The sequence below is a fragment of the Cyprinus carpio genome, chromosome B1 (genome assembly GCF_018340385.1).
Source record: "Cyprinus carpio isolate SPL01 chromosome B1, ASM1834038v1, whole genome shotgun sequence".
NCBI lineage: Eukaryota > Metazoa > Chordata > Actinopteri > Cypriniformes > Cyprinidae > Cyprinus > Cyprinus carpio.
In genome coordinates this window covers 21121168-21193256 of record NC_056597.1, presented here as the reverse complement: position 1 = coordinate 21193256, position 72089 = coordinate 21121168, and the positions used below count along the sequence as shown (strand labels likewise).

At 34.4% G+C, this 72089-nt stretch overlaps 4 protein-coding genes across 7 annotated transcripts; 2 read left to right on the top strand and 2 right to left on the bottom strand.

Moving 5' to 3' along the window:
* Positions 1 to 14782: 14782 nt before the first annotated feature.
* On the bottom strand, positions 14783 to 29059 carry LOC109049217 (NEDD4 family-interacting protein 2-like). The gene is made up of 5 exons (XM_042715980.1): positions 28815 to 29059; positions 22847 to 22991; positions 20663 to 20794; positions 15100 to 15104; positions 14783 to 14857 (listed from the first exon to the last, which is right to left on the bottom strand). The coding sequence occupies exons 1-5, from the start codon at positions 28848 to 28850 to the stop codon at positions 14783 to 14785; spliced, it is 393 nt and encodes a 130-aa protein (XP_042571914.1). The 5' UTR covers positions 28851 to 29059.
* Positions 29060 to 31594: 2535 nt separating this feature from the next.
* LOC109049213 (tubulin alpha chain-like) lies at positions 31595 to 39011 on the top strand. Its single transcript, XM_042717002.1, has 4 exons — positions 31595 to 31741; positions 36384 to 36606; positions 37746 to 37894; positions 37977 to 39011. Exons 1-4 carry the CDS (start codon positions 31739 to 31741, stop codon positions 38949 to 38951), a joined length of 1350 nt encoding a protein of 449 aa, XP_042572936.1. The 5' UTR covers positions 31595 to 31738; the 3' UTR covers positions 38952 to 39011.
* A 746-nt stretch (positions 39012 to 39757) lies between these two features.
* On the top strand, positions 39758 to 46042 carry LOC109049215 (serine/threonine-protein kinase 16-like). 3 transcript variants are annotated; one of them, XM_042717004.1, is made up of 9 exons: positions 39758 to 39924; positions 40029 to 40138; positions 41270 to 41402; positions 41916 to 42135; positions 42244 to 42377; positions 42916 to 43036; positions 43133 to 43228; positions 43506 to 43627; positions 44484 to 46042. In XM_042717004.1, the coding sequence occupies exons 3-9, from the start codon at positions 41317 to 41319 to the stop codon at positions 44524 to 44526; spliced, it is 822 nt and encodes a 273-aa protein (XP_042572938.1). In that variant the 5' UTR covers positions 39758 to 39924; positions 40029 to 40138; positions 41270 to 41316; the 3' UTR covers positions 44527 to 46042. The 3 variants fall into 3 exon arrangements, with proteins under 3 accessions (XP_042572938.1, XP_042572939.1, XP_042572937.1); XM_042717005.1 differs by having other exon boundaries at positions 40029 to 40217; XM_042717003.1 differs by lacking the exon at positions 40029 to 40138 and having other exon boundaries at positions 39761 to 39924.
* A 7940-nt stretch (positions 46043 to 53982) lies between these two features.
* On the bottom strand, positions 53983 to 58314 carry LOC109049283 (motor neuron and pancreas homeobox protein 1-like). 2 transcript variants are annotated; one of them, XM_042717608.1, is made up of 3 exons: positions 57771 to 58314; positions 55390 to 55550; positions 53983 to 54760 (listed from the first exon to the last, which is right to left on the bottom strand). In XM_042717608.1, the coding sequence occupies exons 1-3, from the start codon at positions 58222 to 58224 to the stop codon at positions 54386 to 54388; spliced, it is 990 nt and encodes a 329-aa protein (XP_042573542.1). In that variant the 5' UTR covers positions 58225 to 58314; the 3' UTR covers positions 53983 to 54385. The 2 variants fall into 2 exon arrangements, with proteins under 2 accessions (XP_042573542.1, XP_042573543.1); XM_042717609.1 differs by having other exon boundaries at positions 57795 to 58314.
* Between the last annotated feature and the right edge of the window lie 13775 nt (positions 58315 to 72089).

Here is a 72089-nt window from a genome sequence, read left to right as displayed (position 1 = left end):
AAAAGGAAGAGTCATAAGGAGGGTGAATTATACAGAACGTAATTTTTAATTGCTCTACCAACAAGTGATTTTTAATGGCTGATATCTAGAAAGCATAGTAGTGAAGAAAAAAAAAAAGGCTAAATCAACCCTTCATAATAATAATTTCCATGCTTTTATAAGTCTCAAGATGCTATTCCCTCCCAGCAATATGTGGAAGTTCATTTTCAAGCCATTTCTCCAAAAGGTACAGTTCAACTAGATCTAGGTCTCTTCCCAAACAATACAACTGTTTGGAGGAAGCCAGGGTGGATATAGCTCAATGACAACAGGCTGTGCATGTCTGTATGTCTGAAGTGTCACAGAGACCCCTCTATGACCAGTCAGCCTGGAGAGCAGGTGGTCCTTATCATCGTCTTTCCAGTTTGACTGGGACACTCGCCACATTGTGCTCCGCCAAGTTTATAAGCAGCACCTGTGGGATCGCTGGCCCCCTGGCTCAAACATATGGTGGTGGAGTAAACCTATAGGGGAAGTTTCACAAATATGTTTTGGAGCAGTTGTGCTTGAGCTGAACTGTAACTAGAAGAAATGAACAATAACTCAAACAAAAAACAATATTGTGTCACGTATCACTAAAATCAGCAGTATCTTATCTCTTGAGTTTAAATGTATCCATTTATTGATTTGTTTTTCTTAAAATGTATTTTATTTACTTGAAATGATTAATATTAATAATATAAATTATAATAATAAATAAATTAAGAATAATATTAATAAACCAATTAATTCATTAATTGGTTTATCATGGCCCTTAGAACACATTCTCAACACATTCACAGAGTTGGAAGCATCATCACGAGTGTTTGCACATCTTTGCATAATTACATAATTTGCATTTAACACCTCTCTCATGGTGCAAGAGAGCATGTTACCAGCTCAGGTCAGAAACGTGGAACAGAGCTGTGGTAAAACTGTCATTACCGCATGTAAATACAAACTGTCACTCAAATATATAAGAGAGTAGAACATCCATCTGCCTGAAAAACATAAGAAACTCACTGGTTTACATTTCATTATCTGCTTTAAATCATTGCACTAATTCTTAGTTAATCTTGCATTTACTATTTTCACTTTTTACATAAACACACTCTTTGCAAGAATGTAACGTTGTGCATAACATGCATTCTTGCATTCATGGTCACAGTAACAAATCTCGACTCTCTAACTTCCATTAAACTGGATGTGTTCTAATGCAGTAGCTGCAGGAATGTCAGTTATAACACTGAAAATACAATGTTGCATTACAAATTGCATTCAGGCACATCTCTGAATGCAATGGCATGTGAAATTGCATAGCAATTTTGCATAGCAAGAACGTTTTGCATGCACATGTTTGCACAGTGTATGTTAGAAGCATAAAATGCTCTTTATAGGTTTATCCAAAAATGAACATTTGCTGAAATTTAGGCCATCCAAGATGTAAATGAGTTTCTTCATCAGAACATATTTGGACAAATGTAGCATTATATCACTTGCTCACCAATGGATCTTCTTCAGTGAATGGGTGCCGTCAGAATGTCCGAACAGCTGATAAAAAAATCAGCACAATTATCCACATGTAATCCACATGACCCCAGTCTATCAATTGTCACAATGTCTTTACAATGGGAAGAAGAAAAGCTGTATGTTTGTAAGAAAATATTTCATCATTCTAATTTTAAACCATCACTTCTGGCCCATAATCCTGAGTCCATAATCAAAAAAAGAATTACATATTTGTTTATAACTGACTGTTTTCACTGGTAAACAGAGCTTGATCTTTGCATATTTCCCTATTGATTCAGACAAGACAACTTTTTTCACTGGAGAAATCAATATTATGGATAGAGGACTTATATTTTAGCCTGAAGCAATGGTTTGAAGTTAAAATATCTTAATGATGGATTAGTTTCTTACCCACACACACACACACACACACACACACACACGTTTGTTTTTGTGAATTGTGGGGACATTCCATAGGCATAATGGTTTTTATACTTTACAAACTGTATGTGCTATTGCCCTACACCAACCCTACACCTAACCCTACCCCTTACAGGAAACTTTGTGCCCTTTTACTTTCTCAAAAAAAAAACATATTCTGTATGGTTTATAAACGTTTTGAAAAATGGGGACATGGGTTATGTCCTAATAAGTCACCCTCTCCTTGTAATACCTGTGTCATACCCATGTCATTATACAAAGTTGTGTCCTGATATGTCACAAAAACACACACACACACACACACACACACACACACACACACACACACACACACACACACACACACACACACACAAACACACAGCTTTTCACTACATAAGATGTTAATTGAATTTATGTACTGGAGTGGTGTGGATTGCATGTGGATATTTGTGATGTTTTTATCAGCTGTTTGGACTCTCATTCTGACGGCACCCATTCACTGCAGAGGATCCAATGGTGAGCAAGTGATGGAATGCTACATTTCTACAAATCTGTTCTGATTAAAAAACAAACTCATCTACATCTTTAATGCCCTGAGGGTGAGTAAATTTCCAGCACTGTTTTCATTTTTAGCTGAACTATTTAAAAAAAAAATGGATTTAATCATCTTTGGTCCCAACTTTTGGTCACAGACTGCCTTTGTAGATACCAACCATACTGATATGCTACCTAATCATCTATCATCTCAAAGTGTTGAGATGTTTAAGAGCTCATTTTCTCTGGAAAGTATTATTATTATTGCATATGTCATATTCATCGCCACACTTTAAATGTCACACTGTACGGAGACTCTAATGTTGATCCAAACGTGCCTCGCTTGTTCACCTCAGCCCTCAGATAAGTGGAAAATTGAGCTGAGGAAATGAAGCCCAAGTTGATTTTGGGTATTTTAGCACCACCGTATAATTGGTGTTCATTTGGTACCATAATTATGCTCAGGAAAGGACAAAAATAGTCATACTTGTCAAATTATTAATGGCCCTATAAGTGTGAAGATAAAAGTTCCCCTGTTCAGACTGTGTTTATTAAGAAAACAGAGGTGGGTTGTGAAGGGTTTAGCCACCAACACCGCGGCAGTACAAGCGAGCCTTTGCCACGTGTTATGTTCTGCCTCATAAATATTGTTACAAGCCAATGATCACCATTCAACTTTTAGGTTTCGTGTGTTATTTCAAACTTTAAAAATAAGTTAAATTCAGCATCAGAATGTAGGTTTGTTTAAATGTATATTTTTCGATTTCACAGAAATGACGTTTATCAAACTAGGGCCAAACAATATTTTGAATATTTACAACATATTTATATTTATTTAAAAGTCAATTACAAAAACTTTTGATAGGTTTGATTCATTCATTGATTCATTAATTTTGTTGGTTTGAATGAATCAATTAACATGCATTTAACAACAGAAAATGTTCCTTGAAAAAAAAGTATAAAATAAAATAAAATGTGTAGTTTTTTTAATTTTTTGTTTAAGTTACACTAGCTTATTTAATAGGCTACACTATGACAAATTTATTAAAATGCTGGACATCTTTAAACAGATATCTTCATTTCATATTTAAAGCTACATATCTAAAGCTGCATGATCATTATTACCATACATTCTAAATTCTAAAATAAGATTAGTTTTATATTATATTATATTATATTATATTATATTATATTATATTATATTATATTATATTATATTATATTATATTATATTTATTATATTATACTAGAGAATAACTAAAAAAGAATACCAAAAAGCCGCTAGCGACTGATCTATGGTCAGTATTTCCTTTCACACTACTCACACAGTCTTTTTTGTGTCTCTATAAAGTTGCAAACTGAGTTGTGGGGAAGTGTGAGTCAATAAAGAGGGTAAACGGAACGGTTTTCATGTGTGTTTGTGAAATATCACACCCGATAAAAAAGCAATTCATAAACTTTCTGGGAAATGAATGTAGATGTTGGCCATAATAAAGCTTACCACTGGAGCGCTGTGTCAGCAAGAGTCCATACACTGAAATACAACACATTTCAATCAATCAATCAATCAATAAATCAATAAAATATTTTTATATTATATTATTAAATCTAATATATATTATATGTGTGTGTGTGTATAAAATGAAAATTACACCCTAAAAGTGTCAATATTAAGGCCTTATTAATTCCCTAAAACAGTTTAGTCAGTACTATGCTGATTCGAATTGCAATTTTTTACATTAATAAAAAAAAAAGTACCTACAAAAAGTAAAAAAAAAAAAAAAAAATATAATAAAAAAAAAAAAAAAAAAAAAAAAAAAAAATTAAAAGCTTCCAGACATCATTCGGTGAGCACACAAATGACGTTGACTCTTTTTGCATGTGCTGAACTAACCAAACTGTTGCCATTACACTGCTTACAAACAAAGAAAGCATGTTGAATGAGCTACAGGATTGTGGTTTTTACTGTGGATTTGGCCTCCGCCGGTGATTCATTATTCCTGCGAACATATACCGCACCGCTAAGTTGTTATACAGCCTTGGACACGTTCCACAATGATGTCAAACAATATTCATTTGTCCTCTTTGTCAATACCACAATGCCTGGCGAGTGGGAGGTTCGTGGCAAAGGTTGGCCAGGTGGTGTCTCCTAAACAGAGTGTAAATGTTTACAGACGTTACAGCCTGTTCACTTAGCATTATTAGAGAACGTATACTAAACAGCAGAATGGCTGAATTATTATTCTATTATCGGATTATTTCATGTCACTATTTTGTCCTAAACTTGACCCAGCTCGACCCAAGCGCCTTCGAATCCCCAGAAGTCAGAGAGAACTAATTGAAGAGAGACAGGGAAAGTTGTTTTTCTTGGGACAGCTGCAACGAGCTGGTCTGCACTGTCTGTATCAGATGTCCCCCCACACATCCTAATACAAATATTGTGCAGCAGTTGCCATGGTCACGACCAGGCAACAGCTGGCGGGATTCAGTTCACCTAGAACCTGTTCCTGTTGGCGTGAGTCCAGGCGCTCCGAGCTGGAGCTTCTTACCGCTGAATAGGAGATGCCACAGAATATTTGTTCTGCGTTTTAATTTTTTTCCTCCTGTTTTTCTCGTACTCTGCCTCTAGATGTCTGCTGCTAATTTTATTTCTTTTTGAGACCAATCATTATATGATTATATTTTTGCTATACTACCAAAATGCATTAATTTTGTTTGTTTGTTTGTTCATTAAGTGCAAAAGCCTCAAAGGTCCGTTAGAAATTTTCTTTTAAAATTAGCATTTTTCTCAGGCTCCTATGTTTATGTTCAGTTATTTCACTTTAATGGCAATGAAAAAAAAAAAAAACTATTTATTAATAATACAACTATTCACAGTTGCAAATAGCAACTTATATCCATTCTTTAAAGGCACAATATGTAATTTTTCACCGCTAGAGGGTGCGTATTCATAACAAAAGAAACAAAGGCGTGGTTTATTGACGACGTGACTGAGTGTGGAATCATGGGAGCCGTCGTCTTCATCCCCACAGCCGATGCAGTCCGACTGGACTCGGGCAGAAATCATGTTTATGGATGAGCTAATGATTTATTAACGTAGTAGAATGAAGCAGTGTGAGGCTGAAAGCCTTCGAAGTGAAACGAGGCCACTGAATGAGCGCGGCTTGAAAGCAATGTTTCTACAAAACAAAACCGGAAATCGAGGGGTTATGATGTCACTGGCAGGCGACACAATGACACTATGGACATGGTCTGTGTCACTAGTTAAAATTGCTTATTTCTCTGGATTTAAACATTCTTTCGAAACATTTGGGATAATGCAAGTACACAAGTCAGCAAAACGTCTGCTCGGCTCTCACGCTCTGGGTTCAGGTTACGGTTATCGGAAGGAATCTACGAAAAAAGCGGAGCCAAGCGCAACTGCTCATCATCAGGACAGATTAACCTTGTCAAGCGGGGGTGTACCAGGAAGCGAAGGAGAGAGAGAGAGAGAGAGAGAGAGAGAGAGAGAGAGAATGGCTGGCAGGCAGGCAAGCTGGCTCCACTGCTAACTCAACACCACTGAGGCCTTTCCTCGCTCCTGAGGGAGTGCAAACACACGTCTCCTTTTACAGCCTCTCCTGTGCCATTACACGCGCATATCCTCCCAGAAAACATGCAAGCATTACACCCTTCTCTCCTTTGGCCCTGCTTTATTTTCACACTGCTCTCCTAGCATAATATTTTGTTCCGTTTCTGTTGCTCTGAGGTTATCGGTTGACTTTATCGCTGCATGAGTAACTTACATGCCCTAAAGTTGCAATTCATTCATCAACAGCAGTTAAAAACAGTTTTTTCTCGTACGCCACCTTTAGAAGTCTGCTGCTAATTTTATTTATTTTTGAGACCAATTATTATATGATTATATTTTTGCTATACTACCAAAATGCATTATTTTTGTTTGTTTGTTTGTTCATTAAGTGCAAAAGCCTCAAAGGTCCGTTAGAAATTTTCTTTTAAAATTTGCGTTTTTCTCGGGCTCCTATGTTTATGTTCAGTTATTTCACTTTAATGGAAACATGCAAGCATTACACCCTTCTCTCCTTTGGCTCAGCTTTATTTTCACACTGCTCTCCTAGAATAATATTTTGTTCCGTTTCTGTTGCTCTGAGGTTATCGGTTGACTTTATCACTGCATGAGTAACTTACAGGCCCTAAAGTTGCAATTCATTCATCAACAGCAGTTAAAAACACTTTGGCTTGGTTTAAGATGTTTCATACTTGATCTGTAACTAACGGATTCTAATCTATAGTTTCTTATTTCCTTTAACTTGTTAAATTACTGTTTTTCTTGGGACAATTTGGCACTCCAAGCACAGTCACTAACACAATTTTTGTAGCATACTTGTGTAAATCTACAGTAAAGTAGCCTAATAATGAAAATAATTCATCTCATATAAAGTCAACTAGCAAAGTGATCAAGCACCACACCGGCGCTAAGATTAGCTATTTCCTCAAAAGACAGTAATGAAAGTGAAGATCTGAAGTGAAGTCATAATTAACGAAAAGTAAACACATATCTTAACTTTTGTGGTTATTGAAATGTTGCAGCCTACATTTAAGGCAACAATAAGTTAACAAATCGTAAGTTAATTTCTCGCAAACACTTTGATGCTAAAATATTACATTAGTAACATCGTCTCAACCAATGGTGTGGGTTTGGGGCGGGGCTAACTGTTAGCCTAACCAATGACAGACAGGGAAGTGTTTGATAAAGGTACAGACATAGAAATAACACAGTTTACCTTTGAACAACATAGCTGATGTTCTCGCATCATCAATACAGTAATACTGTGAGATATTATAATTTGAAATAAAATTATTATGGTCATGTCAAAGCTGATTTCAGCATCATTATTCCAGTCTTCAGTGTCACATGATCTTTCAGAAATCATTATGCTGATTTGCCGCTTAATAAATACTAACTTTTATGTTAAAAACAGTGTAATATTTCTGTGGAAACTGAACCCCCCTCCCTCCTTATGTAACATTATAAATGTCTCCCCTGTCACTTTTGATTAATTTAATGCATGCTTGCTGAATAAAAGTATTAATTTATTTAAAAAAAATAATAATAATAATCTTACTGACCCCAAACTTTTGAACAGTAGTGTGTACTAATAAGCCATTATAAACAGACCAACCTCCAGAAACTCCAAATCTTTGATCACATTTCACACCAAACTGCAGAAATCTTGCCAAAGTGACAGGATGACCCTCAGGTCAGGGTTGTAAAAGCTCTGGCTCTGGGAAGTGGCCCCTACAGTCTCCTGTCAAGCGCTGGAAGCTTAAAAACACACATAAGCAAAGCTTCTCATAGCAACAAGGCGAGTCTTTATCGTTAGCAAAGCTGAGGTGATTTATTAAATCCAACAGCTGCTTTGCCTGTGATGTTGACCTCATCAGATCTGTCCAAAAACCGTAAAACAATACATTTTTATTTGTTTGCAAAATAGCACGTTCCTCAATAGCTTTGAAAATAGTTCTGGTGAAACATATGGTCGGCGTATTTTTAGACATATGTCTGACAGAGCACATTATGAAACTACTGTAAACATGGACTTTGAGGCACAAGTATAACAAATCTGGTGGGAAATATGATTCATAATAGGTGACGAGTCCAAAACTCCGCATGTGCACTTGAGGTTTTAGATATATCGTTTTTAAAAAATGGAAATTAAGTTCTTAAAAAACTCTCTTCATGCATCTCTGGAGATCCTTGGAGTAAAATTGAACTTTGCTGATCTCCTACTCATACCGAAAGCAGACATACTGCCAAACGGTTCGCGGTTTTCTGTCAATGATCTAGAAAAGGCACGGATGTCCTTGCCAGAAAAACAAGTGAATGCCAAGCCACTGTGGTGCTTTTCTTGCCCACTTGAAAGGCAGTGGATCTGCTCTTCATCTCCACCCCGGTGTTCCCTGAAGCTCAGAGAAGGCATGAAGGTGTCAGGGTTTAGTTTTGTGAAGAAAACTACAGCTAGACAGCAACACATTTAACATGGTTTACTATTTCATTTGTTCCTAAACCTATGTTCTGTTATTCATCAAGATGACAGGTTTTGTTTTCAGCCTGTTTTTCATTGAACGTGCCGTTGAATGAGTCTCAACGAAAGCCTCTTGCGAAAAGCGTGTTGAAAAACACAGGTGGAAGTTTTTCGAAGCATCTGACAGGCCGTTGACAACGTACAAGAGAGGTGTGGCACCGTGCCATGCTGGCCCCGGGCGGCACTTACTCTCAACCCATCAACTGTGGGCAAACGCCTCATGCTGCATTCAACACACACACACACACACACACACACACACACAAAAAGACAGAAAGAGAGAGAGGGAGAGGCTTCTGTTAAAGGGATAGTTCATTCAAAACTAAAGTAAGAATTTAGTGAACTATGCCTTAAAAGAAAAAAAAAAATGCAACAACAACAAAATTAAATAATTAAATAGATTAAAAAAAAATATTTGAAAAAAAATACATATATTTAAAAAGAATGTAGCATGTCAATGTAGCATTATGCAAACAAGCAGCAATACAATGCAGCAACCAATGAGAGCAGGTAGTTACACTTAAGTCAATCAACATTAGTGTTCATATATTTTTTATATACATTTTATACATGATTTTCTTTGAAGTCAGAAATTAACTTTATAATAAGGGGACATGTTTCTAACCATTAAAACACATTTTATCTCTCCTTCTTATTAAAATGAAGCCTAAATCTGCATAATAGGTTGTCCCCAATAAATTCAGCATCAGCTAATTTTATGCAATATGTAATATTTTGCTTGTTTTATGGAGAAACATTTTATCTCTCCTTCTTATTAAAATGAAGCCTAAATCTGCATAATAGGTTGTCCCCAATAAATTCAACATCAACTAATTTTATGCAATATGTAATATTTTGCTTGTTTTATGGAGAAACATATATATATATATATATATATATATATATATATATATATATATATGTGTATATATATATATATAATATATATATATATATATATATATATGTATATTATATATATATATATATATATATATATATATATATATGTATATATATATATATATATATATATATATATATATATATATATATATATATATATATATATATATATATAATTTAAAAATATATATTAAAAAGAAATAAAGTCATGTTGGTGCTTTGTTTTTGTTTTATAAATAAATATAAATAATTCTTAAACATTTATATATTTTTTTTAAATGTATTTTTTTATTGGCTTTTTTAATGTTTTTATTTTTGTTTATGCACATAACCAGCATTACAATTCAGCAACTACCAATAAGAGCAAGTATGTAATATTTTGCATATTTAATGGAAGAAAAACAATGATACATAATCAAATAAATATAATTTTTAAAAGGGCATTTTTATTTTACTTTATGCAAATTAGCAGCATTACAAGGCAGCAGCTATAAAAGAGAGCGAGTAGCTTTGCTTGATGGCAACCAACTTTTCACTAATTAATTTTCTGCATGAATACACATAAACCAGTCTTGAAGGGGAGAGATGTGACAAAGCTGCATGACTTTTGGTCAGTTTGTCACTATAAATCACTTTGAACATCCGTTAACCCTATAAGAGCAAACAACGTGTTAAAATTTTCTGTGGGATTGCATTTTTTTTTTTTTTTTTTTTTTTTTTAATCTGTCTGCACTGAAATTGCAGTGTAGAGTGGGAGTTTCTTACAATGCCTCTATGCTATAAATAAAGGGTGCAATGTCACCAAAATAGATAGATCTGTTAATTTTGTTTTGTTGCATATCTCTACAATGTCAAGGCCCAGCAATTCAGAGTGAACAGAGAAGAAAAAAAAAAGAAAAAAACATGCAGGCTGTGAATGCAGGTTGAGACCCAGCCCCTGACATTCCTATCCGTACCTGTGCATGCTGAGGAGTGAGTGGAGGTGTGCCGGAGCTTAAGAGAGCCACTATTTACCCGCTGGGCCGGAAAGCCTCAAGGAGGAGGAGGAGGAGAGGCCAGTGGGTGCATTACTCGGTTTAGACGTGGCCAGAAAAAAAAAAAAGAAGCCCTGAAAATGCTGCCGACAGCAATTGTCAGCATGGCCCTTGCGCTTTCTGACACACACATACAGTGCAGTTCACACATATATTCATTCTCTCTCTTTTTTATTGGATACATGTGACAGGATTTGCTCTCTATTGCTCCTGCTAGGGGGAAATAAAGAGAGGCATTAATAAATACCCCCCCAAGAAAAAAAAAACTTATGATACTACTGGATTTTGGATGCGGCATCAAGATTACAGCATATTTCTTTAAACAGCAGTACCGTTATATTATTTGACCTACCTTAGAGAAATTAACTTTTCATTGGGAGTCATATTTCTAACCATATAAACACATTGTATGTCTCTCTTTTGCTTCAAACATTTCAATTCAAAGTCTCTGCATAATTGTATACACTAAAATATTTTGCATATTTGTGACCCTGGACCACAAAACCAGTCTTAAGTCGCTTGGGTGTATTTGTAGCAATAGCCAAAAAAACATTGTATGGGTCAAAATTATAGATTTTTCTTTTATGCCGAAAATCATTAGGATATTAAGTAAAGATCATGTTCCATGAAAATATTTTGTACCGTGAATATATCAAAACTTAATTTTTGATTAGTAATAGGCATAGCTAAGAATTCATTTGGACAACTTCAAAGGGGATTTTCTCAATATTTAGTTTTTTTTTTTTTTTTTTTTGCTCGGTTTGATTACTTTTTTTATAGTTGTTTTTTGTCGGAATATTTTTTGTTAGTTATTAATTATATATAAATGGATGGGCTTATTTATTCAGCTGTCAGTTTCTTAAAATAGACACTTAAGACTAGTTTTGTGGTCCAGGGTCACATTTTATTCAAGAACATCAAATACTTTATTCCAAATAAATAATTAAATAAATCACTAAATATAAAAAAATAATTAGAAAATAAAAATGTGTACATCTAACAAAATTTAACTAAAGGGAATAATATTAAATTAATCACAAATCACAAGAACAATTATACAATTATTATTTACTCATCTTTGTAAATGCTGCATTGCAGAAGGATATGGACTAACATTTTAACAAATATTATTACTTCTTAAGTGTGATAATTGGTATAATTTCCAACCAATCAATGCATTAAATACTCATAATTACAGTGGCATTACAAAATCTTCAATAAATCTCTTTTAGTGAGAATAGAGTCAACATGAAATGGCATTCACAACCCATATTCCACATGATATTTTGTATTGAAAAGACATAAATAATGGCTAGGAATGAAAATGCATGTTAAGAATGCTTGTTAACTTGAAACAAAAACTCCAAAGAAATGTGTCTGGGAGTTCAAATTTTATTGGCATTATGCAAGACAAGAGAATAAACATAGCACACAATCATCTCTGGCAATCAGAGAAAATCCAAAACCATTATTCCAACAAAAGTTGCTTGGTTGTTTTACATACATTTAATAAATGTAAGTTGCCTTTTTTTTTTTTCTAAGTTTTCTTTTCTTCTTTTTTTTTTTTTTTGTTTGCTTGTTTGTTTGTTTACTGGATTAGTCATTAAACTGCTGTAACCGAGTTAACCATGCATTTCTTTTATATCCAATATTGCTAAAAAGGCTTGTGATTAATAGAAATAAATGACAGTTGCATTCAGGCATTCGAGTAACTAAAGTCATCTAGGCAGGTCACAGCTTGAGCAAAGTCACAACTTAAAACAACCAATAACCATAAAAAAAAAAAAAATTAAATAATGTCATCTAGGAAAAATTATAAAGTTGCAAAAGGATAATGTTTATTTTAGGATAATTTATATTTTAGGATAAGTACAAATTCCATTTCCAGTTTGAAACACATCAATGAAGTTTCTTAATCATTTACTATAAAGTTAAGCGAGACAACTTAAGAAGAAGAGAAACTGTGCATCTATACTTTACATCGCCGTTAGCTAGTTACGCGTCAAATTCTATCTAAACTTGGTATATTAATACTGCAATGCAATCAAATTTGTCAAGGCCTTGGATGCAATGAAGCAAAGAGAATAAAACTAGTCTAGTTTCATCCAACTAAGACTGCTAACCCAGTTTAGTAAAAGACATTGCATAGGATGTCTTGGCTGCATATTTTCAACCCAAGTACACAAATTCATTACTCCGCATGCAGTGTGTGGAATTACCACACTTTCTTGTCTTGTCCAAATCTAGTAATCAACCAGAAGTTTTTTGTGTGATGAGGACTGGTGGTTGTTATGTTGTGGATGGATATTAAGAGCTGATTTGCACTCGCTCAGAGTGCAGAAAAACCTTCTGCTTTTACCGAGTTCAGTTCAGAACTCTTGGCAGAGATACTCGTTTGATTTTTTTCTCTTCTTCCTCTTCCCCTCAGTGGGATCCAGTCCAGTTCATTTGATGGGTTGCAAATCATCAAGGAATTTCACATTAGGAAGGAATGTTTTGGTGAGGTGACCTTGAAAGAGAGAGTGAATGAGAGTGAAGCTTGTTTTTTGGAGGTTTGCCACCATGGCCTTCATTGTGCAAACTCCATATAAGCAAGGTTATGAGAGCCATTATCAATGAAGCAAATTGCATCCGGCTTACTCGGCCAAGTGAACAAAAGCAAAAGCAGTTCTTGTGTTGTTCTAGAACAAATTCAAGCCAACATGCTTAAATCTGTTATTTTACTAAAAGGTTCCTCCACCATATAGGGTGAAACGTATACTTACTTCTTTTTAAAGACACAAATCATATGTTATTTTGTTGTGAGACCTATTACTTAAACTATTTTCTAATGTAGAAATAACTTTGCATGAAAATTGACTAGTTTTAAACAAAAGTCCCCCCTTAAAATGGTCATTTTTGTCTGTCCCAAGAGGTTTTTAAAATGCCATTATAAATTTGTTTTCAACTAATTGTAATAAAAATGTTAGTTTTTAATTACCAAAAACATTATATTTATCTGCATCCCACATTTTGCATGCAACTCTATCACTGCACAAAATCAAAAAATTGCAAATTTGCCGTAAATAATCATATGTTAGCACAATAATCTTTTTAAATTTGACACAAATGGTGGTTTTGACTGCATGTGTAGTGTAAAAATTTTATATTGTTTTTTAAGTTATTATAAAAATGGTAAAACAAATATGTTAGTCTAGTTTATAAGAAATATAATTCTTTTTTTTTTTTTTTTTGGTGTTCAGTCATTTGAGACCACACTGAGGTAACATATATGGCATATCTTAAATATCAAAAGATCATTTTTTGGCTATATCACCCAGTCCTAGTCAAATATGATTTCCCAGAATGATTTAAATGCACATGTTTGCCTTCTATTTTACTGCTTGGTAATTATGCATATTGGGTAATTCCTGACCAGAAAGGAAGTGTTCCTTCTCAAGGCAACATTCAACAAATAACATGACAGCCACAGTAATTAGGTTCACCACAAAAAAAAAAATAAAAAATAAAAAATGCGATTGTGTAAGTGTCGAGTTGAAGTCTTGAGTAAGAGCAGCCAAATATTTAACCACATTTAGCAAAAACAAATCAGATACTACTGTAACAGTAGAAACATAACCATGCATGCTGGTTCATCAATCTATAGAGTGGTATCAAAGCATAGAAAATGCAATTCTTGCATTAAAGTATGATGGAATCCAACTTCACAATCTTTAAATGCATGCACAATTAAAAAAAAACAAAAATGCATTTCTGCTTTGACAGAACAGTGGCCGATAGGGGAAAGACTTAAAAAAAAAAGTGTAAAAAACACAAAGATTTAAATAAATAAATGAATAAAATTACCCTTTTTATTAAGTGATTTGAGAGCAATTACAAACACACTGAGATCTACGAAAAAGTTGATTTTGCTATTTGGTTTGCAAAGATTGCAATGTACCTTTAATAATCAGGTATAATTAATATAACAAAACCTAGTAATTTCTTTCCTATATACAATTCTTGATCAGTTTTCTGTTGTAAAATGTGTTGCATCATTTTGACAATTCTTGATCAGTTTTCTGTTGTAAAATGTGTTGCATCATTTTCTTGATAGAATCCATTATTTAAAAATGTAATTCAATTTAGTGTGATTGTAATGTGTGTTATGCTAATCATGCACCTCTGTGTAAAACATAAGAAGCTAAATTACGGACTGAAAAAGGCCAGCATGTTTTCCATCATGTTACCCACCCTCAGCTGATCAGCGTCACTGAAGTCTCCCGAAGAAAATCAGGATCCTGGAGTGCAAGACATTCCCACCCTCAGCTGATCAGCGTCACTGAAGTCATCCCGAACCGGAAAATCGTTTTTGTTTCAAACTAAATGTTTACACACCAGCAACTGCAGCAGCTACATAAACAACAGTGTACTAATTACAAAGATGTAAGCAAAGTCATTTACTTACAGCAGGTACAGTAGCACAAGCTGTGTGTTTAATTAAGGGTCAGAGAGGTGGAAAATGGTTATGAAAGAATGTAACTCCTATCTTAATTCATTAAAACCTTGACAGATTATTGCAATTTTCTGTATTGAATTTTCTGAAAGAGATCATTTTATAAAAATCACTTAGAAAAATAACAGCAGCATGGTGATATAACTCATTATTCCATAGCCTGATTACTTTCCCTTCAGGAAACACTTTCACTCAAGTACAGTAGCAGCAGAGACAGGCCCTTCAGAGCAACCTGAGGTTAAGCATCTAGTTCAAGGGCTTGCAGCAATAGATATTCTGTGCAATTATCTTATTTATTTGTTTGTAAAGGGAAAAGTTCACCAGAAAATGAAAATGCTGTCTTCTATTCCACCTCATGTTGTTCCAAACCCATATGCTAAATAATTAGTTTGCATAATGTCTTTGTCTTTTCTATAGTGTGAAAGTGAATAATGACCAACTGTCACGCTCCAAAAATAAAAAAATAAAAATAAAAAAAACCATAAACATATCATAAAAGTATCAAACTGTAGTCTGTGGAAAATAAATAAATAAATAATTAAAAAAATGTTTATATATATATATATTATATATATAATATATATATATATATATATATATTAAATAAACTGTGTAAAAAATAAATTAATAAATTATTACAAAACAATTAATAAATAGATCAAAATAAAAAGCGGATAAAATAAATTAATTAATATATTTAGTTTTAAATACATCTAACAGTACAATGGTATAAGAAAATAGGGAGAAAAATGGAAACTAAATATTTTCCAAATAATACATTATATTTAACATTTTTCACAGTTGTTACGTGGGAGTGTAGTAGGTTGTGTGGTTTATGGGGAAGATGTGTATTTGTGGTCTAGTTTTCCCTGGCGTGTTTTTCTTCCTCCCTCTTTTGATCCATCTCACTGCAATGACTCACAGGCCAAAGCTGCTAACAGAGTGCCCTGATTGGTGACTGGATTTATTGGCGCTGTATTTAAGTCTCCTGAAACCATGGATCTACGGCTCCCCGCAGAAATGGCTTCCTTGACTGATAGACAGATGTGTTTTCTATGTAGTATGGTGCCCATAGTGTTTGTTAACTGTTTGTTATGAGACCTTTGTTGTAAACCACTATCTTTTGCTATGTTATGACTCTTTTTGTTAAATCCTGATCCTTACCCTAATTGGAGCATGGTAGGGAGGTGGGTGCCTTTCTTTTATTATTCGTTTTCCTCCTGGTTACGATAACAGGGAGGGAAGCTTTTGTACTTTTGTTTAGTTTCTTTTAATTCTAGGTCAGTATCTCTAAAATGAGTTAGCTTTGTTTTGTTATTTGTTTTGGCTCTTCCCCCTCCTGAAGCTTATGTTGCTCCTTATCTACTTTTGTTTAATAAATTCACTTTTTCACTTTAAAGAGTGTTTTTTGGTGTTTTGAAGCCTTGGGAGTGAGGCCACGGCGGGGACTCCAGGGAGTCTGTTGATCGGCTCCCTGATTATTGTTATGAGTGGGTGGGTTTTGAAATACTCTTTGACTAGAGATTTGACCTCATTCGTAAACAAATGGGGGCTCGTCCGCTTGTTTTTGTGTTAATTTAATGAATGAATTTCTCTTTCTTGTTTTGAGTACAAGTGGAAGTGACCGCTCGTTTATTTTGTGGATAACGAACAAGTCTAAGTGGTACCATTTTCTGTCGTCTTGGTGAGTAAAATTTACTCCTGTTTTTGTCTTGCTGATTTAGTTTAAAGCAGTAACGAACACTAATAATGGAGTTAGATGTTGGATCATTTATGTCAAAACCCACTATACAGCAGTTTGATGCATTTCGAAAAAAAGATCTAATACAGATTGCTGAAATTTTGAAGGTTTCTGTAGTAAGTTCTGCACCTAAGCAGGTAGTTAAAGCTGAGGTCGAGTATTTACGTCAGAATAATTTTGCAAGTCCCAGTCAGAGTGCATGGAGTTCGCCTTGTTTGTTAGTTCCCAAGGCTTGATTCATCGGTTCGGTTATGCACTGACTATCGCAAAGTCAATGCAGTAACTAAACCTGACTCTTTTTCCCGCTTCCACGTATGGAAGACTGTATAGATCGAGTGGGTCCCGCAAAGTTTGTTACAAAATTAGATCTTCTTAAAGGGTACTGGCAAGTTCCTCTTACCCCTCGGGCCTCAGAGATTTCAGCGTTTGTAACTCCTGATGACTTTATGCAGTACTCTGTTATGGCGTTTGGAATGCGTAATGCGCCTTCAACATTTCAACGCTTAATGCGTATTGTACTAGATGGAGTTCAGAAGTGTGAGGCTTATCTAGACGATGTGGTAATATATTCTTCTAGTTGGGAAGAACATCTAAGTTCTTTACGTGAAGTACTTTCACGCTTTTGTGGTGCATCTCTGACTTTTGAACCTAGCCAAATGTGAGTTCGCCAAGGCAACAGTGGTTTACTTGGGGAAAAGAGTGGGTCAAGGTCAGGTATGTCCGGTTGATGCGAAGATTGCATCTGTCATGAAGTTTCCAGTACCAGTGAATAAAAGAGAACTGCGTCGATTTTTGGGGATGGCCGGATACTACAGGGGGTTTTGTCGTAATTTTGCCAGTGTGGTATCACCATTAACTGATCTTCTTAGCACCGCTCGAGTTTTCGTGTGGTCTCCGGCTTGTGAGCAGGCTTTTCAAGCAGCTAAGGATTTGCTGTGTAATGCTCCTGTTTTGGCAGCCCGAGAGTTTGCAAGCTCTTTCAAGTTGGAAGTGGATGCCTCTGCTACTGGAGCTGGTGCGGTTTTTACTTCAAGAGAGTGAGTTCGAGGTTGATCACCCAGTTTGTTACTGTCTCGAAAAAGTTCACGTTATAAAACGCAGATATAGTACCATCGAAAAAAGAGGCTCTTGCGTTGCTATTAGCGTTGCAACATTTCGAGGTGTATTTAGGTGGAAGTTCATTTCCAATTGTGGTGTATACCGACCACAACCCACTTGTTTTTTTGGCTCGGATGTCTAATTCGAATCAACGTTTAATGCGCTGGGCATTAATAATTCAAGAGACAATATTCTGCGAGCCTTCATAAAAAAGGCTCGCAGAATATTGTCGCGGATGCGCTGTCTCGAGTTTATGGTGCTGAAGTGTAAAATAATTGCAGTAATGCAGTGTAGCAGATACAAACTTCCTATTTAGCATCTTTCTGGTGGGGAGGTGTTACGTGGGAGTGTAGTAGGTTGTGTGGTTTATGGGGAAGATGTGTATTTGTGGTCTAGTTTTCCCTGGCGTGTTTTTCTTCCTCCCTCTTTTGTTACTCTCACTGCAATGACTCACAGGTGGAGCTGCTAACGAGTGCCCTGATTGGTGACTGGAGTTATTGGCGCTGTATTTAAGTCTCCTGAACCATGGATCTACGGCTCCCCGCTCTCATGGCTTCCTTGACTGATAGACAGATGTGTTTTCTATGTAGTATGGTGCCCATAGTGTTTGTTAACTGTTTGTTATGAGACCTTTGTTGTAAACCACTATCTTTTGCTATGTTATGACTCTTTTTGTTAAATCCTGATCCTTACCTAATTGGAGCATGGTAGGGAGGTGGGTGCCTTTCTTTTATTATTCGTTTTCTCCTGGTTATGATAATTAGGGAGGGAAGCTTTTGTACTTTTGTTTAGTTTCTTTTAATTCTAGGTCAGTATCTCTAAAATGAGTTAGCTTTGTTTTGTTATTTGTTTTGGCTCTTCCCCCTCCTGAAGCTTATGTTGCTCCTTATCTACTTTTGTTTAATAAATTCACTTTTTCACTTTAAAGAGTGTTTTTTGGTGTTTTGAAGCCTTGGGAGTGAGAGCGGGGACTCCAGGGAGTCTGTTGATCGGCTCCCTGATTATTGTTATGAGTGGGTTTTGAAATACTCTTTGACTAGAGATTTGACCTCATTCGTAACACAGTATAAATTGGGTCTTTATATATAAAAATATACAGCTGTCTTTTAAGTTTTAGGATCATTTTAGGGGAGGATCCTTGAACACGTATGATCATATTTTGATCATCTAAAAAAAAAAAAAAAAAAAGATGTCTGTCTTTTCAGCAAACAACTTTTGCTACTACTGGGGAGTTTTTGAACTGGACTGCTCTGTAGCCATCCACTTTCACTGTATGATTTCACTTCTCCACAGCATCAACTTTCTGCACAACATGTTTGTGTTCCACGGGTTTGGAATGACACGAGGCTGAGAAAATGTGTGAACAGCTCCTTTATGATCCAGCCTACGCCTTTGGTAACCCAGCCCGGCACCACACTGATACCGCAGCTCACAACAGAGCTGCTGAGGTTGTATAACAAGTAAAGGTCTTGAATAATGCTCCAATTCATTCTTTGTTTCTGAAGTGATTTCATAACAGAGCTCCAGCACTGGGTGCTTTGCTCTCTTTCTCTCTCTGAATGTCCTCAATTTGCAATTGCAGGATGAAGCAACTTTCAAACAAACAAACAAACAAATAAATAAAAGTCTGTAATAATTAAAATATTTTAATGTTGAAATAAGTCTTGTGCTTACCAAGGCTTCATTTATTTCATTAACAATATAGTAAGAAAATAAATAAATAAAGTAATATTGTGAAATATTATTACAATTTAAAAGAACTCTTTTCGATTTGAATATATTTTTAAAAATTCCTGTTATTCAAAGCTGAATTTTTAGCATCATTACTCCACTCTTCAGTGTCACATGATCCTTGAAAAATCATTCTAATATGCTGAATTTCTGCTCAATTATTATTCACCATTATTAGTGTCTAGTTATGGTTCTTACCGTTTTTGCTGCTTAATATTTCTTTATGTTACTCGATGAATACAAAGTTTAAAAGAATGGCATTTTTTTTTTTTAAATAGAAATCTTTTGTAACATTATAAAGGTTTTTACTGTCCCTTTTTATCAATAATGTGTCCTGACAAAAGTATTAATTTCTATTTTCATACTTCCTTACTTATCGCAAACATTTGAGTGGTAGTGTATCAGGGTTTTCACAGATATATGAAGTAGAACAACCGTTTTCAACATTAATAATTGTTATAAATGTTTCTTGGACAGCAAATTAGCACATTAGAATGATTTCTGAAGGATGACACTAATAGCTGCTGAAAATTTAGCTTTATTTTATTTTTTTGTTAAGTCACAGTATTCAGTAAGTAGTAATTTAGTACACCATTTCAAATACAGATACCACACTGGGACTCTGTGTGGAGGTCACTGCAAAAGAGGCTCAGAAAAAGGACGTTAGTTCTGAGAAAAGCATCGTTTGTTTACAGATGCCAGTTGGTTTGTCATTCTGTTATCTAACGCAATGACATTCAGACCATCTTAAGAGAGTCCAAATACGTTTTGGGGCCACGTTACATAAGACTTCTTGATCTGAGCTCAGAGAAATCAGAGTATCTGTGGGATTCTCTTTCTAGGTCATGGCTTTTATGGCACACCACATCCTCAAAAAGGCTCTACTTATGTTACTGCTAAAAGCTAATCACACATGATTTTAAGAGATGTCCCATTTCATTTTAGTCATCATTAAATCATAGCAGCATTACTACAGCAATTTATTTCCTTTGAGGGATTTTTTTGGACTGTACCGAAGCTGCAGTGGAAAGTTGTGCGAATGGAGGTTCTGCAGAATGTGTGGGTGCGTAGGCCGATGAGATACTCACTCGTGGAATGACCTCCACCGCTGAGGCAGCCATGGCTGCCGCTTTGGCCTTCTCTGCCTCATCGTATGTGGGCAGAGACGTGGCAATGCTGTATGGTGGAGGAACGGGAAAGTCCCCCGGAAATGTGCTCTCTGAAAAGCAATAGAAATCACAGGTCAGCCATACGCCATACATTTCTAGCTATGAGTCTTCAAAACAATGAGTCTTCCTAACCTAAGTCAAGCATCACAAGTATTATAGCCCATATTTAGAGATCTTAATAAAACCCATAACGCAAAGCACCAAGTAGTGACGCATAACTTGCCATCAGACTTACGAGTCTGGCCTTTTATAAAACACGCATAAGAACCGACAGACTTACTCTGAGCCATACCTAGAGACCAAAACACAAGACAGAAGACTTGGAGGTCAGCTCTTTGGACTTGGGTCAATAACTAGAGATCTAGCATCTACACAACAATGTAATCATTTCAGATTTCGATTTTAATTGTAATCTTAAGTGTGCTAAAGCTTGCAGATCTCACATTGGGACAGGTAAGATTTCGAAATGTTTTAGAACAAAGTATTTTATACTCACCAAGGCTACTTGTATTTGATCAAAAACAGAGTAAAAATATTAAATAAATAAATGTTGTGAAATATTATTTAAATAGACACATAAAAGTCTTTGTTAAAGCACTATAAGCCATGAACCAAGCCAACCAGCTATGAGCTGAATCACAGCAGTGATAACTTTGATTTGAAGCAAAGAAAAGAAAAAAAACTTTTTGAAAATCAGACAAATCAAAACAACAAATCATAAAAATAAAAGAAATATCTTCATGTAAACAAACTGTGACTTTTCTTGTGCTCTTTCCATTTAAAATTAGACCAACCAATCCAAACAAAGATGCTGAATGCATGCAGCATGAGCAGTTTTTGATTTCAATTAGATTGTATCATTTCAAAATTCAAATGCAAAAACAGAATAGTCTGACTTTAGCTTTGTGATACTGTGCTAAATAAAATATCTGCACGAAACAAAAACAGCAGATGTGCAAATTCATGCTCTGACAGTAGGTGGCGCTTACGGAACAGCAGCTATACAGTGTTTCCTTGGTTACCGCTGAAAACAAAGCAACGCTGCACTACTTAAATATGCATTATACAGAGGCAAATTGAGAAGAAAATACCATTAAACTTTTCTGAAGACAGTGTTCACCTCAGAGATACATTCATATAAACTCCCACCCCTGACTGTATCATGATTCATTTAACATCTCAACTGACTTGATTCAACTGAATCGTCACATATTTATAGATTTTCAACCGGCTCGGGGTGCATCGTTTCATCCCTACTTAAAACAAAAGTTGAAATAACGCAACAAAAGCATATACCATTTATTAACAACCATGGCCCATTGGCCCTCACAGTATTAAAGCTTTATGAGTTATCATTAAAAATCAATTTCCCTATGCAGAATATGAATGCCATTTTTCTTCCGGAACCAGACTGTTGCATTCTATTATCAATGTTGAAAACAGCTGTGCTGCTTAAAATTTTTGTTAAAATTAGGGCTTGGCGATATATTACATGCGGCTGTCACGCGCATTTCGTCAATAAATCTGGTTCCCTGATTACCACTAAATCACCATTACCTGCTTTCAAATGGAGCGGCATTTAATAGACAGAGTCGTAGTTCACTGACAAGCTATGCAATATCGTGTTCATTATCACAAATGAATCGCCTTCGATAATGAACGCAATATTGCATAGCTTGTCAGTGAACTACGGCTCTGTCTATTAAATGCCGCTCCATTTGAAAGCAGGTGATGGCGATTTAGCGGTAATCAGGGAACCGGCTTTACTGACGAAATGCGCTCGACAATAGCATGCGATATATCGCCCAGCCCTAGTTAAAATTGTGATTTTTTTCCAATTGTAATTTTTTTCAGTTGGTCATTTTTTCAACCGCGATGATGTCATTGTAATATTTACATAATGAATTGGACAGAATTGTGTTTATTTTCATACACAATGACTAAAACTAAAATGTTGAGTGCCAAGGCAGCTGATGCATCATTTACGCATGTCGAAAACACTTCTATTCTATTGCAATATAAATATAATATAAAATACATTTCTAACCTAGTAGCTTCCTGTCCTTACTCTGGAAATAATAACTTTTTCCAGGTGTCTGTACCTGTTGCAGCTGTTGCTCCGAGCACCACGCTGGTATAAGGAGGAGGCGGAGCTTCCGTATCCACGATGCCTGCGACAGCGGCCTGGGAGGATGTGGACGGCTCTGCACCGGAGGCCCCTTCAGAGGGATCGTCCTCATTGTGCAACTGAGGAAGGATAGAATCACAAAAGTTCAGACTAAAGAATCTTGTTGGTTAATTTAAGACCAATCTGACAAGGTCTTGTGTCTTGCGTTGGCTTTAGTGACACCATGATGTGCTCAATGAAGGGAGGATATCTTCTAACACTGCAAGGAACACGTCAACAACTTGAGTCAACAACTTGGTCTCTTGGGTCACGTAACCTTACTGTTCTTGCCCTACGATGAACAAAACAATCTGTGAAGCTAAACTTCGAGAATTAAGTGTTGAAAGAAGCACTGAATAAAACATTTAGTATTAAAAGGAGTCTTGAATCTCAATCTGCACAAAGTGACCTGAAAACGTCTTCTGAGTACCTGAGGCCTCATGGTAACATGATAGTTTAAGATTACAGGGAACACACTTGCCAACAAAGTTAGCTAACAGATTCACACAGTAACAGGAGAGCGGCGGCAATGCAAACCACGAGACCGAGGCACAAGGCTGTGCCTTCAGCTGCACCTGTTCGATGTGTCGTTAGAAAGCAATCTTCCAAACAGATATGAGCAATACACCAGAGTGAAATTAGTCTGTTTCACATTTTGGGTAGTTAGTAGTAATCCTCATAGTAGATTTGACACAAAACCAAAACTTCTGCAGCTCACACCAATGCTAAAATGCTTAGGAATTTAATACAAAAAAAACTACATCTAAAATGCATGTGCTTCTCTGCATGTGATTTTATTTAAAAAGCATTAATATCAATATTACAGAATTAGAATTGTAATAGTAACTTTAAAAAAAAAAAAATAATAATAATAATAATAAATCATAACCTCAATTAACAAAATAGCTACTTCAACTCTAAATATCAATAAATGCCAGAAATAATACTATAAAACAGCTCTGAATTCAAATCGTTATAAACAAATTTATTATGAAATGATCTCTGGGTAAGGCAATGGCATGGTTTTGAAAACAAATTTTAGGAACTGGCTCATTTCTAATTAATTAAATAACTAACTAATTAAATAAATAAATGACAAAACCTATGTTATATTCCTTAAATAAACAGGAAATTAGGTTTTTCTGATTTTAACAGAATTTTTTTTAAATAAAGTAGTAAACATTAACAAATGCCTGAAATTTCCCACACTGTAAAAAAAAAAAAAAATCAAAAGTTGAGAAAACTTGGAGTTTAAGGAAACCAGCTTCAGGAGATTTCTGAGTTCTCTCAACTTGTCATTTTCAGCTTATACAACAAAACGTTGAGAACTCAAAAATCTCCTACAAAAACAAGTAGAGATAACTCAAAAATCTGCCGAAACTGGTTGCCTTAAACTTTAAAGTTAAAGTCTTCTCAGTTTTCTAATTTATTTATTTTTATGCATCAAATTACTCTGAATAAATGTATTTTTTAAATCAGTATTTAATTATAAAATTATTATTTTATACTTAGCAGCCAGTGACACAGGAGTATAAGGCAAAGACAGTTTTGAAAACAGATTTTTATGTACTGGATAAATAATTAATGATTTAAAAAAAAAAAAAATAATAATAATAATAATAATAATAAATAAATAAATAAATAAATAAATAAAAATGTCCAAGTCTAACAGTAAATATAAATTATTAAATATCTTAAAGTATATATTATATTATATTATATTATATTATATTATATTATATTATATTATATTATATTATATTATATTATGACATGCATTTACTAGGCTATATCATCGAAATGAAATCTAGGCTATACTAGGCTATATCAATGAAATGAAATAATGGACCATCCTACAGGAAAAAAAAAAAATCAGAAAGCTTCTGCAGACCATACAGACCTGATATCACTAATATAACGATAAATAATGGGTCACTCTTTGGAAGTATCAAGCCATGACAATCTTACACCACACCTTCTGATAATACATAAGTCCTCCTGACAGAGCTGAGAGCCACGGAAGTCTTAGCATAGGTCAGTGCTCTTTGGTTCAACTCTGCTATCCTCTATGAAAAAGTGAATGGAAACGGGATTAGAGATCCAGTGAGAGACAAAGTTCACATGAGAACATCAGGGCCACATCAAGGACAGCAACAACCCCAATGGTGAATTGTGCTCTCACTTTTCACTGAGGACAAGCAACAGACAAAGCAAGCATCTCCAGTGGATCGCAATGGACTGTTAGAAGCACTATCATACTTGAGATAAACGGTACATCTTATTTGTGTTATGACTAAGACTGCACAGAATCTGTTTGCTAAAAACTTTAAAATGCCCTCACTTGACAATGTCATTTAAGCTTTTCTCAGCAGAAATATTTGGACAAATTATTAAAATGTCACTTCTGTTAACAAGTAACATACAAAAAAATAGAGAGATGCATTGGGACATATTAATATGAATTCAGATATTTATAATAGAGGGTTTTTCATTTATCGGTAGACACTGAATCTATATAGGCTGATACCTGATATTTAATTGTGCATTTCCCCAATTTTTACATTTAGACTACATTTGCCATCTAACACTCACTTAGTCAGTTTTTAACTTAATTCTTAACAGTGTTACTAAATAACTAGTGTAACATTTAGCAGAAATTAATTTTGAATACTGTACATTATAATATTAATTTCAAATGATTTTGGTTTTTAAATGTAATTTAAAAATGCATTTATTGAGACAAAATAGAACAGAATTTCAATCAGCTGTTTATCACTTATTATCCATAACATTAAAAATAATAATTGGTTTATCATATTGGCCAGCATTATAATGTTGGTGTATCCATAACAAATAACTGCATTTCATACAGATATATTATATTATATTTATTTATTTATTTTTAACTGTCCAAAACAGTTACATGTTGGCCAGCATTTCAAAATCACTACATTCATTAAAAAAAATAAAAATAAAAAAGGCAATGTGATTTTGTTTTCGATTTTAGGGAATGTCAGGAAAGTCTTTCCTGCTGAAAATTAGTTAATTTATATATTTATTTAATGAGCGACAATACACATTAGTAATACATAACATCATGTAAAATGTATCAGATTTAGCCAAATTGGCTCGTTTTCATCCATAGTCCCTTGGCTTTAAAGACAAATCACTTCTCTACAAAGCTTAAAAGCGTCATAATTTCCAAATAAAGTCATCACACTACATTGGTCTGACAAAGAAAAGATTTCAAAACTGGCTTCTCGCATAACTGATGAACAATAATAAAGTCCAGCTTAAAATTGCACAGTTGCATAAAATTGCAGTCCTGCAGTGTGTTGACTAATGACGAGTTCAGAGTGACAAAGATGGGAGACCGTGATATCATGGTACAAGTGTAATAAAATGGATAAAGATGGAGGAGTGCTCGTGCAGTGAGAGCTGAGCTATGAAATAATGCAGGAAGAGACTTCTGAGAATGATTCTTGCGGTGAAACCACAACCACCTAAATATCGATTTACCTTAAAATGGAAAAAGCAGCTATATGCTTATCTGTGGACACATCTAAGAAGTGCTATTCTGCGGTGGTTGCTATAGCAACATTCGAACATGCAGCGAGCTCAAAAAAGTTTGTGACTAAGCAAGCTGTTTTTTTTTTTGTTTTTTTCTTCCTAGAAACGATGAAAAGGCTTTGAAAACACACAGAGGCCTGCTGGATGAATTACTCAGCGCTCCAGGAACTTGCAATTGCTGTGCTCTTCTTTGAAAATGAAAATATATATCAGAAAGTTCTCCTTGTTATTGACCAAGACCTTCAGAACAGAAAATAACAGGGTTTTTGATGACGCATACACACTAATATTAAGGCCACACAATATTTTAGCCTTATTCCATGTTAGATAAACATTTACCAACAATCTCTGAAGCTCAAATCCAAAGTCTACAATCTGTGCTGTAGTGTGTGTAAATACTGTGGTATTTACATAGCACTACACTCCAAAAAGCATGTTATTACCATGGTAATTCTTTGTAAGGGGTATAATTTGTATTTTGTGTTTATAAAAGATATTATATTCTGGGAAGCTTCATATAACCCTTCCCAGCTGAGCCACCAGATTTCCATAATAAACAAAAGGCCCTGGATCCAGATCACTTACGGACCAGGCCTGCTCTATTGTTGAGGGTGGAAAACACACACTCACACACACACAAACCTGTGATTATACCACACTTGTGTTGTTTATGATACAGCAGAAGGTTGTGACTCCAAAACCTAACCAAGTGTCATCCAAGAGGACAGGACATTTGCAGCCAACGCCTCAGACCTAACCCCTCAAAATACATTTAAATATCCCAAAGACATCTATGATGCATCAGAATGCCTTTGAACACACCTAAATGTACTAATAACAACACTCAAACATGATTATAATGCTTTAAAATGTTGTCAAGCATACCGAACACACCTATGATGCCTTCAAAGATAATAAACCTGCCTAGCATGCCTCTAAATGTGTTTACATGACCTAATGGCTCAAAATACATTTTAATGCATTTTAATGTTCCATGTGGCACCCGAAATGCATTTAAAACAAGCCTATAATGATTAAAAAGTCTCTATGTGGCCTTTTAGCTGTCAACTCAAATTGCACTGGAACACCACTGATGCTTTAAAATGTGCTATAACGATTGCTTTAACTATCTATGCCACAAAATAGTTCTGAGCGCCCCCCAAACATATCTATAACTGCTGAAAATGCATGTAACGTTCCAAATGCACTTATGCCACTTTTTAAAAAAAAGTTCCATGATTACATGTGGCCACTCAAATTGTGTTGGAACGCCCCAGTGGTGCCTCAAAATGAAATACCAAAAAGCATCAAACTTCCCATAAACGTCCGTGACTATTCAAAATACATTTGAACGCCCCTGAACACGTAAAATGTTCTGAGTGTACATGTGACAACTCAAATTTAGTTGGAACGCACCAGTGACACCTCAAACTTCAACGTCAAAATGCACACAGCGTCCCATACATGTCCATGACGCTTCAGAATGCATTTGAACCCCAAAATCTGAGAAGATTCTGTGTGTACCTGTGAAAACGCAACAATTAAACCTCAAAAATGAAAGTCATAAAGCGCGCAACGTCCCATACCTTTCTGTGACGCGTCAAACTGTATTTGAACGCACCAAAAGAGTGCACCTGGCTGCGTTGGAACGCACTAGTGATGGCTGAACGTCAAAATGCGCCTAATGAGCATTTAAACGAATCAACACCATCTGTAAAGCCTCAAATAGGCCTATATTGTCGAACGCACCTGTAATATGCCATAACATGTTTTAAAATCTTTTTATCGAGACAAAACGACTTAGTCTTAGTACAGTATGTTCTCAGAAAAACAACACTGTGTTTCGATGGTAAACCTGTATCCATTGTTTTCATTCATTTTTATTACAAAACATTGTAACTACTGGCTACTACAGGTTATCAGATCCCCAGCTTGGCAAGGAACTGATCAAACAAGACGAGTTCCTGAGCTATTGTTCGTTGCGTTCCTGCGTCTCCGCTATTCGTACACACATATCAGATAAACGTTTTTCTGTTTAACAAGTCCAGACTCTGTTTTATTTCTAAGGGGATGGGAGAAAGGCATTTTTTTAAGGTAGGACGAAAACATAAAATGAGTTCAGCTTTGCACAGCTTCCATTCAGTCGCACGCCGTTTAGCGGATCTGAAGCCAGAACGCGTTCTGTGTGTGAACTGACGCGCACTTCGTAGCGGTGAAGATGCGGAAGTCATAAATGATTAAAAGGAACCGGACAAAAGCTCGGGTGTATCAAGTCTATTGTATATCATGGCGTGTTTGATCGTCTTATATAACAATGGCTGAGTTAGACTTACCACTTGGTAGCGGCTCGCCGCCTGGTCCATTTTCATATACGGCCAGCCCAGCCAGCGGCGAATAACAGTATATCCTTGATTAGTTCAAATTAAAGACAGCCCTCGGTCTTACTTGAGATCATATGGCACGGATCAGTCATATACGGAGACGGTAGTAGTTTTTCCCATTCACACAATAGCCATGATTTAACGCTGATGCAGATACAGTGGCGTCCTGAAGCGAGTGGGAGGAGATGTACATGACGCAAGCGTGACGTCGCACTTTGCGCGTCAAACTCTTTTTATTTGATAATATACAGACATCGACACATTTAATTGTATTTGGGGAAAAAAATGGTTATAAGTGCTACAAGAAGCTGTTATATTCTCACCAGGTATACACAAATGTTTAATTTTCATGCAAGATAGGCTAATATGTATATGACGAAAAAAAAAAAAACAGGTTGATTTAATAGCGATTAATTTTTATTTATTCACTTATTTTTCAGTTTAATGAATGGAGTTTTGGAAATATAAAATGAGCCATTGTTGTGAGGGTAGGCCTATATAAATATCATTATATTTATGTTTTATTATTATTATTATTATGTAATTCGAGCTCTGTGTGTTTTTGGAAAAACTGACAAAAGTTTACATCCTTTTCTACTTTAATATTTGTCCTTGAAATGTACTTGCTCTTCAAGGTGACCTGACTATAAATTTTGTGTAAACATCATCCTATTTTGAGCATACTGATGGCACCCTTAATTCACTGAACAATTTCTATCCCCATGTGGATTTTATCTTATCTGTCAAATTATAAATGAAAGGTCAGAGTGATAGTACAAAGATCCTTCAGAGTCAACAACTACCAGATTGCAGTTCTGATATCAACCATGCACACCACCATCTACTGGACAAATAGTGCAAACATTGAAGGTTATTTTGAAATATGACTAAGAATATATGCAATATAATAATAATAATAATTATTATTATTATTATTAAGATTTAAAAGTCAAACAAAATTCTTTGAAAGACAGCATAATGTCAGATATCATATACAAAACTATTTGGGGTTATTTGGGGTAAGCTGGATAAGTAAATACATTGAGTAAACAAGCATACAGATAAATACATACTATCTATGAATAATGTATTATATTTTATTAGCATACATTTATTTATTATAAATATTATTTATAAACAAATAAAATCTTTTTAAGTTCTTTAAATTGGTTTAAGTTTGAGTTCATCTGATATATCAGATGTGTCTTATATAAAAAGGTCTGAAGAACAATAGAACAGATTAATGTGACAGTCACAATATAAAATGAACCATAGATGCAGCCTATATAAATATGCAATATTCTTCAAAGTGGACTCACCTCATCATGTCTAAAAACAATATGTTCATATAATATTCAGTGATGTAGTGGTAGGACACAATTAATATATATATATATATATATATATATATATATATATATATATATATATATATATATATATATATATATATATATATATATATGTATGATGTTTTCGAGAAAAAGGAAAGTAACATGATTTAAAAGCAGCTCAGCTCATGGCTTTTAGCACAGTGTTGATGTGATTTCGTTTACAAGCACTAGAGGGCCACCTTAGGCAGGGCCATAAACATGACTGCTTGTTGTCATGCAATGAAGCTGTGCCAGATCCAGCAGTCTAATAAACGAACAATACCTCTATTGACTACCATTTCCACTAGTCTGTTTCCAATCAAATAAAATTACTGATACAATATATATATATATTATTTGGGAATTGGTACTTGTAACTAGAAGGTCGCAGGTTCGAGTCTCGGTGCTGGCAGGAATTGTGAGTTGGGAGTAATTGAACAGCACTCTATTCCACCCTCAATACCCATGGCTGAAGTGCCCTTGAGCAAGGCACTGAACCCCCAGTTGCTCCCCTGGCGCTGGATATAGCTGCCCACTGCTCCGGGTGTGTGTTCACGGTGTGTTCACTTCTCACTGATGTGTGTGTGCACTTGGATGGGTTAAATGCAGAGCACCAATTCCGAGTATGGGTTACCATACTTGGCAAATGTCACGACTTTCACTTTCACTATTTGGTTGAATGGAGCCCAATATATATATATATATATATATATATATAAAGAAAAAGGATGCTTTATAGTGTATAAATCCCAGAGGGCCACAGATACTGGGTAAGAGAGAAGACAAAAAGGACACGATAAAGACAATGATATAAAAAAAAAAAAAAAAAAAGAAAAGGGATAAGTGTATGAATGTGATAGGGATTTACTGCCAAGTATGCTTGCGCATACAAGGAATTTGTTTTAGTGACATAAGCTTCCAGTACACAGAGACAACAACAACACACAGACAAAAAAAAAAAGTCAAATATTGCAAAATAATTCGAAAAATTAATAGTATATGAAATATATGCTATGTGCATTGAAATATATAGAATATACAATGTGTGAAGGCTATACCACATTAACCAAATAAAATACAGTGTACCCTGAAAGTGATTTTAAAATAGAATATATATTGTTTTCAGCTATATATATTTAAAATAATAATAATGTAATGTAATGTTGTTCAGTTATAATATGTAATATAATAACTATCTGGCAAAATATTTTCTATAATAAAGTAATAAAGAGTAATAGAAATAATATATACTGACCTAAATTATTTTATTTGTTGTTTTGCATGGTCTTGCTTTATTTTGTGTCTAAATATATTGGCCTACAAGCACAGGGAGTTTTGCAGGAGTGTCAGGTTGCCCCTCCTCTGTGCTGCTGTAGGTATAAAATCAAACTCCTGTCAGTGAGACGGTGAGACTGTCTCACTCATACCCCATTGCAGGTCACAGTGAGAGGGCAAGTGATCTTCAGACTATTTTCTTGGCAAAAATCCCAATTCTAAAGCAAAATGGTGAGTAGAATATTATTTGTAAATAGTTAATTCTACTGTGAACATTTCTTTGCCTGTAAGTAAACATATTGAGCAATCACATCACGCACATATTGGGTCACACGGAGTTAAGAATATATACACATGTTTGATCTACTTCACTGAGTGTAATGAACTTTAATAACATATTAACAAAAATAAATGGAAAAGAATTTGAATGCTCTTGATGACTCATAAATTATAAGTACATACAGTAGCAGCAAAATAATGTGTGTAACCTTTGAAATAATCATGGTCAAATGTTTATACAACATACAGTATAAAACCACTCCTAGAGGAAATAAGCATTTATACAGCTGGACTTCAAAATCTTGAGATAACTATTGTGACTACTAGCTCCAGTTTCTTCATATAGTCTCTTTAAAAGTGGCTACTGAAATGCATGCTTAATTTTTAATTTGACTGTTTTATATGCCATATTATTTTTATAGCTAGCTGAGTGACCATACTTTACCACCACTTCATATTTACAGTATGGAAACTACTGAGAGCTTTATGTCTTAAGTAGTGCGGTTATGGGTGTGTTTGTGATTTTACTGAACGCTGATGTGGCTCTCAGCATATCTGTGTGTGTCCCACGATCCAGATAGAGTCACTAAGCTGTCCATGCTGGTTGAAAATATGTGAAATAATAATAAGAGAAAGGTGCATCTTACTCAAAGAGTCAAACTGAGCAATAATGAGTTGTTGTTCTTGATATTAAGATGACATCACTCAGTAGGGCGGGTTAAATGTAGGCCTATAGTCAATAGTTTGAGAATCTTATAGAATCTCAAAGTTTGATTAAATTTGTGAAATATTGTGTGCCAAGGCTCATTTAAAACAAACCTGCATTGTAAAATGGATTCATTGCCAACTCGCCCCCAGTACAACTAAAACAGTGTTGTAGATCTCGACGCCTGTTTTTGTATGGAAAATATATTAGAACCACATGTGTAGGAGTTTGTTTGTGCTAAATTCCAAGGACAAATGGTTCTCACATTCTAAAGGTCCCAAATCACACCCCTGAGGCCTTTGTGTTTGTCTTTTGGGTGCTTTGGCTGCCACCACGACCTTTAGAAACATTTCATAAGAGACGTTATTGATTGTCATCAACCTTAATATTTTGCAAGCTGGATGAATGAAAAGCATTTCTGTTTTCTTCTTTACAACTCATGAGGTAATGCCACAGTAAAGTTAACAATTAACAAACTTTAGTCTATGTCATATCTCAACTTACACTTTGTAGCCATTAGTCACTTATTAGCTCTTTTTTAATCATTACACAAGAAGGTTGAAGGTGGGGGGAAAAAGTCAAATTCACTTTCACAACATCTGTTAAGAATGTGGCCTAAATGCTAAAACTAAATTATGTTGTTATAATTCTACAGAAATAATAATCATTTGTAATCATTCATCAAAATGAAATAGCTTGCTCCACCCTTTAAAATTATTTTCTTTTCTTTTTTTCACTGACAATACCTTGGGCAAGTCGGTTATTATGTTAACAAATAGGCAAGCAGCTATTTGGGTGTTGTTTTAGTTAACTCCTATTCAGATCTGTCTCTGTTCTGATCACTCCAAACAGTTCCCAAAGAATAAAATCCCATTTTTAATGTTTACGCTATCAAAATATGTAAGAGTAAAATGGATTGCAAATACTGTTTCATGCGTAATTCTATGCCACTAGCAAAACCTAATGGAATTGCAAAAATAATTATTGTTTCCAAACAGGTTTCCCAAACACATTCATGAAATATTTAAATCTTAAAGAGGTTTTAAAAAGTCTGTGACCATACATTTCACTTTCCGTATATATAGAGAGAGAGGGAGAGAGAGAGAGAGAGAATAAGAAATTTATGAGACAGCAGAGTCTGCAAAGTAAAAAAAATAAAAAATAAAAAATCCGGAGGACAAGATATCAACTCACTGTAGGGTCAAAAGATGAGCAAAAAGGGCTCATGGGTTGGTGTTGAAGGGTTTGGTGAGGGAAGAAGAGCTAGTGGGGAAACATGACTTGTAACAACCCATAAATAACTTCTAACCTGGCTGCCATGCCCAAACTAGGTAGTCCCATGTGCATGTGTAATGCACCATCCCCCTCCCCACTGACACACCAATAGACAGAGAGGGACGGAGAGTAAAAATAGGGCCCAATCCCAGGAGAATGAATTCAGAGAAAGAGTCATGCACACAGAGTAGAAGCAGAGTCTGGATATTTCTTCTCAGGCTGATGTAGGCCACCTCTCTGGAGCGCAGACACAGATTTAGGTGGCGAATCATTACAGAGCACTTTTATTGCAACCATGTGACTCTTCTTTTGCATTGGTGTCTTCAGTGCTTTGATAACATTGTGGCAGTACATTTTTGCATTTGGCAGATACTTTTATCTAACGCCATTTGCATTTTATCAGTCTATGTCCTGGGACTCAAACCCATGAGTAGAGATACAGAATCATGCCTTCACATACTGTATACGGAATATGTCATATTTGATTCTAGAATTCTACTACTTTATTCTTATTGGCCAATCACAATATTCTGTCATCAAATCTTTTGAATGACAACCAGTGCTTCTTGTATTTTTTCTTGCATAATAAAATCATTTGAACTGAAATCCGTTAACCCATTTATTTATTATTTGATGCATATTATGGCTTAATAATCACTTTGCATCAGGGTCCTGATCGTGTGTTTTTTTTTTTTTTTAATAGTAACTTCTTGACTGTACATTATATATATTTTTTGGATATTTAATAGTGTTAATTAACATGTTTTGGAGATTGGTATTCTATAAGTGTATTTTATTTTAATTTCATTTTACACTTTCATTTAAAAGTCTAGGATTGGAATTTATGTTTTTGAGTCTCTTGTGCTAACCAATGCTGTATTTATCTGATCAAAAATACAGTAAAAAACAGTAATTTTATTATATATTTTTACAATATCAGTAACTGTTTTGTATATAAATATATTTTAAAATGTATTTTTTGTGATGCAATGGTCAATTTCCAGACTTAATTATCACATGATCCTTCAGAAATCATTCTAATTTGATGCTAATTTGATGTTCAAGAAACATTTCTTATTATTATCAGTGTCAAAAACAGTTGTGCTGCATCATATTTTTGTGGAAACCGTGATATAGAAATATAAGTCTTTTGTAGCATTTTAAAGTCTTGTCACTTTTGGTCAATTTAATGCATCCTTGCTTAATCAAAATGTTTTTTTTTTTTTTTTTTTTACCCAGTAATTTTGAAGTTTATATACACAGATTTTTTAAGTAATAAGACAAATTTTCCATTTTATTTTCTCATCTTCCTTATTTGCTTTTTCCCTTCATTCATTCTGAACACTCTTTCAACCACCTTTTAGTACACGTGTTATAAATTCCACATTATGGTGTAGCTCGCTCTCTCCTATAAACCAGTTGGGACTGTTGTCAACACCTCAAGCCTTTGCATGCCTCTTCAAACTTGCAAGGGAGTGTGTGACGAGAAAGGAAAATAGTGTTTGTAGAAGGTTTCTTGTTTATGTGTGAAAAGAAAATAATGGCTATGAGGGTTAGTAGGTCTGTCTGCCATATGTGGCAGCTGTCACATCATAAACGCTTCCCAGGACAAGTCTTTCAGGAAACTCCCTTTCCAAACAAACAGAGGTGTTTAACATGCTATAGTCTGAATTTAAGCCTGGCTTGGACTTTGTTATCTCAGGGTTGTCATCTAGATAATCACAAAACCTGACGACAAACATTTTGGGGGCTTTTAGAGATTCAGCCAACAACTTTTCTCTGTCCTGTCAGCTGCAGTCATCTGTGACTGACGTCCTGTAATGGACCAACCGACTAGAAATAACTGTTTGTTTTGTTTTGTTTTGTTTTGTTTGCTTCTGCCCCCTGGTGGGCAAAACGAAAGTTTGAAAAGTAGCGACTTATTTTTGAATTTGTTATATTGTTATATGCAGTTAAAATCCTGCTGTTAATATTATTATTTTAAACAATTATTTACTTGTTTGTTTTAACATTTTTGCATCTTTAGATAAAGAACAGAAAAGAGAGGACATTTAATGTGTATATTAAGAAAGTAAATATAGAGTTGATTTTGGTTTAATATTGACTTGAACCACTAAATGTTCTATAAAGGTAACAGGAAATGTTCAACAGATTATTCTGGCAAGATTCTGTTAAAGTTATGAATAAACGTTCTTCTAGTACTATTGTCAATATCATGTTAGTTATTTTTCGCAAAATGTTAGCATAAAATCATTATTTATATATCATTAAAATGTTTTTATGTTTTAGTAAGATGTTCGTCTAACATTTTTTAAATGTTGCTATTTGTTTCAGAATTATCAAAATGAACATTCCATAATGTCTGCAAAATGATAAAATAGGATGTTCTGTTAACATTTGCACAACCAAAAAAAAAAATATTCACATCTGTACATTTTGAATATTCAGAGGATATTCTGAAATACCGTTTTCACATCTTAATGGGAACATTCTTAGATTTTATTTTTTGTTAGCTGGGTAGTTGTAGAAGAAAAACTGTGGAAATTACTGTCACCTAATATGTTATGCAATGCAATGCAACACAGTTGCTAATAATCTACTTCCTCTCCACAGCGTGAGTGTATCTCTGTCCACGTTGGCCAGGCTGGCGTCCAGATGGGGAACACCTGCTGGGAGCTGTACTGTCTGGAACACGGTATCCAGCCTGACGGCCAGATGCCCAGCCACAAACCAGTGGGTGGCCATGATGACTCCTTCACCACCTTCTTCAGTGAGACTGGAGCTGGCAAATATGTACCCCGTGCCATCTTTGTAGACCTTGAGCCAACAGTCATTGGTAAATATCATAATGGAATTTAATTTGTATTTGTCATTTTAACATGGGGAACGTAAATGAGTAAAATAATTGTAGCTGTATATGGTGGTAGGTTGCAGTTATAATCGAAAAGGGATGGCACACTGTAATAATGCTCTCACAACATTTACTAAACAGGATGGACAAAGTGTCAACAGTTTATTCTTCATCCTTTAATTTACATGTAATCATTTAGCAGTTGTTTTTATCCAAAGCGACTTACAAAAGAGGACGATTAGAAGCAATTAAACCAACAAAAGGGTAACAAAATACTGTGACAGGTCCCAATTAGTCATAGTGCAAATAGTTTAATTTCATTTCATTTCATTTAACTTTATTTTATTATTATAGTCAGATAATTTGTAATATAATAATAATCTAAATTTAATGTAAACTGTCATAAATTATTTTACATAATAAATAAATTTTTACAATTATTATTTTATTATAATAATTCTTATTTTAATTATTAAATTAAATAAAATTTATTATTATCAGTAGTAGTAGTAGTAGTATAGTATAAATCACATTACCTTGAGAAAATTTGGTTTATATTACTGAGAATTAAATGTTACTTATTTTAGGGGTCAGATCAGTACTATTTAATATTTTGAATGAGCTTTTATTTTTATTTTTCATTTTCATTTTAGTAATTTTGGAAACTGATATCGTTTATTTATTCTCATAACGGTCAGTATAATTTTATACTTTAATTTGTATAAAAATAATTTAAATTAAATGTCAATTGTTTTCAATTATTATGTTTTATTTTTAATAATAAATTATTATCATACTCTTATTTATTATAACACAGCATTTTTTTAATAATTCAGGGGATAGAGGTCAGGATCAGTGTTTTTTTTTAGTATTATGTATAATATGTGATTATAGTATTTTTTTCTTTTGAATTAGCTTTTATTTTCATTTTAATGCTAGTTTAAGTTTGAGTTATTTCTATCTAAGTTTTTAAATATTTCTATTTATCTTTAATTTATTTTTATTTCAGTTAGCTGCCAAGGAAACATTTCCAATTTTTTAGAGTTCTGTGTTAAGTTTTAGTTAACAGTGACAGCACCGGTCAGTATTTGGTTTTATGTTGTATTATCCTGTTATTCTTTCAGACGAGGTCCGCACAGGCACCTATCGCCAGCTGTTTCATCCCGAGCAGCTCATCTCAGGTAAAGAGGATGCAGCGAATAACTACGCCCGTGGGCACTACACCATTGGCAAGGAGATCATTGACTCCGTACTGGACCGCATACGCAAACTGGTAATAGGTCATACATTTACTTACCAAAAGAGCTCAAAATAACTGATTCTGAAACGCAAATGTTCTCCCTTCTTCCACACAGGCTGACCAATGCACAGGGCTGCAAGGTTTCCTGGTCTTCCACAGCTTTGGTGGAGGCACAGGCTCAGGCTTCACCTCCCTTCTGATGGAGCGTCTCTCTGTTGACTTCGGAAAGAAGTCCAAGCTGGAGTTTGCCATTTATCCAGCTCCACAGGTGTCTACGGCTGTGGTGGAGCCGTACAACTCCATCCTGACCACTCACACCACCCTGGAGCACTCCGACTGTGCCTTCATGGTGGACAACGAGGCCATCTACGACATCTGCAGGAGGAACCTGGATATCGAGCGTCCGTCCTACACCAACCTCAACCGGCTCATCAGCCAGATCGTTTCCTCCATCACCGCCTCTCTGCGCTTCGACGGCGCCTTGAACGTCGACCTAACGGAGTTCCAGACCAACTTGGTGCCCTACCCTCGTATCCACTTCCCCCTGGCCACATATGCTCCGGTCATCTCCGCTGAGAAGGCCTACCATGAGCAGCTCTCGGTGGCTGAGATCACCAACTCATGTTTCGAGCCCAGCAACCAGATGGTGAAGTGCGATCCTCGGCATGGAAAGTACATGGCCTGCTGTTTGCTGTACAGGGGTGACGTGGTGCCAAAAGACGTCAACGTCGCCATCGCAGCCATCAAGACCAAGAGAAGCATCCAGTTTGTGGACTGGTGTCCCACTGGCTTCAAGGTGGGCATCAACTATCAGCCCCCAACGGTGGTTCCTGGAGGAGACTTGGCCAAGGTGCAGCGAGCTGTGTGCATGCTCAGCAACACCACAGCCATCGCCGAGGCCTGGGCTCGTCTGGACCACAAGTTTGACCTGATGTATGCCAAGAGAGCCTTCGTGCACTGGTATGTGGGTGAAGGCATGGAAGAGGGAGAGTTCTCTGAGGCCAGAGAAGACATGGCAGCTCTGGAGAAGGATTATGAAGAAGTGGGCATCGATTCATTTGAAGAAGATGAGGAAGGGGAAGAGTTCTAAAGGGAAAGTGTTGTTTTTTCTACCAAATAAAAGCCAAATAAAATACAGCTTTTAATTGTGTTGTTGTTGTTGTTGTGGTTCTTTTCATTGATTGATCAATTTGGTGACTTTGTCACATATAGGCATTTTCTAAAATATATCTGTCCATAGACCCTTTGTTTAAAAACCCTGGTTATAAAGACATTATTATTATTATTATTATTATTATTATAGTTAATCATATTAATGATGGAGATATTTATATTTAATATTAATTATTAGTAATTGTCATGTTAATAGTTAGGCCCGCCTAATAATCGCATTATACATAATTATATCATATTAAGCCATAATTTAATTAATAATAATTTGTTTATATGCTAATATTAACAATTATATTAGTTTAATTAATTTAATAATTATCCTATTAAAATGGTGTGTGTACTATTTTGAACTGTAAACCATGCAAACATTTTTTTTCTACTAGAAGAGCCTTAATATGACAATATAAACCAAAATAAATTAAATGAGAGACATTTACACAAATGTTTCATACCTAAACTCGTTAGCCATTTTTTATAGTCCTCCTACACAAATTTATACTTACATATTTCATGTGTGCATTACAAATAATTACATAATATTAAAATATAACATTGTAATTATTTAATAATTTGATGTTTTGATAATATTAACCACCATATTTATTTAATTTCAATCTGAACTGTAAATTACTCCAAAAAATGTATCTGTTTAATTATAATTAATTTAATTGTAGACCACAATACAGTTTTTTATTTATTTTTATTATTATTTTTATTATTATTATTACCTAGATTTATTGCAATAACCATTAACCAATAACCATTTTTTTTTTCTAACCAGCATTGTATGGGTTAAACCGGCAGTCGTAAATATGCGTCACGGTGACGTTTTCTTTGTACACGGAAGAAACCGGAGAAACCAGCGGAGGACAGGGAGAGCGTCTCACAAGGTAAACCAAGTTTGATTTTAATCCGTCTCTTAGACCCATATTAAATGGCTCGATTACAACAACAGGCATCTAACTCAGAACCTGGTCTACATCTGAATGTATAGACGGGTCTCGCTCGGTGAATTCAATGCTGTGAGACACAAACCAGCTGCTTTCGAAGACGTCACGTTTACCGCGGACACGAATTCACATCAGTTACCGTAAAGAATTCACGGTAAACCCGTTTCACTATCGAGCAACTCTATCAAGTTGCATCTGTAACATTTTCGAGCGCAACAGCACACGTCATAAAGGTAAAATATAAGGACCCAATCAGAAAGCTCCCTTCTACATCGTGAATAATTTATTTTAGTGGAAAACTGGACACCCAGTATTCAGTATGACGTGACTTGTTGGTCTAAATTGGCTTGCATTTAATAAATAATAATAATTTAAATAATAGTGTATTTTTATGTCGCTTTACAGAAATCAAGACCATTAAAAAAAAAAAAAAAAAAAAAGTATAGTATAGTTTATAGAGTATATAGTTTTTATAACCAGATGTGAGTGGCAGTGAAGATTTTCAAAGGGCCACACAGATTAAATAATGCAATGTTCCACAATAACCTTAAATTTCATCAGCAGATATTTTAATTGATTTGCAGTTGATCTAATCAATTAAGATGTCATATTTTAGTGGGTAAATCATAAGCTTTTATGCTTATAACAATTATATAATTTATTGAATTTAAGAATTTCCTACTTAAAACATGCCATACTGAATTAAACTTTAAACCACACATTATCAGGTGGAAAACATTACTATGATTAAATAATAATTCATTCTACTTATTTAGCTAAAGACCAAAAAAGAAAAAGAAAAGAGAGCGAGCGAGAGAGAAACACGCTGGACTTGTCAATCACTTTCTATAGAATTATACAAATTCATACTTTCATATAGAATGTGTACATTTTAATATAGAATAATTAACCCTGTTACAGATGTGTGTGGGTTTTTTTTTTTTTTTTTTTTTTGAGACCACAGTCATATTGAAAATTTCTCCAGACACATTCCCATAAGGTCATAGAGTTCTCTATTAATAGTGCCGTATTTATTCCAAAATCTGCTGAAATGAAAACAAATTGTCACCAACACGTATGTCATTGATTTGCAGTGATTTGCATTCTGAATCTTAGCCTAATCCACACAGAAGTGTCATTTATATTTCTAGATTTGTACTACCAACCTTTCAGTTACAATCCTACACTTTACTGCATTCTGATTATGGAGAGGAATAAAAACAGAATAAATGAACAAGGAATAGAATAAATTCTATACAAGTAATCAAGTCTTGATCTCTGACAGTGCCTCTCCTCCATGCATGGTGGGTCTTAAGCAATGCTCCAGAGAAGATGGGACAAGCTCTGTGTATCTGCTCACGCAGTGCCATCACATTTGACAACAAGAGATACTACTTCATCCAGAAACTAGATGAAGGGTAAGACTAGACAGCTAGACCATTCAGTCCTTAAAACACTTGAGTCCAGCGATGGAAAAATGTTAGAAGAATATTGTTTTGCCATTTAAATGCTACTGAAAAGATTACCATTTAGCATTAGATATTTAGTGAAGTGTGTCTTTGGTTGTTTCTCAAGGTGGATGATAGGAGCTTATTCTACCAAAGAAGAACAAAGAGAGTAACAGTTTTTGGAAGTGGCTTGTTTGAAGGAAAACTGACTAAATTACAGGAGGCGGGGCTACTTTTGCATTTTCATTCATGCATTTTGCAGATGCTTTTATCTAAAGAGACTTGCAAAAAGAAACAAAGCAATTGGTCGAAGAGCTAACAATTGTTGTAATATACAATGGCAGGTTCATTAAACAACTAGATTAGGAAATATGGATAGTTGTGTGTGTCAGTTTTCATAATAGTTTTCTCAAGTGAAATTTATTAGATAAAGCATAAGAAATAGTTGTCTTTCATCTTAACGTCATTCTTTGCTGCTTCTAGAGGTTTCAGCTATGTGGATCTGGTAGAAGGTGCACATGATGGCCGCTTCTATGCTCTAAAGCGGATCCTTTGCCATGACCGCGAGGGCCGCAAGGAGGCTCAGACCGAGGTGGAGATGCACCGCCTCTTCAACCACCCCAACATCCTCAGCCTGACCTCACACACCTTCATGGAGCGCGGCGGGAAGTGTGAGGCCTGGCTGTTGCTCCCATACATCAGTGTAAGTGGGCCCTGTTCTGCTTTTCTGTTCCAGGCCTCTAACAAGTCCAAGAGTCCAGTGACTTCTGAGATGTGCAGTATGTCATTTAACTGAATTGTTCCTGTGCAGAAGGGAAGTCTGTGGGCTGTTCTGGAGAAGCTGCGGGATAAGGGGAGCTCTATGCCTGAGAGCCGCATACTGCACATTCTGCATGGCATCTGTGAAGGCCTCAAAGCTATTCACGACAAAGGCTATGCACACAGGTACTAAGAGTAAAATTCAGTTTAAGCCCAAATTTGGTAAACTATGTTATCAGTTTTGTCTTCGGTCTGCACTGAAGGTGAAATTTAGGAAAAAATAACTTGTTGCTTTATAGTAATTAATGCAATTGGTAACGCTTTGCATTTTCCAACTGCATTCGTTAACATGAACTAACAATTAACTATAGTTTATAAAATAGCAGCAACAACATTTTTGATAAAATGTGCAATGTTCAATAAATAATGTATTCATAAATGTCGTTTAAGTGATTCAAATTTTGTTCTATTTCAGATAATTGCCAAGGCAACATTTCTCAACTAATGTTTAGATTTGATTTTATATCAGCTGTATTTCAATAGAGAAAGCAGTTTTTAATCATTTAATCTGATTTTATTGATAGAACTATGCGTTTTGCATATTATATCACATTTTAATGATTACTGACGAATCGGTTTTAGACTCAATTATGGCACTGTGATGTCAGTTTGTTAGTTCCTGTTGGTAGTATTACTCTCACGGGAGCTGTATTTCTGAAAACAGGGACTTGAAACCCACCAATGTTTTACTAGATGACAACGATCATCCTTTTTTAATGGACTTGGGCTCCATGAACAAGGCCAAGATTGAAGTTCGAGGTTCACGGGAGGCCATGACGGTCCAGGTTAGATCAGAAGATCATTCAGCGGCATTTATCAACAAACTATCAGCAGCGTTTCAAAGCATTAAATGAATCATGTTTGTACACTTTGTCTTTCAGGATTGGGCCGCTCAGAGGTGCACCATCTCCTACAGAGCACCGGAGCTCTTCAATGTGGAGAGTCACTGTATCATTGATGAGAGAACAGATATTTGGGTAATTCTCTTTGTTGTGTGTGTTTTTACAGATCCAGTAGTTTTACCTTTTCAGCTCTTCTTTCACAAAAAAAGAAAAAAAAAATGGCTTACAGAATTCTACATCAACCCATGACATGTTGTTTTATTGCTGTTCAATGTGTTCAGTTTTGTCTGCGCAGGGCTAATGTTAGCAAACTCTGTCCTTTCATATCTGTGCTCCTTCAGATCAGCATAATGTTATGTCTAAGACAGTCTGTTATGTCTGCTGTAGGTAACCTTTGTATTTTCTGCTCTAGTCACTGGGTTGTGTGCTGTACTGCATGATGATGCTGGAGGGACCGTATGACTTGATTTTTCAGAAGGGTGACAGCGTGGCTCTCGCCGTCCAGAATCCAGTCTCCATTCCTCAGCCATGCAGGTGATCTTGAGGTCTTCAGGGCCATTATTGTGTCATATTCAGCCTCTGTGGACCTCATTGGAAAAGGCAGCACTTCGCAATGGCAATTCAATGTTTTTGGTCATAATCTTCAATCGAATGTCATTAAATGGGGAAAATAATTTTTTTGAAATATTATATTATGAACTAATTTCCCCTCATTGTAAAAAAAAAAAAAAAAAAAAAAAAAAGAAAAGAAATTGTTGTATTTTAAACATATAATATTAAAATATATTTTGAATATAGTATAATATTATTTAAATTATTATAAAATATATATAAATTACACAGTTTTGTGTAAAACTTTAATGTGGGAAAATTAAGTTACTTTAATTTTATAAAATGCACATAAATTGTGTTAAAATAATATTATTAAAAAAAAAAAAATACAATATAATACTATAGTAAAATTGTTTAAATAATATTAAAATATTTATATTTTAAACTAGTTTTTCCACAAAAAATGTCTTCGTTAAATGCCGAATATAATATATATATATATATATATATATATATATATATATATATATATATATATATATATATATATATATATATATATATATATATATATATTTTACACATCCAAAAAAGCCATTCAGTGGGTTCCCTCATGAGGGCTGTCATGTTTAGATTACATGACCAAATGAATCCTAGTACTTTTAACAGAAATCTTCTCATGAACACTTTTAGTCATGGAATGTGAGGCTAGGATTTGGCTTAGTGCTGTCACATTTTCTAATAAAAATATATTTCATCATCTTGATAAATGGAGAATGCTACCTGCCAAAGAGACATCCTATCTTTAGGAAAAAAAAAATTTTTTTATCTTTGACAGTTATTCTCAGCTCTTCAAACCCTCCTCAGCTCCACTATGGTGACCAATCCTCAGGAAAGGCCCAGAATCAGCTGGGTCCTTGACCAGGTCCAGAACCTTCAGGACTCAAACGGTACAGACGTAGATACCAACAGAGTATGACGCTTCCAGTGAGATTTCATGTCTGGTTTCCAGTGGACTCTGGACATTTTGGACTATGCACGCTCTCTCTTTTGGACAAAAACAACCCACTGAACTCACAAGCCTTGCAAACATTTGCTCAGTCTTACCTCAGTGAACTCAGCACACCACAATTACACATTCAAACACGATCACACTAGCCTTTGCAACAATGTCTCCTATTTCACCCCAAAATCCATATTGAGCAATTAAATTATTTTATGATTTTGGAGTAAAATATGAACAGGGCACGTTCCTGATTTTCCTGATTCACTGTTAATGCACGCAAACCACACAACAGAGGGCAATAGCTGTATTTGCTGTACTGGCTGCATTATCACAGGCACCGGATATGTATCATCAAACACAAAAGTTTTTCCAGATTGTACTTTGGCTTATTTATTAGCTTGTACATTTTAATGACCCAAAACCAATATATATTTATGAGGGTTTTGATTGGAATTTTAGCTGTTTAAAATGACATTATTTAGGTTATTTAAACAAAATTTCTGCTGATAAAGCAAGACAAGTAGGACTTTGTGTTGCAAAGACAAAAAGCTGTGATACTGCTATTGGACTTCATTTGTGAAACAGAATTCTGATGTATGTTGTAGCATTGAAAAATTGTTCTGCTCTTGTTTAATTAAGGAAAATGCTTGAAAATTTATGGATTAAAGAATAAGCAATTTTAAGCAACTATAGCGCTCAGCTTTTATCAGCGAGTGAAAGTGGGGTTAGGTACGCTACGCTCAGTATTTCTTTCAGACTTGGAGAGGATGTATAAAAAATGGTCAAACTTAGTTCACATTACTTTGCAAAAAGGATGCGCCCACTTTTCTTTTTTTAACAGGTACACATTTGTTTCATTTAGTATAAGTTTCTTTAATTGCTTACAGTATTAAGGTGTTCGTCCAAAAAAAAAAAAAAAAACATGTATATATATATATATATATATATATAAATATATATATATATATATATATATATATATATATATATATATATATAATTTGTGTATGTATAAAATGTATTTAAGTATGCAATTTAGTTGAGAAAGATATCCACATGCCTAGAGACAATTTCTGATTATTATGTCTGATAATGCTCGGCTAGGATGAATCTCAAAATGTATATAATATATATATATATATATATATATATATATATTATTCAGATTTACTGGTTGGTTTTCGGGGGCTCTTCATTTTGACGTTGTGTTTCTAAAGGATGTTTTAACTTGCACATGAAATTCTGTCCAAGTTTGCTTCTGTTCAGGAATTCTTAATTATGCAAGCTTTTTAATTTATAGGATTTAAGACTGGAGGCATGTATTTTGGCATTCATTTACGTGTATTTCTTTCTTTTTATAAATGGTTAATAAAGTGTGACTGAAACAGTGACAGATGGAGTCGGTTTTCTTGAAGTTTCAGTATCACCACTCGGGGGAGATGTTGCTCCAGTTGTGTTGTGATCTCTAGTGGACAGGCATAGCAAACTGAAAATGGGGATTGGTGAGTATTTATTGACATTTTGTAATAATAATATTTTATATATATATATATATATATATATATAATATATATATATATATATATATATATATATATATTACTATATATATATATATATATATATATATATATATATAATTATTTATTATTATTATTATTATTATTATTATTAGTTTCTAAAACATCATGGTATTACCAGTGTTTTGGGGTATAAATGTGTGTGTTTATTTACCAGTGTTTTGGGGCATAAAGACACATCTATCTATCTATCTATCACTATATCTATATCTATCTATAATATAGATGTGTCTTTATGCACCAAAATACTGGTAAATAAAGACACACATTTATACCCCAAAACACTGGTAAGACCATGGTGTTTTAAAAACTAATACTGTCTTACACTTCAATGTACTTTGAACTTTTATTCCATATTAATGATGTGGTTCACAAATATATTGGTCATATAGTTCCATGCATGGCATATATGTAATTACAGGGTATTGCCATCTGGTACATAATTTTATAATAATTTTATAATAACGGAGATACAATTTTAAAATAACTCAATACGTGATATATACACCAGTTGTAATATTAAACAGTTGCAACATTCAATATTAGATACATAATTGTTGCCTCTTTTGAAAAAAAAAAAGACAACTGAAAAATTTTATTTGAATTCAGAATTAATTAAAATGATTAAAAAAAAAATAGTTTAATGACAAGCATATTTTAGAATGTTGGCAGAAATTGAATACATTTATTTAGAAACATAATGGTGTCAAAGCAAGAAATATGAACATGTTCTTTGGACAGACCTTTTGTTTTGGACAAATGAATTAAAAATTTCTCTGCTGCTGAAAAAAACAAAACTGAATGATGGTTGGTTCACTCTCTAACAATGTGATTAAAAAAAAATAAAAAATGATGTTGTTTATTCAGTGGCTGACCTTTACAAAAACAGTTTCCTCCATGACCACCTACTGAAAGTCTGATCAAACCCCTGGTTGCTCTCCGCTGTTTTGAAGGTATGAAACAATTATTACAGGCTGTTTAGGCACCTGAATTTATGGTTTGTGGGGGTTGTGCGGGTCAAAAGTGACGTTCTGACTCAATGTTCATCATAATCAATCTCATCAATGACCTTACGCCACAGACGTGGGACACAAAGGCCGTAAACTGCATATTATGGACACAAGTTCACCTAAACATCGCCAGTTTCAGACAGAGAATGCAATGCACGGCCATAGATACAGTTCCAGTGGGATGAATTACACTTTAATTAGCATTTTCATCCATGCAAACCATCCCACTTAAGTCCAGTCGGCCCTCTCTGGATAATCATTCATTATACAGAAACAATGTTTATGGTCTGGGGAGCGTGAGGGACAGGCCTCCATTGGCTGGCCATCTCTGCTTTCATGATCCCGCAGGCTATGAAATGATGTCATGTTATAGTCCACATCAAGGTCAAACAATACCTACTGTACCTTTGTTTTGTCTGAGGCTATATATTTTAGAATGTTTAATCAAAAAGCATACCTTATATGGTGATGTTTGCAGACTGACTATATGCATTTAGAACATCTTGTATTTCACCCCAACAGACAAAGGATAGATATTTATAGCATAAATAAAGATTTTCTGCATGGTAACATTATTTTCATGATGAATAAGCATATTTTCCACACAAATCCTCTCAAAAATCTCAAAACGTAAGGTGTTTAATGTTGTGCTTTATTTTTATTTTATTAAATGGAAGCATAGAAAAATACTGCCAAGTATGGAAACGTCATATAAATAATATATCAGTATTTTTTGCATTATTTTTCCTCCAATTACAGTAATGAGAATTGTAAAAATTGAAAATAATGTCATAATGCAATCAACCAATAAGAAAGTAAAATAAATAAATAAATGCAAATTAATTAATTCATTTATTTATTAAGATATACCATGGTGGTCTATCATGTTGAAACTACATCCATAAACCAGTTTATACCAGCTAACGGTCATGAATGACCAGCTAAAAACCACATAAAACCATCACCTTAGACTGGTTTTATCTGGATTTTCCAACAGAACATTTTGCTCTTTTTCTAATTACTGGTTGATTACTGGACAAAAGAGTCTAACCACATCTACTAAAGTTAATGACTAGTTTTTGTGGTTTGTTCAAATCACTAACTCTGTAGGAATAATAATATTCATACTGAATAAAAATACATCATCCTGGTTGCAACCAATTGGCCACCTATGCTATACCAACACAATAAACCATCTCCTGCTTTATTGATTTAGTGATGAATCAATTAGTGAATTATTTAATTAGCCAGGGATTATGGGTCAGTGTTGAGTGCCTTTGATCCTCCAGAGTTTCTCTCCTTCAGTAAATCACAGATGTTGTGTAAAGGCCACAGGGAGGGGTAGGAAATACAGTGTTAATGCGTCACATTTGTTAAAGTTCTGTTGCATTGACACGGTTTCTTTTATTCCTTTCTGTTTGTTTCCAGGTTTAAATTAGATTTTGAATCCCATACCATTTTGCTTTATTGGACACCACTGGGTTGAAGTTTACGTCTTTAAAACAGTCATTGCAAAATCAGCTATAAATGTTAAGTTTAGGTAGGCCGAACATCGAAATTAGTCACTAGCGTATAAAAGTAAACATTAGCTATTTTCTACATGTACATTCCGAAATCACATCTCAAGGGTAGGCCGATTATTTATTGCGGCAAGGAAAAACAAACACAGCCTTTTGCTGACTCCAAGCCAATCATAATCATCGTGACGGGTAGCTAGTCGCTTATCTTGATTATTAAGCCACATTTCGCATCTGTTTGATAGATTTCCCGCAAGCATAATAAATGCCTGTCCCGAACACAAGCTTGCATTTAAAGAGAAAAGGCTGAGCCTTTTTCAATAAAGTTTATTACTAAAACTTGGCCTTTTTGTGTGTGTTTGAGCTGCGGTTAAAGTCGGGACAGATGTGAATTTATGGGGCCAGTCTCTCATTCTCTTACCTTCCCATTAGCTTAAGTGACACGACAAGGCCGAGGGAAATCTCAAGCAATAAGGGTGATTATTTTAAAAGATCACACAATCTGTTCATATTCCCGTAATGAGTCTGATTGATTAAACTACAGGGTATAAATATTTTACGGGGTCATGTCGCTCAAGTTATTGTTGCTGATTTTCCGGCAGACAAATTGGTAGAGTTGCATTTACTTATTCCACTATGAAACTGACATTTTCATGCGGATAAAATGGTTGGAGTAGAAAGCGAAGCCATATATAAAGTTGGGATATCTTTGATGCTACACGTTCCTCCTTTACACATAGTTTAACCATGGTATTTGTAATTAAACTGTGGTTATACAAATGGTATAGTGAATATGGCAAAAAAAAAATACATTACTACATTTTTACTATAGTAAAACCATGGTTATTTTTTGTAAGGGTTGGTATTACTCTTGTTATTAGTATTTTCAGAATAAGGGGGAAAATTGTACAAGACCAGCAATTGCATAGAATTGGATTTTTTTATTTTTTTATTTATTATATATGTATAAAACCTTGCAATGTGTACTGCATTAGACTTGTCACAGCACATATTATTGCTCTTTTGTTGGTTTGATTTCTTCAGTCGTCCTCATTTGTAAGTCGCTTTGGATAAAAGCAACTGCTAAATGACTAAATGTAAATGTAAGAACTACTAACATGCAGCCTAAAAGTAGGTAAACATGTAAATGCATGAAAACTGTTGCACTTAGCAACACTTCATGGCTAATCGTCTTTTGCATTCTGTGACATCTTCCTTTATTTCACCTTCCCTTCAAATAGGCCTATGGAAAATGTTGTGTTGTCAGCCAAGCAAAAATATTACGTCTCGTCTCGTCTCGTCTCGTCTCGTCTCGTCTCGTCTCGTCTCGTCTCGTCTCGTCTCGTCTCTTCTCTTCTCTTCTCTTCTCTTCTCTTCTCTTCTCTTCTCTTCTCTTCTCTTCTCTTCTCTTCTCTTGTCTTCTCTTCTCTTCTCTTCTCTTCTCTTCTCTTCTCTTCTCTTCTCTTCTCTTCTCTTCTCTTCTCTTCTCTTCTCTTCTCTTCTCTTCTCTTCTCTTCATGAACACTGTGATATGAAGTGTAACTTCTTTTGAGTTCTGTAGCATTCCTGTTGCTCAAACTGTAGAGTATGATGCATGCAACTCCAAGGTCATGTGTTTGATTCCCAGAGGATGCATGAATGGATAAAATGTAAGTTGCTTTAGATAAAAGTGCCTGTCAAATGTACTGCAAATGTTAATGTGCAATTTACCTAATCAGGTAGACTGTATGAGGTGTCCTTTTCTTGACTTTAAAACCTATCCAGTGTGAAACTTTTGAGGGTTTCATTGACAACTCTCAAGTTGTAAAATCCTATAATCTCCCAGCAGGAAGCATATGTTATTCACCTTACCCGGGAAATAAACCTGTGTAGTCCAATCTCTGAAAATGAGTAAACTCACTCAGACTGTCCTCGATGTCCCGGTCTGGTTGGGTTTTAACAAGGCAGAGGCACCTTTCTGAGGCCAGTTAAAAATGCATTTAATCACTATATAAACATGCTGTCCCAGAGCCCCCATGACAGCGAAGTTATGCTGTCTGCACTTGTTCTGCATTTAATCACTGCCCTCATACAAACGCCACAATAAAGTGCCTTGTTTCAGTCGTATTCCCATCATTTATTTATTTATTTTCTGCTTTTTTGTGCATAAATGTAATAACCGTGATGACATCACCACCAAGGGCCTGATTACTTTACTCCCTCTTCATTAACTTAATTATTTGACTATCAGTAAAGCTGCCTGAGTAATTCATATTTGAGAGGTTGGGCTGTAAATAACCTCTTTCAGCTGGTTTATTATGGGCAGCACATTTGCAATTCTCCAGCATGTTAATCAGCCTCATTGGAGGCAGCTGTCTTGCTGACCATTAAGTCAGTGACTTAAAGGGATAGTTCACCCAAAACATTTTGTCATTAATTGCTCACCCTCATGTTGGACCAAACCCATAAGGCCTTTGTTCATCTTCGGAACACAAATTAAGATATTTTTGATGAAATCCGAGAGCTTTCAGACTCTCTATAGAAAGCAACGCAACTGATACGTTCAAGGCCCAGAATGGTAGTAAGGACATCACTAAAATAGTGGTTCAACCATAATGTTATGAAGCTACGAGAATACTTTTTGTGCACAAAGAAAACAAAAATAACTTTATTCAGCAATTTTTTCTCTTCCGTGTCGGTTCATGAGAGTACCACGTTGCATGCATTGATGTCACATGTGCTATTTTAACAATGTCCTTACTACCTTTCTTGGCCTTGAACATGTCAGTTGCATTGCTGTCTATGAAACCTCTCAGTTTTCATCAAAAATATCTTAATATGAGTTCTGAATATAAACAAAGGTCTTGGGTGAGTGAGTAATTAATGACAGAATTTTCATGTTTGGGTGAACTATCCCTTTAAGTAATTTGCTTCGTTTAACCACTCCCTGAGATGCAATTTTGGCTCTTACGTAGGCTATTATTCTAAATATTATGTTTGTAAATATGTTTACTACTCATTGAAATAAATACATTATTATATTATAAGTAGGCATTCATTTGGGAAGAGCTTTCAAACATTAACCACTAAAGTTACATCATAGCACGCATTTTTATGCGTCCACGCTCATAGAAATTGCATTGGCCTGATGAGGTAACAATACTACGCTTCTCGAGCACGCTCTGTTGTGATTATTCGGCGGGACATCGAAAAACATGTTACATTACTTATAATATTTATATCACAAAAATATCTAAATAACTTTTGGGTAATTAACTATCACATTTAAAGTCGTAGTGTAGCCTAATCTTCACGCTGTAGAGAATGTTAAACAAATATTACTTAAATACCTTTACATCTAGAGTCTAGACTACCGCTTCTGAAAGCAAGCTTTAATCAGATTTTGAACACAATCATTTCCACAGTTTTGTTTTTCATTTCATTTATTTGCAGCTATTTACAGCAACAAATATAACATTGCTATAGCAGTGTAGCAACCTCCCTTGCATCTTTCAATGGAAATAAATTACAAGCTTTGACTTTCTTAAATAACATTAAAGTGAACAAACATTGAGCCACATATGAATGTAACCATGACATATAGAAATATACATGCCTCCAGCTCTTTAACATCACATAAGTAAATGATGCATATGAGAGGTGGAGAGAAGGTTTAAAAAAAATGCACATAAATATTTATATGCACGTTGTACTTTTCAACAAAAGTATAATAAATGAATTCTAATACAATGTATTTCAAGCTGATTTAATGCATTTTAGTTGTTCTGGTTTGATACCACATGAAACTACAGGTACCTACATTTGAAAAACATTTTGGTGTACTATAATGAGTGTATCCTTGTAGTCTTAAGAATTGATTGGATTATGAAAAGTGCCTGTTTCATACCACAATGAAGTTTGCAGTGGATTGTGGAGGACTATCAGCTGCCTGAAACACCACGACCACCAACTTTCTGACCTGGACATGAAAGCTGAAGGTCAAACACACCCTCCAGAGAATCTCCAGGGGTAATGTATCTATTTTAGAACCTTTTGTCATTTTTTGCTAATCTATATTAAGTTACAGTAATTTGTAAGATTAAAAAAAAGATGCTTACATTATTTCTTTGGAATAATGTGCACTAATCTTGCACAATAAGACCATAAATGTACTAAGAAGGGTAATTTAGATTTTCTTTTCACTCTTAAAACCAGCACCTAAGAAAGGTTTTTTTTTTTTTTTTTTTTTTTTTTTTTTTTTTTAACTACAGTTATTTTAGTGGAGGATTATTTGCAGCTGATAGTTATGAAGCAAAGGTGTTTTACTGCAAAAAAAAAAAAAAAAAAAAACTGCAAGTCTATTTACAGTGAACAAAAACAATACATTAACATTTACGTCTTGTAAAAACAAGACCTAGCTCTCAGACATTAAATAAAACATTGTAATCAAAGCTCTATTCCAAAACCTTGGAGCTGCCTTCCTGCCTGCATAGGCTTTCTGCTAATTAAAATGGAACCTCATAGGTGACTAATGTAAAATGCTCTACATAGGCAGCATATCCATGTGCCACACAGATAGCATGCCTCATGTGAACAATTGATTCCAATAGCGGTTAAAATTGGAATGTTGTTAGCAAAATGATATTCTATATAGCAAATATTAGGTAAAATAGACAACGTTAAATTGTTTATTATTTTTTATGGTATTGAAATGAATAATATGTGCACTACCATTCAAAAGATTGGGGTTGGATGTTTTAATGTATTTGAAAGAAGTCTCTTGTGTTCAACAATCCTGCATTTATTTTTGTTAAAAAAATATATAAATAAATAAAAAAACAGTAAAAACAATAATTTTGTAAAATATTATTACACTTTTAAATAACCATTTTCTTTTTAATATATTGTAACATGCAATTTATTCCTGATGCAAAGCTGAATTTTCAGCATCATCATTACTCCAATCTTCAGTGTCACATGATCCTTCAGAATTCATCTAATGTTGATTTGATGAATAGGAAACATTTCTTCTTTATTATTATTGTTGTTATTGTTATTATATTTCTTATTGCATGTTGAAAACAGTTAAATAATTTATTTTTGTGAAAATCATGTTACTGTTTTTTTTCAGGATTATTTGATAAATGAAAAAGTTCAAAAGAATAGAATAGAATTATTTGTAACACTATTCACTGTCACTTTTAATTAATTTAATGCATCCTTGCTGAATATAAGTATTAATTTCCTTCAAAAAAATCTTGATAACCCCATACTTTTGAACAGTAGTGTGTGTGTGTGCGTGCGTGCGTGCGTGTGTGTGTAGAGAGAGAGAGAGAGAGAGAGAGAGAGAGAGAGATTCTGTGATGCCCTTTGCTTGTCTACAAGTTTTGGAACACAGCATGAATGTTTATTATTATATTTAATGTTTACTCTGTATGAGTTTCATTGACACCTATACTTACCAACACCATCAAATATCGGTGAAATTCATTCTGGTGATTGGCTTTTCGTGTGACTTTGGGTGGCTAAATATTTTGGCATTTATAGTCTCTGTTCTTTAATTTTACTGTTGCCACAGTCAGACCACAGAACAGGGCTGTAATGCTGCTGTGAATTTATGCAGTTTCAGTTTCCATATAAATATCTTTTCATAACCCCGCCCCAATCTTCCTGTCGCCTCCTCCCACCTCCTCCATGTCGTCCTCAGAGAACGGGCTGTCAGGGTGGTATCTTAACGCAGAGGCGTGGTGCAGAAAGTCTGTGGAATGTGGTACATCAAGGTTGTCGTTTATGAATTTGTGTTGCCCTTCCTCCTCATCTTCCTCATCATCCTCCTCAATGTCGTCCTCTTCCTCGTGCTCCTCCACACTCTGAGCGATGCCCCTTTTACTGTCTCTTCCTGGCCTCTCATTGGTCGATTTGGTTCCCCCGCGTTGACGATTGACCTGGACCTGTGCGGCCTGTTCTTTAGCCTTACGACTGCGTTTCCACTTCATTCTGCGGTTCTGGAACCAGATCTTGACCTGTTTTACATACAGTCCCATAAGTTTAGCAGCAAAATAACCATTTTCTACAACTTTAACCAATAGAGAAGCATACAAAAGACTTTATGGATTCATGGTTTTTAGACACTACGTTGATGCTCATATGGTCATATGTTCATATGTTATTGTATATATATATATATATATATATAATATATATAATGAAATGAAATATATATATATATATATATATATATTATGTTTGAGTGTATAAGTATATAATTTCTGAAGGATCATGTGACTGTGGAGTGTGGTGTTGTTGTGAATTATTTTTTTTTGATCATAATGATGTTTTATTATAAAATATTTTAAAATAGAAAACTTTTATTTATAATTGTAGTAATATTTCACAATACGCCTTTTTATTATTATTATTATTATTATTATTATTATTATTATTATTAATAATACATAAATTCAGCCTTGGTGAGTGTAAGTAACTACTTTTAAAAACACTTAAAAATCATACAAATCCCAAAGCTTTCAACGGTCGCGTATCAAAGTACTATGGTGCTGCCATGTTTTCTTTCTAAGATTTTTTTATAATCTAAAACCTCTGTCTACCATTTGTTCCACTCTCTCATTCTCTCACTTTCATACTCCTTTACCTGTGTCTCAGTCAGCATGAGCGATGTGGCCACTTCGAAGCGTTTGGGTCTGGAAAGGTACTTGTTAAGTTTAAACTGGTTTTCCAGCTCCAGTAGCTGTTGACTGGTGAATGCTGTCCGAGGCCTACGACATTTACCCATCAAACCGGACTGAGGGGCGGCTGTAAGACAAATAGAAAGAATGTGGACATGAATAGATCGTAACATAAATTATGAACAGATTACACACAAAATACCTTTAAATTAAAGTTTCTAATGTGTTGTTTTGATGCTAGAATGATTCTATAATGTGTTTTGAATGATTGTTAGGTAGTTTCCTACTAGTCCAAGTCAAAATAAGCCACACTGAGGTGATATTCTGTTACTCAGAAGCTGCTCGGATCTTTAGGGTTAGGGGTTGGTTCAAGCCTGTGCACTGCTAACAAGTGCAATTACTCTGCTGCAGTTTAACATAACTTTATGCTGATCTAATATAAATGTTAAAAAAGAGCATTAATGTTTAACAGCATTTTTACTTTAAAGCCTGTACTAACATCATTGCTAAGACTGTAAATCTGTTCCAAATTAATAACAGGCCTCTTGTGCCTGTATATAAAAATTAAGCACCAGCCAAAAGGGATGCAAGCAAGGTACGGTAATCCACGTCTAGATTATTTTTATGAGATTTTTGTCTCTTTTATATAATGTCAAGGACTTGTAGGGTCAGACACACACACACACACAAAAGAAAGCCCGGAATTTGCTGCTATCATTTACCATAATAGCTTTACTGCAGCTTATTGTTAAGAGGAAGCAGGGCTGGGCGGCCATAAAACGCAAGAGCAAGCCATTAACTTAATGAAAATTCAATGAACGCTTTTGGGATTTTATTGATGAACTACAGTATGTTTAAGGTGTTTGTTTATAGTTTCTCTCTCACACAAAGACAATTTCCATCCAGCTGACATTTATGGCTTTATAAAGAAACCAAAAATAAAATTATATTATTACAGTTTGGTGTAAATCCTGGTAACACAATGTGGACCATTGTTCAGTTAGAGTGTCAGAATGACTTTATTGTTGAGTTGTTGTTTCTTTAACTATCCAAGGATAATATAATCTTTCAATCATGTCCATGAAGAGTGCAATGTCTGGTAAAATATATTGGCTATTTGTTTGTTCACAACATGTTGTTTTTGATTTCAGTTTTTTAAAAATATGTTTCCCTATATTTTGGTTATTAGCTATTTTTAAATACAAATAAATTTAGAAATACCTAATATATAGTCATAATTTCCTGATACTGTCTTATCATTGTAATTCAGCAAACTAATTTCACCACATATGTGACCACCATGATTTCAGTTTAATAATCCATCGAACAGGAGTTATAAACATTATAATTGCTTAGTGACAAATTAACTCCAGGTCTTCCAAGAGTCACAGGTGTGTAAGCACATCTCTCTCTCTCTGTTTGCTTTTCCTCACCTTTGATTATGTTGAAAAGGATTTCATGAGCTTTTACAATATTTGCTTTCAAACTGACAATGGCGGTAATGCAACAAAATTTGGTCTATGACAGTAATGATGCTATGATGATGGAGGTGTACAAATAATAAGGGAGACCTTATTCTGTTTTTCTTCTGTTTATATCAGAGGCTTTTGTCGTTTTTAATTATATAAAAACTGTAATTTGCTCACATGAATTGGGAATTTCAAAACTGGAATAAAGCATAATTTCTTTTGAAAAAAGTTAGAACAATTTTTAAGTGAACTTTAATAACTTTGAAATAATGTTATTATAATATATCATTCTTTACATATAATTCAGTGATATTTAAACAGGTAAATATTGATATATATTTTAAATTCTATATTTAAAATATAGGTTTGTCCATATGTAAATGTACATCATCTTTTTGAACAGATTATTGTTGAATTATTAATGAAAGGTTAAAAAGTGTCAACCAAATTCCATGAACAAAACATTATTCAATCATATATATATTATATATATATATATATATATATATATATATATATATATATATATATATATATATATATATATATATATAATGCTGAACAGAATTTTAATTTATGCATTCAAAATAAAACATTAATTATTCTTATGCACTGTAAAAAGATGTTTTAAAAGTTGTTGTTTTTTTTTATTATTATTATTATTATTGCTTTTTTTTTTTTATTATTATTATTGTTGTTGGTTTGATATATCTTTGGTCTTTCACAATTTTCTATGAATTGTGAAATATACTAGCGTTTCTGAGTGAAAATTGCTACATACACCTTTTTAGTGCGTATTCGATTTTCTATGGACAGGAACTTTTGATGTTGCAAGGAATATGTAATGTTTATAAGTGACTTAACAAATTGTTACCCACTCATCTGAATGCTACCCCACTCACAGGTGTATTCGGGCAGTCGTGGTACCATGATGCTAGCTCGTATCCAGTGCTCCAGCGGTAAAGATCCGGCCATCGCCGCCACCTTCAGCTGCTCATGGTACGGCTGTGTCAGCTGCGTAAAACCCGAGTACGCCAGGGCAGGGTGCTGACCTCCCAAAGCTGAAATGGGGTACATGGGCGTCGTGTACATGCCTGGAAGCGAAGTGAGTCCTGGGTGTGGGAGATTGAGCAGCCCTGGTTTAGGTATGATTCCGGTTTGGAGGTGTATGGCACCGGGGGTCCCGCGCGGGGATGGAGTGTCGGCGCGCCTGCAGGACACCGGGCTGCCCGTCGGGCTGTCGCTGCTCAGTCCGGGTGATACTTCTTGGGTCCCTCGACGTGGTTCTTCAGCCAGAAGTGCGTCGATCCTGAAGTTCTTTGATTTTTCCATTGCAACGCTTTTATGGTGTTTGGAGTTGCAGGAAGACACTTGGATAGCTGCGTTTTACGCGCAGATACATGCGTTTTAACCGATTTTTGTTTTTTTTTGTTTTATTTTGAGTTTTGTATTTTTTGTTTTTTGTATATGTTATTTTTACATTTTTGGAAATGTGAGGCGCAGATTTTTTAAAGCAGCCTATCTCTAAAACTTTACACACAGAAAAAGAAAACTCTCCCAGAAAGGATATGATTCGCTTAATCCTACTATATATATCGGCGCTCTCTCTTGTTTAGAACTGTATCTTCGTCATATGCTCTGCTCTCTGAACCTCCCCGCGCGTTAACAGCTCACTCATAACGCCTATGTGAGCGCTGATTGGCTGCAGAGGATGTCCTGCGGGAGTCTATCACTTGACATTTTTCTAATTAACTAATCATGCTGTAGTATAGACACTTCGAGCACGTCCTTGGACTGAGATGTGGTCCTCAACCAACATCAGAACGGTGCCATATGCGAAGGGTTCTCATCCTCTCTGTGCCTCACCAGTGACTCAATTAATTGCACTTATTGCAAGTTTAAAGGTATCTCTAAATCATCAAAAATCGTTCAAATAAACAAATTATAATTTCTTTTCGCTATTACTAATTGTTTATGACGACGATGCTGGTACTGTTTCTGAGACCTGAAACATGTAAATCACAATTATAAAGTAAATGAATAGGCCTAATATTAAATATAATGTATTCTTCTTCTTCTTCTTTTTCTTCTTCTTCTTATTATTATTCAATATCTGATAAAACAGTATAATCTCAATGAGCAGTTGTCCAAGATTTATCCTACATATTAAAACTAATATGTGATGTATTTTTACGACTTATTTAAATAATCTCGGCTATAATATCAAGATAATTGTATTTTACGACTTCACATTACATGTAGTCCATAAAATTGTACATTAGCCTATATATTTATGATTTACTCTTATCTGTGCGCCAAATATTTGCAGCATTAAAGGGTTTGATAAAAGTGTCCGATTTTAGGCTGTCCTATAACCTAAAAACGTCCTGGAAACATCTGTATCTAAAGTAATTGATTTCATTAAACCATTTAATAATTTAGAATAACTAAATTTTGCAGACTGTTTTGATTTAGACAAATTAAAAAAAAAATACAATTAAAAGACAGGTAGAAATAGCTTTAACTGCATGCATCCAATATACAATTTACAATAGCCAGCATTAATAATAATAATATAGCATTTATTTATCTTTTAAGATCTCATTGCTTCGTAAATGCAATTTGCTGGTAATTTTCATGGACTTGAGCATTTATAATATTATACTATATATGAGGGGTCTTAAGTTGCCTTTTAATAAATTTAAGACAGAACAGTCGGTTATACGAAAACGCAAACAAGAATAATCTCCGACCGCATAAACATCGTGAAATAAATAATCATCGTTTTAGAGTAAAAATGAAACAATATAGACAAGGCTGCAACGCCTGCAATCTTCTGTATCCAAGTACAAACACTCCGTATGCATTAGGCTATATGGGGGAAAATACATATAATAAAAAGACTTGTAGATCTATATAAATGAAATAAATTAAACACAGACAATCCATTCAAAACCTTCATTTCATCTATGTACAGCTTGTCGTAAACACGCAATATATCGAGACGAAATAGAAATTCGCAATTGTTATTTTAAATATTGCCTACACTGAACGGCAGTGGACGGTGGATTAATAACATGGAAAACAGTCTCTGCCATGGGGACATGAGGCAGAAACTGATATTTTCGCCTTGACCTGAGAAGATTGGAGCGGCCCGCCCCTCTATCCCGCAAATGCGGTCCTGATGCAGGCTGCGTCTCCAAACCTAGTGTGTTCCCTAACTAGACAGCAGATAATTACTGACAGAAACACACAGTATACGTTGGTCATCTCTTTGATATTTCACATTATATGGTTTATATTGTACATTTCATACGACAACAAAATACACAAATAAGGTTTAAATGAGCCTTTTTTTTTTTTTTACAAAATTGAAATGTATTTTTATTTAATAAATTTATTTAAAATAATAATAATAATGATAAAATAAAATGCTGTGCAGATAGGCAGCTCACTAGGTTTGAGACAAATCCAGAGCTAATTTGTTCAAGAAAAATCAAGTGCTCTCCTCCCCTCGGTCGTTGCGCTGCTTTTATGATTTAAAAGTAATTTAAACAGGCCGGCCCCTGGTAAATCCGTCATTGGCACCCCGTGACAGAGGTGCGCAAATTAAATTGAATCAATGCAAGCGGTGGCACGTTCTCTCTTCAGCAGCTCAGGTCTGTCGCATGCTTGCCAGTTTCAGTGCAATGACAGTCAATGCTAAAACAAGACGGCTGAAAAAAAGAAGAATAAAATGTATCTTTTTTTTTTTTTTTTTTTGGTTCACATTTTTAATTTCAATGTTTAAATTTAAAACTGATTTACAGTATTTTACAGAGGTAAATAGGTGAATTTTACTGTAGGCTACTTTATGGTGTTCTTTCTAAACATTATGTCCAAATGGCCTTGTTGTTTAATAGGTGAATTAATCGACATCTACCTTTTATGTTTTAGAAGCAAGTTTGTCTCAGATGCTTAAGTTCCTTAATTGCTGATGTACAGTATAGAGCTTTAAAATGAATGTAGCCCAATAAATATAGTCCAAATTTTAGTTTTAGTTTTTTATTAATATTCCATTTTATTTTCAAACTGACTACAGATGGGATGTTTGAGCACATTTTTGAGATTATAGAAAGCTATTTATTTCAAGTTTTTTTCAGACCAATGCTTATTTGAATGTTAATGTAAACATGCATGGACACAGGGCCTTAAAGGAATAGTTCACCTAATTTTTTTTTAAAAAAGGCTTAAAATGTGAAGTTGTAGAAATAAATCTTCATCTGAACAGATTTTTTTTTTTTATTTATTCATTTTTAAATTTAGCATTGTGTCACTTGTTCACCAATGGATACTCTGCAGTGAATGGGTGCCGTCAGAATGAAAGGCTAAAAACATCACAATAAACCACAAGTAATCCAACTCCAGTCCATCAGTTAACATCTCGTAAAGCAAAAAGCTGCGTGTTTATAAGGAACAAATCCATCTTTAGGCCGTTTTACTTTTTAAGAGGACTATTTTAGAAGGAAGCGAAAGTTAGAAACTTCTTAATGATTTACATCTACATCTTTAATGGCCTGAGGGTGAGTAAATTTACAGCAAATTTACACAAACTTATAACAGTTTGTCAAGTCTCGATATGCCCTTCAAAGTCAAAGTTTATCATTTAATTTTAGGCCTGTAAACGTTAGTGCCTGTCGCGTTTACAGAACATTAAAGGCCTTATCACCGATTACAGGCATATTTTGCGGTCATTATCGCAGCTCAGCAAAGATCACACAGCCGTGACCGGCGGAAGTCGTAGTATCTTATGACCTCTCTTTGATCCTCTGTCTGAGTCAGTGGTTTCTTTCATTTCAGTGGAAACTAAACAGACGTCTGATTAGCATGACCCAAATTCCAATCCGTTACAAACCTGTTGGTTATTTTTATTTTGAACATATGCATATAAAACACATTACACTGCAAAAATGTTTTGTCGAGTTTGTTTAGAGCAATAATAATATCCTGGAATAGTAATATTTGCTTGGACAAGCACAACCTTATATCATAAAAAGTCAAATCTAGTTTATTATTAGATGTTTTATTAAACGTGTGCCATTCACAAACCCTTTTAGTGTAGCAACTTTTGAAAAATTAGCATGAGGTTTCATCTAATGCATTATATTAATTATTCCTGCTCTGAACACATCTCTGAGGACAGGTCCTTTCCTGGCATTGCTTCTGAACGCTGATAAATGTCCAGCTTTTACCCAAATGCCAGAAAGCAACTTAAAATCATTATTTATCAATGTTTTTGTCCTCGATTTGTACCTTCAGTGTAATTTGTGCAGCTAAACTTAATATGCTTTTATCTGTTGTGGCTTGTCGAGACTCATAAATTCATCTAGGCTGGGATTAAATGATGTGGCTTTATTATGTTGATCAGTTTTTCCATGGCTACGATGACTCTGTGATGGCTCAGGAAGTAGTCATTCGTTCAGATAACATGACTTCAAAGATAATCATCACACCTCCTGTGCTCTCCGTCTGAAAACATGGTCATTTTTACAGGTTATTTTTACACGGTAACTTTTTTAAACATGGTAATTTCTGCAGTATATCATACAGAATATGTATTGACTGAATATTTATTAACATTAATTATTGTTTAATTACACATTAATTACTTAATGTTTAATATTAACAATATTTTTTTTTAAGAATGAAAATTGTATTGTTGACATTGCTTTTATTGCAATACCACTTTTAAATTAACATTTTAAATCATTTAACTCTTGGTTTGAGTGGATGACTGCAGGTGCAGCACTAACATCTGACATGACAAACTGGCAATATTACAAAATATTCTGAGGTTTTTTCTTTTTTTCTTCTTCCTTGATTAAATATTTTGCTCTAAACATGTTTTTTTTTTTTTTTTTTTTTTTTTAAACTTCCTTAAGTTAAAACAGACAAGCATATTCTGTATTTTAAAAGTTCAAACGGTTCTGCAGATCAGGAATGAGCCACCTGTTTGTCTTTTCCACGCAGGTAACAGACACACCCTGTGCTTCCAGAGAAGGTGTGAGGTTTATGGCGGTTTAATGGGCCGCCTTTAACAACCAGGTTTTTTATGGCCCCACACAAGGGCCTCATTGTGTGCTTGTAGATAAACAACCCATATTGTACCAATCACACACAAGAAGACATAATTACTTTCACTCTGATATGCCTGCTATCTCAACGCACCATTATCTCTTTCCTTAAGAGAGAAGACTGAGGGCTTTGAAGTTTCCTTTCTCCCAGTGTATCCTGCTGTCCATTTCCCGCTCTCACTAATCTTTCATTATCTCTCTGCCTAGGCACTTACCTACAGCATATGTGCTAATTGATGTTGATTTTGTGATGGATTACAATAAATCGCCTTTGAAGCTGGGCGGCAAAGTGACATATAAAGTCAATGAGGAAGTTAAAGTCATTAGCACACAGTAAGTGTGGCCTTTATTGGCTAATTTGTCTGAGAATGGCAACCTTTGGTTAGATGGAGTCGGAACACTTTCAACTTATTACAGGGAAGTAATCGAGACCTTTGTCTTATAATGTCAAATGTTAGTTCAAGGCAGTTATGAGAGTAATTTAAAAAAAAATGAACCTGCGCTGTAGCACAGATTCACTGACAACTGTTGCCTTCGGTTAGCTTGCATTATAAATGACTTTAATGCAAAATATTAAAAGCATTACATTTAAATTGATTATTGAATTCAGTGGATAACCTGATAATCTCTTCATAATCGCTGAATGATGTGGCCTTTGGTCTTTTGATTCCAAGTCATCATGATACTTAATCAGTGTCATGCTTGGTTATATCATCCAAATTTTTTGTGTACTTCTAAGTGGTGTTTAACCATAAATAATCAACCATTAACCATAAATAATAAAATGCATAATAATTTGGTGCGTAGTTGGTCCCACCATTTGTGAATAATGCATGAATAATAAATACACACAACACAATAACAGTTATTTTAGCATGATTTCTAAACTATTATAGTTTTTATTGATATTTTGAATTAGATTTTTTTATGTATATTTCAGTTTTCACTTTAATTTTATTTTAAGTTTTAGATATTTTATGCCCGTTTGTAAATTGTATGTTTTCTATATTTCTAAGTAAACTTTACTCTTTTTATAAAAAAGTTATTTTAGTTATCTTTATAAACTGTTATAGTATTAAAACATTTTGTATTAGCTTTTATCTTTAAAATATCAATTTTCATTGTTTAACATTTTTATTATTAACGTGGATTTGTCAGTTGTTATGTCATTTCAGCTTAAATTTATTTATATTTAGTCTTAGTTTTAGTAATTTTCATATTTAAAAATTTCACTGATAAAATGGTGTAGAAACAATTTTCACTTCGAAATTGCAAATAATAACAAAGAAATGGCAAATAACACCTTGAATTAAATGTGAAATTTTCAATTAGAAAATACTGAAATAGTATTTTCCTGTAAAACATACTCCCATAACCTTTATTTACAATTTAAATAATAATATATTTTTCAGTTAGTTGCCAAAACAACTTTTATAATTTTCATGCAACTTTAAGTTTGTAATCTCATATTCATATTGTGTTTTATTACAGCTTTGTTTCAATTTCCAAAATGGTTTTTAATAGTTTTAGTTAGCCATTTTCTTCAGAGGATATATTTCATACTTTTCATATATTTTAATTCTTTATCATAAGCAGGACATTCCAGATACTAACCAATAAGTTGATTTTTGTTTCACTGTATTAGTTTAATCCTAGACCCAATGGATTTTCTGAGTATTTTGACTGAATAATGCAGCTCAAGTCATTCTCAGAGAAGGGTGAGAAACACTGAACACTTAGACATTGACCTCTCTTTGCCTCCCTAGTCTGAAAGCTTTATCTCCGCATCCTACGAGAGGACAGCCCTCAGAGAACAATGCACCACCAGCCCTCTCTATTCTTCCATTGTCTCACTCACACGTTCCCTCTAATGACCTGCGAGAATTGAAGACTTCCCAGACAACAATTGTGACAGCTCACACAGCGCCTAAATGGCTTGATTAATGATATAGACATGTTATGTTAAAATGTGAGTGTGTGTGGGCAGCAGATGTTGACACCATCTATTAACCACTTCAATTTGTCCTTGGTAAAAATTTGCATGGTTATGCACAAACAGGACATCTATTTAACCATATACAGAACAGTGGACGTCAGACTGTCTGATTATGATAAAGAGTGAAAGAACCATCTGTTGGACCCAAATGGACATGGGCATGTGTTGAGTTGAAGTATTTGTGAAGAAAATGTATTTTAAAAAGAAACATACAAGATCACAGTTGGTTGTATCAGTGATTTTTGTCAAGGTTCAGTAAAAGTTTGAATTCTCAAGTTTTAACTACGCAACATAGGCTTTTTGAAAAAGTACCTTTTACTCCTTTTTACACAAGTTATGATCACATGGGGCAGATTATTAATTAATGAAGACTTTTGCGCGGTTCCTTGCACAATATGACCTCAAAACACTTTTATTGTAGTGCATGACTAATAAATTAATGACATTTTGACATTGGCAGCATATAATCAGCTCCATATGGCTATTCTGATATAGTAAACTTGCTTGGTAGCTTGCCTGGTACAACCCTGCACTTGTTAAAATGGCATGGCTGCTTCAGCAAATGTGTTTTTATCTCACGTTTGCTTTTGTTAACACTATTGGTTAGAATTAGTTTAGTTAAATTAACTTCAAACGCAATAGATCATTAACCTTTTAGTGCCACTCGCTGAACATTTCATTTCTGAACTGCCACGTTAACGTCATAATAAAAGTTTACTACCTGCAGATTTAACTTTGAAAGTGATGCGAAAGCAGCATAATATCATTTAGCAGATTTTTATTTTATTTTATTATTATTATTATTATTTTTTGTTTATGCAAAAATAGAAATTCTGTTTGCCCAAAAATGAACATCATGAATTTACCCACATTTCAAAGCTGTGTGATTTTCCTTCTTCTGTGGAACTAAAAAGAAAATATTTTAAAATACATTGGGTCCAAACAATTTCTCCATTGACTTTTATTGTAATAAAATGAATAAAAAAGAAAAGAAAATGTGTACACTCTTAAAAATAAATGTTCTTTATTGGCATCTTTGGTGCCATGATGACCCTCTAACATATGGAACCTTTCTATTGCACTGAAGGTTATTTAGCGGAAAAAGGTTCCTTAGCATATTAAAATGTTCTTTACACCAAGAAAAAAATGGTTCAAGAACTGTTTAGGTTCTTTGAGGAACCAAAAATGGTTCTTCTATGGCACATGAAATACTTCAAATATGGACTATAACTATTTGGTTAATTTTTACTTTAATCTTATCTGGATCTTGTCATACATAAATATGGACTTATAAGAGGGACATTAATTCTTTCAGTGCTATGAAAATCTGATTTACAATGTCTGGGTAGAAGTCTGTCGGAGTAGCTTTATGCCCGAATTATTGACCTGATAGATCGAGGTTATAGAGTTAAGTAGTCTAACAGTTTTGCCAATAGCAACCCTGTTGAAATTGCAACATGTGCCAGTTTTGCACTTCACTGCTGACTGTTGAGCTTTGACGACTATAGGACTGCAAAATGAAAAAATCAATTACTCAGTCAAGCTGACAAATTTTATTCAATTCCTCATAAATTGTCTGGACAACAAATGGCTTTTTGGTGGCAGTATTTCGATTGATTGTCTGTGTCACCTTAGCTGTGATCAAATGGAGTCCAACATCTCACTCGAGCTCTTATTGGATGACATTCATCAACAGTTGCTAGGTAAAGGCCACAGCGTTGGTGAGTGGCTGCATTAAAATATAAGAGTATGGAAAGCAATGAAGCTAATATTGACTTCTGCCTGGATCATATCATTTATGAGCACATGTTGCCACAGTTCACTACTGTATGCTAGTAGCAAGACGGCTGTTCTTTTTTGCTTTTTGATTAATCACTGTTACCTATACAAAATATTTGTAAACTTCCTGAGTCATGCATTCATAATTTTGTGTGACTTTCTACTGGGTGTATTTTTAAATATATATATATTTTTTTACTACTATTTTATTACTGATGTAACAGATACAGAATGTAGTCACATTATTTGATAGATATGAAAGATGTGTAATGCAACAAAGTTAAACTATAAAATATAATACTTTAATTTAACTGAAAACAATACCATGTTTACAGGAAATCAGCTAATTTTATGCTATCATTCACCACTGTTTTAATTTTACACTTATATAAAATCCATTTAGATTATACTGAAATGAAAATATCCTTCTTGCTTCATTTATTTATTTATTTCTCTGCATTTTCTATTTGAACTTTTAGATTGAACATTTTTTACTTTAAAATAATAGGCATCGTATTTAATTATAACTAATATATAACATCCTTGTAATTATAAAATCATTGAGTTTTTTTAAGTTAATGAATTTAAGTAACTCATTAAGTTTACACGTTGCAAAAATAAATAAATAAAGTCCTGACAAAATCAATTAAATTAATTTATGGAAATACAAAAATTTAAACAAATAGATAAGATCTAAATTTCAATATGTTTGGCTTTGTTCAACTGTTAATTTAATTTAAATTTTAAAAAAAGTAAATAAATATTTCTTTAATAAATTACAGGATGTTTTCTCTCACAATGACCCATGAACTAGTTTGATGTCCTTTCCAAATCCTTGGATATCTCCTGGAAACTCTACTGAAGATGAAGGTAGTCAGCGATGTCATTGATAGATGCGGTTGGGGATATAATACTCAGTTCATTTCATCAGTAGGGTTAATTAACTGGCGCTCCATTGGACTTGAGGTTAATCTGTGTGCCGATCTGACACATTGCCGTTCATCACTCTCATCACTGCATCCCCCTCTCCTCCTCTCTCGCACACTCTTCCAGAGGAAGACGGGTCAATTAGTTCACGTCTTTTTGCACAGATGGCCAGTGGCCCTGGTGCCGGCAGCTAATTGACTGAAATGAGCAGCCACGCCCACTTATTATACACATTCAACATGTTTAATCAAGGCATTGCACACTGCCAAGGATTACTCTTTGCACACTTATATAAATGAAGGGAAAATTAGTTTTAAATGCTTCCCAAATGCCATAGAATACCGTTTTTACTTGTTGATTTAACATGAAATCTAACATCAGTCTTAAGGTTGTGAGAATTTACTTACATATTTATTTGTTTATTTAATTTGTAATAATCCCTGAAAATGTGTCTTCTCAGGTTTGAGAACGAAGTAACCTTGTTTATTGAGTTTGACATGAATGATATATATTTGATATATAATGGTATACTTTAAATCTAGCAGCTTGCTGATGAAAGGTGTGCTATTACTTTTCTAAGCAATTTTACTTAGGGTTATTGATGATATGAAATTGGTTAATCTGCATTATTTGTTGAGATGATAAGATAACATTGCCTACTTTCCTTACTTTAAATAATTTGTAAATGAATGACCATTTTTGAAGGCTCACTCTTAAAGCCAACTGTTCATTTCATTACTAACTAAATCAGCTTTTGAACAAATCCATTGAATGAATAAAAAAGATTCAGTGATCCATAAAGACTGTCACTTGTTCAGTTTCTGAATTATTGACAGTTTTTGAATGAATCATATGAATGAATGATTCAATTACTCACTCAAAAAGACTACTAATACTACTTTTACTATTTCTGCCATATGACGATATGGTGGTAAAATATGAAGAGTAATATTCTAGTACATAGTTGCAAATTCAGCAGGTCGCTTATTTCCTTTCTGAATTCATTTTTGAACAAATCAGTTGAATGAATGAGCAAACAAAGATGTCACATGATGCCACTTACTGGTATATCAATGTAACCTACAGAACGAGTCGCTGAAAACCTTCCAGCACCAATACAATGGTACCAATGAATGGTATAACAGAAAATTACTCTGTTTTACCCATACACTCCCTGCATTAATAAACAAACACTTAACATAGAAACATAAATGACATGGAAATTTCTGTAATGCTTAATATATCTCACCAGACAGGCAAAATACTCTTGTGCAAACCTTCAAGGAGATGAATGTATGTGCATATATGTGCATGTATATGTGTGAACCTGTGTATTTGTGTGTCTTGAAAGATTACACCCCTCATTTATCAGAGCACTTCAGCTTGTGGCAGAAGGTTGTAATCCAGAGTGAAACCATCCACTTGGTATAATTACAGCCATTAAAGGTGTTCCCATCCTGAGTTCCATCACCTCGTTCAACATTTCCCCTCATTGCTGTATGTTCTTCTAAAAATCGGTATACCAAAACTGACAATAAAGGTTGTTCAAGCAATCGTAACAGTAATGTTTGCATGTCCAAATAGCAAATTGGATTTTCTGAATTATTACATATCACAGCAATCAAACAATTGCATGAAAGGCATCATTCATACAGTGATTTATAAACTTGATATAGCTGTAAAGAGGTGAAAAATAACATTAAACACTCTCTTATAGGTTCATTTTGACCATTAATATCTATATCAACTAATATCACTCGTCAACCGTTCTTTGTGTCAACATTCCAGCAAGGTGTTTAATGCAAATGGTTACCGCTTTCTCACTGTAATCATGATAAGTGATACTAAAATGCAACTGGATGAATGTGTGTGTTTGTGTATGCAATGAGATGAGAGGATGAACAGCGTCCGGGGACAGATAACAGCGTGTCACTCCATCTTTGCATTTGTCTCCTCACACTCCATCAATATGAAGCGGCTGTCAGCTGCCTATTTCAGGAAAATTAAACAGGCTTACGGTAAAGATGCTCTGTGAGGGAGGGGTGTGCATGAATTTATGGGTGTGTGTTTTTATAACCTCTGCTTAACACAAATGCAAAAGTGCTACACGTACCTAAAAATACTTTTAAGTGTTTGACAGTTTGTGCAATTGAGCATATGGAAGACCAAGGCTAGTTGTCACACTTTTACTGCAGTGAAAAAGAACCTTTTTGTCAATGTATTTTAATTTTTGGTACAGAAAACAAAACGATACAGTCCACTGAACACACACTGATAGTAAATCAATAAATGAAATACTGAATGTTACATTTAAAATATAAGTAATTATATAATATATAATATTATATATAATAATAAATTGTACCTTTATTAAAAACAGTACAGCCTAAATTGAAATAGAAAAAAAAAAAATTTAGTATTATTTAAAAAAATTATTATTAAATTTATTAAATTATCATTTGTTGTGGTCAATGTTTTTGAAAATTATATTATTATTATATTATTATTATTATATACTATTTGTAAATTAAATATTCTTAAAGTTAAAATACACAATTGTATTGTTCAATGTTATTTAGTATCCTTGAGATACTTTTGAATTAGTTTTTTTATATTAAAGTTTTAGTAATTTTGATACACGTTAATGTAATTTTATTTATTTATTTAATATTCTAAATATACTGAAAAACAGTCCTTCCCTGTGTGACTACTAGCCCCAGAATCCTCTATTTAAATGCATTTGTGTCCATTGTAATATTGCATGTTTGCAAGACATTACAATACAAAGAAATAGATGCACACACACACACACACGCTTTTCTCGCATAAGATTGATTGCCTGCAAAGCAGTCTCCTGCAGATGGCATCTCTCCTTTTGACATGATAATGGCTCTAAATTGATGAAGACACCTCACTCATTCTCTACCAGCTCACTGACAGGCCTTACCCAAACACTTCAACCTGCGGCAACTACCCATCAATCACCCGCAGCCCCTCCCACCTTATGTCCACGCGCTTGTCCATTTTAATCAGCTAATTCTCTCCTTCACGTCACCCCGTTCACCGATACAACACTGTGTTTTGCCCATCTTCCCTCACACTTAATCTGCTTTAATGAAGTCCTGATCTGCCAATTAGGTACAATCACAGCAGAACAGAAGATAAATGATCACACTGATCAAGCTGGTGAAAACAACAACAACAACAACAAAAAACCTTAAAGGTTTTCAGATACGGTAAGCAAGGACAGTTCAAGGACAAGGTTGCAAGATTTGTACTGTAGGAGGTGAGTTTAATATCAATGAATCAATGAATCTCGTAATGAAATGTTGGAAACCAATTGAGTGTGACATTTGATACAAACCTTAACCCTAAGTGTTAAATTGTGTCCTGCACCCTTATGCTACAGACATTAAACAATATATAAAATTGTGCAGTTTGTTGAGAAGAAACTTATCATTTTCATCTGCTCTCTCCAGTGAAAAATCCATCTCATTTGAATCAGAAGAGAAATATGCAAAGATCAAGCACTGTTTACCAGCAAATTAGTTGGTGGAATTTGATGTGAGAGGCCTACAGAAGATGGACTTTTTCACTGGAGTAAGTGTTATTATGCATTATATAATAACACTTACTCCAGCTTTTGCACACAGCTTTTCACTTCACAAGATGTTTATTGACGGACTGGAGTGGTGTGAATTACGTGTGGATTACTTTTGTGGTGTTTTTATCAGCTGTTTGGACTCTCATTCTGACGGCACCCATTCATTGCAGAGCATCCGTTGGTGAGCAAGTGATGCTACATTTCTCCAAATCCAATGAAGAAAAAAACTCTTCATTTTTTGGGAGAACAATTATTTTAAATAGCATGCAACTTTAAATAATATCATGTTAACCTCCTCAAATTATCTTATTATTTGCAACAATGTTAGCATAAACAATTAAGAATATTTTACCATTATGTTGCATATGTAAGTGGGTTTCAAAACATATGTTGTTTTCCCTGGTCTAGGCCACTTTCTCGCCTACCTCAGCATTTTGCGCTCCTCGACTAAAGAGAGTTGTGATGCATTTAAGAGCATCAATAACATCCAACCTGTGCTGACCCTGAGGCAAATAAAAAGTTATTGATTCCCCCAACCTCATGGCACCCTTAGCAAAAGAGACTTTTTGTTGCCCCTGAAGAAACACTTTCATCTAATCACTGGCAAAATCTAACGAGGTGTACTGTGGAAGGCTAAATAAATAAAAAAAATAATGCCTCTGGAGATACAGTAGAGTGCACACCTTGGGAGATGAAATTAGCCTGAAGCTGTTGCAAATCAATGAAATCGATGCAATCAACTTAACTGACATAGGTGGCGCAAATCGTCCAGTTGGGG

What these genes read in the sequence shown, in the direction of transcription:
- LOC109049213 (XM_042717002.1), top strand. An exon ending in CCTTGAGCCAACAGTCATTG is followed by an intron (nt 36,607 to 37,745) that starts GTAAATATCATA and finishes TTATTCTTTCAG; the next exon opens with ACGAGGTCCGCACAGGCACC. An exon ending in TGGACCGCATACGCAAACTG is followed by an intron (nt 37,895 to 37,976) that starts GTAATAGGTCAT and finishes TCTTCCACACAG; the next exon opens with GCTGACCAATGCACAGGGCT.
- LOC109049217 (XM_042715980.1), bottom strand. Translation starts at nt 28,850, where the DNA reads ATGAAAATGGACCAGGCGGCGAGCCGCTACCAAGTG. An exon ending in CGGCGAGCCGCTACCAAGTG is followed by an intron (nt 22,992 to 28,814) that starts GTAAGTCTAACT and finishes ATCCTTCCTCAG; the next exon opens with TTGCACAATGAGGACGATCC. An exon ending in CGGAGCAACAGCTGCAACAG is followed by an intron (nt 20,795 to 22,846) that starts GTACAGACACCT and finishes ATTGCTTTTCAG; the next exon opens with AGAGCACATTTCCGGGGGAC.
- LOC109049215 (XM_042717004.1), top strand. Translation starts at nt 41,317, where the DNA reads ATGGGACAAGCTCTGTGTATCTGCTCACGCAGTGCCATCACATTTGAC. An exon ending in TGTTGCTCCCATACATCAGT is followed by an intron (nt 42,136 to 42,243) that starts GTAAGTGGGCCC and finishes GTTCCTGTGCAG; the next exon opens with AAGGGAAGTCTGTGGGCTGT. An exon ending in ATGAGAGAACAGATATTTGG is followed by an intron (nt 43,229 to 43,505) that starts GTAATTCTCTTT and finishes TTTCTGCTCTAG; the next exon opens with TCACTGGGTTGTGTGCTGTA.
- LOC109049283 (XM_042717608.1), bottom strand. Translation starts at nt 58,224, where the DNA reads ATGGAAAAATCAAAGAACTTCAGGATCGACGCACTTCTGGCTGAAGAA. An exon ending in GTGGGGTAGCATTCAGATGA is followed by an intron (nt 55,551 to 57,770) that starts GTGGGTAACAAT and finishes TTTGTCTTACAG; the next exon opens with CCGCCCCTCAGTCCGGTTTG. An exon ending in TCATGCTGACTGAGACACAG is followed by an intron (nt 54,761 to 55,389) that starts GTAAAGGAGTAT and finishes TATGTAAAACAG; the next exon opens with GTCAAGATCTGGTTCCAGAA.